The sequence below is a fragment of the Aulonocara stuartgranti genome (genome assembly GCF_965226115.1).
Source record: "Aulonocara stuartgranti genome assembly, chromosome: 6".
NCBI lineage: Eukaryota > Metazoa > Chordata > Actinopteri > Cichliformes > Cichlidae > Aulonocara > Aulonocara stuartgranti.
In genome coordinates this window covers 12,381,964-12,453,484 of record NC_138944.1, presented here as the reverse complement: position 1 = coordinate 12,453,484, position 71,521 = coordinate 12,381,964, and the positions used below count along the sequence as shown (strand labels likewise).

Here is a 71,521-nt window from a genome sequence, read left to right as displayed (position 1 = left end):
AGCTTCAGTCATTAAGTTAATTGGCAGCTGGTTTTGATCATGACCTGTCACACTCACTGAAAGATTTTATGGCTTAATTTTTGTAGCCAATTGGAAAAGTTCAATCTTGCAACAAATACCACATCCACGAGGGAAGACCATACCTTTCACTTGGGTCTTTTCATCACTTAGTGTTAACAGCATGTGTTGTGCCAAAGTGTCACTACCGAAGCAAAGGTAACACAGAAGCATGTTTTCACCAACTGGGGTCCAGGTGAAGACGATTTCAAATTTTTATTAACTGCTGAAATTTTCAGATATGTTCCATATGTTGCACTGGTTAACTGTTTCTAAATACAATGCAGTTAATTCTTTGTTTAATAAAAAAAAAATACAAGACAGTGCAAAACCCTTTACTCGGCAGGTCTGAGGATATTTGTCTCATTGTCAGTAAGCACCATGAAAAACCAAAGCCATGAATGAAGTGGTTTTTATAATCACCTTTCTGCATCCTTTTGGCAAAAAGCATCCTTGCAGTGAACAGTGAACTACACTGCATCACTGGAGGAATATAGAAAGAATGAGTAGGAGCATTTTTAAGAACGAAAAACAAAATCTGCCGTTCTTAACATACAACCTTTAAGCGAGCGAGCGACATCATATATGACCCCAGTCATATATTTATATGCGCCATTGTGACATTTTTAGTCATAAAAATGTTTCCTACTATTAATTTGTCAAGCTACTTCTTCAAAAAGGATTTGGCCCATTGGTGCACCAACAATAATGGAAAGTTATATAGGGTTATTTATTACCCCAGAAATATGTGTGGACTTTTATTAAAATGAGGCTTTTATTATTATTATTTATTTATTTATTTTTTGCAGTTTCACACTTCTAATCACTACATTTTAAAACTTGCAGTATGGCTAACATGATAAATATTGTACATACTGCTGATGTTTGATGAAAATTTTAAAAAAGTTTATTTGATTTGAAGATAGAATATCTTTCATAGATAAAGGGACAACATAAGTATAATATACACAGTTTATGGTGACATTATTTATATGCTGTATCTCACTGCACTACAGGTGATTGTTTTCTTACTCACCACTTTATCACCATTGTCCTCCTTAGCTAACAGAAGAGAGCAGCATTGTATGCTGTTCATTTTCAAGGCTCTACCTCAAAGACTGCCTGCTTATCTCTTCTCTTTTACTCGATTTAAACACAGTCAGTCAGTGCGCCCCAGGGCGGCTGTGGCTACAATGTAGCTTGCCATCACCAGTGTGTGAATGTGTGTGTGTGAATGGGTGGATGACTGGTTGTGTAAAGCGCTTTTGGGTCCTTAGGGACTAGTAAAGCACTATACAAATACAGGCCATTTACCATTTACTTACAACATAAGTTCGTAGGACTTTTTAACAATACCTGTTAAAGGAATAGTAATTATATAGAGCTTTTATCCTCTAACTGAGCACTCTTTTTACTACAAACCTCATTCACCCTCTTAATTACACAGACATTCACTCAAGGATGTTTTTCTGTATCTAAACACTTTTTTAAAGTTCACTCACACACTCAGACTCTGATGGATGCACTGGGGGCAACTCGGGATTCAGTATTTTGCCAAGGATGCTTTGGCATGCAGACTAGAATTGCCGGGGTGTCGATTCGTCAACCGTGCGTTGGGTTGACGACTCGCTCTACTTCATAGTTTCCTCTTAAATCCAATACTTAGTTTCTTAAAATTGGCACAAAATACAAAAACTACTACTAGTAACTACTATCTGCAATTACTCTTGTACATAATTTTCTTAATTTATGAACCTGCATAATGTGTCCTTATGTGTCTATCCGAATGTTTGTTTACACAGGTCTCTATTGAAAAAGATTTGTTTTTATTGGTTAAATAAAGGATTCAATAAAAATAATATAGTTATTTGAAAAATAGCATGCATATCATAAACATAAACATCCCAGTCATTTATTTTGATCACTAACATAGCTTTGTCACGCGAGGGTTAATAAAGGAACAAGGCAATGGTTTCCCTCATTACACTTAAAGGTCTCCTACAGTGGTTTACTCATACATGGTTTACGACTGAAGTAAACACATACGAAAGATGCAAAAGGGGCCAGTTTCATGAGCAAATCTGAGAGATCATGTCTTTCAAGACCTACAGCAGTCCTTAGATGAAATGTATTTTTTTGTTTATTTTTTTTATACACAGTTTCTTAAATAAGGCTTGTTTTGTACTTAGATGTTTATAGAAAAAAGAAAACAACAGACAGATTTAAATTTTGCAGTGCTGTGAGCGTAACCAGCTAAATTTTATTATCTTCTGCTGCACAAAGGTGACAGAAGAAAGCTCAACACGACAAAACTTGGACAATCTCGACAGTTTCATACGGCACCACAAGAAGTAAGTTAAAAAAAACAACAAAAACCAGGCTCATATGCACACTGTCATTTTGGTGAACCAACCAAAGTGAGTTTTCCCAAGATTTTTCTGAGGTGAGATACAATAACACTTACTTATGCTGGCTTGGCTCTGTCGCGTCTGTCAATCAAAGAGTGACAGACTCGACATGAAAAGGTCCTGTGCATACATCAAAACATCCAAGTCAAGGAAAAGTGGGGACCCGTTGTAAAATAGCCAATAACACATGTTTCAAATTGGCCATTGGTTATAGATTGGTTTACAAGGCTGGCTGGTTATCGGCCCAGTGGCGTTTCCCTGTGTTGATAAAGCACCAGGGAGTTGTGGGTCAATTAGTTTGTCAAAGCAGAAATTCCTGCAGAAAGCCAATTAAAGTTGTTGGCCTGTAGTCATGAAGCACACTCTTCCTGTTGACGACTCATGCAGTTATTCTGAGCCCCTGGCAGCCAGTGTAAAACTTTACACTAAGTCCAGTACCATTAAGACAGCGCTTCAGGAGATCTCTATAGTTAGCTGAAATTACTTCGATAAAGTTAAAGCATGTGTGTTTGTGAGAGACTTCCATACAATGCAAATCAGTGATTGAGTTGCTTTATTTTGTTCCTTTAAGTCACTGGAAGGGTATACATAAAGATAAACACAGCATATAAAGAAATAAACAAAATCAAATAGGGTTACAAGAAGTTCAGCTGTTCAAAGGAGCATTTCGTAGACAGATGATTGGAGTGGAGGCCAAAGTGCTGCAAAGGATGACAGGAGATGATTGCAGGGAATCAGTTTTCCACTCTGCTCAGTCTGTCTTTGTCACAATCTCCTCTGAGAGCAAACCTATCTTCTGCAACGAGGAGGATAAACTTTTTAATCTTCTTCCCTTTGCTTCTGAGTGAAAAAAGTGCTCTCTGTCACAAGCTTTTAATATGAAGTCTTTTGTTCGCATACAGGCTGTTGTTTTGGTGACGTGACGCAAGCGGAGCGTAACAGTAAACACTGGTTTGTTGTCAGTGGAGGTTTGGAGATCACTAAAGCCTCCACTGATGGAGCATCTCTGTGAAGGGCAGGAAGGTCATCAGCTGAGTCATGAGCTGAATGATCTGAGAGAGGATATTACTAAGTAGTGCCGAGCTCTTGTTCTGTAATTCTTCTTTTATTACTAACAAAAGCATAAAAAAAACCCACACCTGTATAGCTGCTTTTGTTTACTGTGAGGTCCACATTAAATCAGCACAATCATCAATTTTGCAGAAAGTGTAAAACTTCAAAGGTGAATCATATAATTGGATCAGATTTAGTCACGCACCTATGAGGGGGATGTCAGTCTGTGTGTCTGTCAGGGGCCCAACACAAAAGAGAGTTGGGTCCTAGGATTTCTATCATCCCTGTAGCTACATACATAACCAATTTATGATTACTTATAAAAAGTCTACAGACATCAGCTGATCCACGCAGACAGGCACAAGAAGTGGCAACCCGGGAGAATACCCCTTTAAAACCCAATTATCCCGTGGAGCCGGTGTGGTTTCAAAGGCCAACAGGAGAAGATTCTGGCCCCCGATAAAGGACACATGTGTTCCATCACACTTAATTGAAGCAGGGTTTCCTGAAAAAGAAACAACCCCGGAGCAATATGACAAAACAAACAGATTTAAGGACATAACAACTGTATTTGTAATAGGAACGTTTTTCATGGTGCATGGAAATTGCTGTTGTGGGGGATATTTCTTTTTCAGAAAGACATTTTCTCATAGTCTAGCACAGCACGTTGAATGTGTGCGAGAGCATTTCTTTTCTTTTCTTTTTTTTTTTTTTTGTTTCACTGGACATCATTCTGTCTTGGAGAGCACACCATGACGATAGGTTTCCAAACCTTCCCAAATTTGATTACAGGTCTGCAAAAACCTCAAACAATGCCGTGGCAAGCATGTCACTTACGGTCACAAGCCAAAGTCCTTCTCTGTTTTATTTTTCCTTCTCTTTGCCTTCTTTTCATCCTTATGATCTGAAGTTAAGAATAAAGACACAAGTCATGTGTTTTAACAGGAAACACGCACAACAAATTTACGGTAAAGAAAAAAAAACTACATTGGGGGAAAAAAAACCCTTGGATTCTGATTTATGTGTAGTGTACATTGGAAACGCAGAATATGGTGGCTTTCATTTTGGAATGAAAACGTTAAAGTAGCATTAGCACGTCTTGATTTGGAAATTTTAATCATTTTTTCATCTTAAAAGTTCAGACTCTTCAAAGTCTGTTGCTCCCAGTGTATTCACATCATCTCTAGGATGTACTTTGCATTTACAATTTCTCATTTACAGGAATAATATTTCCTCTCTGGCACTGGGCCTCATTTTTGGAATCTGTCCCTTTACGTTTAAATCATGTGAACATTAAAGTCTTTCCTTGACTTACAAGACATGACATCTCTGGAAACATACAACCTAGGTCAAAGATGGAGCTCATTAAAAGATTGCACACGACCACAAATTCACTGAGAGAAAAAGGGACGAAGAAAAAAAAATGTTTAGTTAAGTCAGACTTCAGTCATTGGGGGGTGGGGTGGGGGGGCTGCTGTAACTGGCTGCTGGAGATGAGAGACAAAGACAGTTTTGTGCAGACCGCTCATTGAGGCTCTCCTGTCTTACTCAGTTTATCACAGAAAAATTGTGTTTGTTATCGACAATGGCTTTTAACAAGCAGCACAAGCAATAAGGGGATATGACTATGAGGAGATAAAACCTCACAATAATGCACACTGTACTTTCCTCCCTCTGATGTTAAATTGAGACCACATTTTTAAAAAGGTCACATATAATTAAAAGCTGGTGGAGCTATTTGATCATAAACTGTTTTTCCCCTGTTCTCATTTTTTAATCAGCAAATCATTCTTTTCCCCTCATGGCTCAGGTATTTGTACTCAACCTTCAATTACTATTAAACAAACTCATCTAAACCACTCATAATACACGCAATTCAGCAAATGAGCAGCACCTACTGAGTACAAAGAAATCTCAAATTGAGTTGCTCAGTCTTCAGAGCATCTATAGCCAACACTCAGCCGGGCATAATTACAGCTAACTATTTGTCTCATTAACTGCAGTTTGTATCCCATTAAACCGAGCCAGGGAGACACTTAATGACCCCACAGACAAGCAAATTACAGAGTTATTATTGCAAACTTTAATTAGTCTTTACTAGCTGCCTTCAGATTTAGATTTTGTTATTTTTAAGTCTTACTTTTCCAAAGAAATCCATTAGACAGAGGTATAGCTTCACGAGACAATTTTACACATCCCATAACTGCTCAATAATCTCGTTCACTTCATTTGGAGAGCTTTTTAGACCTCTGCTGAATTGCCCAACATCATGATGCAATTTGGGGTTTTTAATCGCCGTTTTAGCAGTTACAGCCTGGCTGTCCGATTTCCTGCAACAAAAGTGTGTAGTGCCATTAGTGCGAGTAATTCCACACAGCAGGCTTCCAGTTGTGGATGTGATCGGACCTGAAGAAAACAACATGCTTCACAATGGAAAACCTGAGCTAATGTCTTCGATCGTCCCAACTTTATTGTGTTTTTTCTGGGGCAATTACACTTTTTAGACATTACGAGGGAGAAGTACCCACAGATGGGATATAATCCCTTGGCTCTGTTATTCAGTATGTTTATGCGAACTTGCTCTGTTTTCAGGTGTGTTTAGTGTTACACCATGTCATACTGAATACCGTGTCCCTTAAGATTTTCTAAATGGGGCTGGTAGAGCGCTGGAAAGTTATTGCAAGGTCAGTGGTGAGTCATGGACCTGATGGCAGGCCACTGGGGAGTGTGGTGTAGTGCTGGGATGGTTTGCTACTGTGTCATTGTTACATTAAGAGATGTCAGGGTCAGACTTTTTAAGTACTTCCACAAAGAATCCCCTTTTCTCTCTGGGCCGGCCAGCACAAGTCATCTTGTGGGCAACCACGCACCTATAGTTAAGTGTATTTTTACATATACCAAGTGCCATATGTCTGACGACATGGAGGCCAACCTCTCCGTTGCGGCCCACTCCAAATTTCAGTCCAGTGCAGAAGTCAAACAAGCAAAGCCACACAGCAGGTCAGATATTGAAAATTGTGCACTTATAGAGGGAAAAGCAAAACAGAGAGACTCCTTGTACTGTTTAAAACTTTATCTTATATAAACGCAGCCAGAGCTGGGGTGATATCTGATAAAATAGATCAAAATTACATTATTGGCTTTTATAGCCCACTGAAAACATAGCCCAAAGGTATGCTATTTGGCAGAGAGCAGCTCGTAATATGTCTAAGAATTGTTACCATCTGGCTTGACTGCAGGGAATGCTTCTCTCTTAAAAACCTCAAAGTCAAAATGATACAAGTAAAATGCAGCATTCATAACCAGGTTGGCTTTTTATGGATGCCTGTCTACATTGATTTGGCTCCACACTGTCTTGAAGATAACTTGCGCTATTTAGAAGTAATCATTTTTCTTTCTAAAAGTAGGCCTCGTCACATCGCTATAACGGTACAGAGTCCAGATAGAGTGTAAAATTTGAAACGTGCAATTCCTGCGTTAAAGAGGGATTGTTCTTTGTGAAATTTGTTATTTTTGTGCTAAAAAGTGATTGCCAGTATCCTTTTAGTTACAGCCTGCATGGATGATAAGGAAGAAAACAGAGCACCTTCATCAGCTTTGGGTTTGTCTTCATCGGTGAAACCTCGTGAAAAACACAAACGTGGAGTACTGTATGCCTCCGCCTGGGCAGGAAATGTTGTCCTCTGACATTTTAACCCTTTTTTTCTGAACTACACCCTTCTAATTGCACTCCTGTACACAGTTTCAGTCCTCCCATTACCTTATTATGAGATTACAATGTCAATGTGGTCAGACCTGTGACAATTACAGTAAGTGGTGGAGTAATTTTGAGCGTTAAATGTGGTCTTTGTACTGCGTTGCCGCATATTCCCGCGGCCCATCGTGGGTTGAAAGGAGGCGAGTCAAATACATTCCCATGTCTACAATGAGGTGAGCAGGTACACAGATGCATGTGTATGAGCACAGGGTCATATAGGTTATTGATTTATATTAGAAAATGCACATGCACTCGCAAGCTTCTGCGGATTAGGAATGTGTGTGTGTGCGCGCGCGTGCGTGTGCGTGTGCGTGTCCGTGAGCGTGAGGCCAGTGGCATATGAAACATGAATCCCTGTTTAGCAGTGTGAGCCATGGGGGAGACTGAAGGGGGAGGCTGTTTTCTCAATGCCTCCTTGACCTGTCACTAGTGATGATGTGTGTATGTATATGCATGTGCATGTGAGTGTGTGAGAATCCAGCAGACATCTACAGGGGACAGCCACCCCTTCCACCACCCCCATCTCCTCCCCCGCTGCTGATATCCTCTCATGCCGCCACCACCACCACCACCACCACCCCTCCCTCCCCACCTCTCTGCCTCCTCTCCTCCCCTCTCCTGGCGCCCTGGTATGAGAGAGAAAGCTGTTGTTAATAAAAAGTTTTCAAAGAATGGGATGAAAAGGGAGGTGAAATTGAGCGGCCCAGGCCGTATTATTTCTTCTCCGTATGGGAGCTGGCCTCTCGCGGTCTCTTCGACGCTCTCGGACCAGGAGGGGGTCGCCAGTTCGGTGACCATTACTGCCCCGAGGCCAAAGCAAATGATTTGCCTCTTTGAGGCTTCAAAGGGGAGCAATTACACTTAAGTAACCAAATGAATAGATAGCCCAGCTTGGCAGCAGTTTGGAGGAAACAGTGGAGCCCTTTGAGGGAAGAGGCACCACACCTTAGGAGTAATATGTAACAGCTCGCATCTCAGGGAGAAAAAAGAGAAGAAGAAAATAAACAAGTAAATATTCTGCCACTGAAATCTGAAGAAAAAAGGTGCTGAAACCTGCCCAAACCAAAACAACAACATCATTTAGAGTGGTTCACCAGTCCAGCCGATAGCGCTTAAAGTAATTGTTGCCTTACAGAAATAGAGACCAACCACTGGCCACTTTGGCTAGCATATCACATAAACACATACTGTATGCAGCATCATAATGTGGCAAATTTAGGAGAAATTAGACACAAAATTGTTATTTTTCCTTCAAATAAGCTGCGCTGCATTTCCATTCATTTGTTTTAGAGCGTTGTTTATCTGAAGTAAGCCTCAGAAAAAGATCCACTCTCTGTGCCACCGAAACAGCGTTTGTTTGCGTGATGCTTATGTTTGTTTTTTCTTGGATGTTGTAATTGCCATTTACACAAAATTTCAAAAAGTCCAAGTGTGCTTGGGAAGACGATGCTAAAACAAGGTATAAATCACCCTGGCGTTACACAATGAGCAACATTAATTGCAATCTTGAGAACCATGAATTGCAGTTATGTGAGGGGCACACACATAAAGGCAGCCTCTCCCCACTGATAAAAGGCTTGAAAAAGGCCCTATTGAGTGAAGTGGAGACTGGGAGTTTGGTAGGGGAGCTCACCTGTGGAGAGGAGTCTATAGCTGCATAGAAGGCCCAACATTGCCAGGGTTGTAAGTCTAGGCACCTAGCAGAGCTGCAGAATGGGAAATGCAAGAAGCTCTTTCAATCCACTGCCACTTAGTAACAGAAGGCATGTGCCAAACTTGCAGAATGAGAATGAAAACTCCCCCTTCGGAGTTCACTAAATATCAGCAGCGACTTTCTTTTTATCCCCTCCCCTTCTCTCCCCCTCCTTTCTTTTTCTTTTCTCCTTCTACTTTAGTCTATTATAATTCCTCTATAAAAGAACAATGGTTGACTGAAAGACCCCAAACCACAGAGATATACCAACAATCGGCAGGGAGAAGGAAAAAGGGGGGACTCGGCTGAAGTGTGGAAGCCATCAATTACTGAGGGCCTAAAGTTAACATCCCAGCAGGATATGTGCATTAGAATGCAGCTACGGGCAGCAGATGCCTAGCGGAGCGGTCAAAAGAGCATCTCGAGCTCATAAGAGGACATATGCAATGTGGGAGACTCGCCTTCGCTGCCTTGGAATCTACAAAAGAATAGAAAATTAAATTGAATGATGATTGTAGTAGTGGCTGAAAAGGAGCCATTGTGAAGAACTAAATGGAATTATAGGTTTAAATGTGACGAACAACTGACATCTCACATAATAGATGCCATTACACATGGCTGTGGTGCAGTCTCAATAAATCTCACAGATCGGTAGTGAGATTGTATGTGATTGCATTTGAGATTCACAACTGCGGGATTCAACAAGTGGCCCTGTGAGCTCCAGTTGGGTCAAAAATGCACCGTGATTCCTCCATATGCACTGCCCTAACAGGATTTTCCCCTCTCACCACATCTCTCTATTCTGGCTACTCAGCAAGACTCAGCCCTCCAGGCTTCCTTGCACTGCTAATTTACACTAGCCTGCAGGCTACCTTCACAGCCAGGACAGTGCAATTGTATTTTCAGGCTCATTAAGCAATAGCACAAAAAGGGGGAGCTCTTACCCCCCATCTACTTTCTCGACCATGGTCTGTTCAGCGAGTGAAAAGGGGGTGAACAGAGGTGATAAAAGGTGGGATAAAGAAATGAGCGGGGCAGTTAATTATAGTTGTGAGACTCTATTAGGTTTACTGATGTTTACTACATGAGTGTGTTTGGGAGTTAAGTGTAGGAGGATGAGAAGAAGAAGGAGAGCGTGCACAGTTGCTGCTCTCAGTCTTCTGAGAACCAATCCGGCTGCTGGGTAGCAGCCCTATTCAGGACCGAGGCATGCTTATTTATTTGAAAGAGACCCCGCTTTTTAAACTTCCCACCCTCTCCTTTGTTCGACTTCTCATGGGGAGGACTTTGAAATTGTAATCTCAGGATATTCAAACACACATATTTGTTCTGACCTTTGGTGCCTGCAATAACATTATTACTATGAAACAAGCCTTGCCAGCTTGGATCTACAGTGCATGAAACCGCTTTTGACTGCAAAATCTTTGACTTACAATTAGATTCAAAGCAAGATTAGCTAGTAAAGAGACGGACATTTTCAATAAAATAATGAATGGGGGCATTTTTAAATCAGCTACATTTACATGAATTTCACATCAATTGTGGGGGATGGTTCATTTGCTTGTAAAACATACACTGACAGGAGAAAAAAAATCTAAAGATTCTCACCTGGAAGCAATTGTCAAAAAGAAAATGTGACTATGATTTAGCTTTGTGAGAAAAAAAATTGTCATCCTTTTTGATATAAATTGTTTTGAACACTTACTGTTTTATTGCTGTGATTATGATTATTTTCCAGTTCAACGAAATGTTATACATACAAATTGTTCCTAATTTACTATAATTGGACCATATGAGTACTGTAAATGTACCTGCATTCAGCCATAAGGATTGAATAATCCTCTCAGTTACACTTTGTGGAAATAATTTGAAAGGAATTATTGATATTTTATCTTGCCCCGCTTAAATATCAGCCGAAACTTTTTTATTACGTAAAACAGAAAATATGATATCGACCAAATTGCTGTAATTTATACAATAGTTATTGGTTTTGGCCTCTCTGGGATTTGAAGCCAGCAGTAAAAGAGAAAATTGATGCTGCTGCCTTAGTTTTTTTCTTCTTCTTCTTCAGATATACTGCATCGCAGCTTTGGCTGCTAAGAGCATATGAGATTGTGGTGACATTCTTCGGTTTGTGAATGAGACCGCAGAGTAGCCACACAAAGTTCCTCGTCCCCAGTGCTCAACCTAACTCGCCCACTTGCATTGTCTCTAGACTTTCCTCAAGAATGTGGATTTCTATGGCCGATGGAAAGCCAGACGAAATTGCCAATTGCATTGTCACCTCTTGAGGTTTTTCTCCTTAACAATCTCTATTGGCAAGAGAGCTCAGGAGGAACCCTCTCAATGAACACAACTGTTTTTGAAGACGCTCAAACGAGTGGTGAGCAGTGCTAGAGATGTTGCTTAAAAATCTAGCCTGTATCAGCTCATGAGCAAGCATTAATTTAAAAGCTGAGTTCAAAATGTAAAATCCCATACCCACTGATGTATGAAATAAACCCTGCTGTTATTTGGTTTGAGTCAAAAAGAGCAGCTATAACACCGCAGGGCACTCCGTCCCCTGATTGTTTTTTTACAGTCCAAAAAAGAAGCCATGATGGAGGCAATTTGCTTCCTTTCCTTTAGCACGGCAAGAATATTTCTCTCATTACCCGACATTCAAACACAGGGCACTCTGATGCCACAAGAGGAAGTGGCTTTGGCAGAAAATGTCAAACTAGCGTTTAAGTGCAGGATTGAAGCCAGTCTGATGTGGACTGGATCAACTTGTTAAGTCAAATTAAAGGTCAAAGATATTTTCCGCAGCACGGAGCAACACAAATAACTGCTTTTTAAACTGCTGTTAAACAAAGAGCGCTGTGCTGGTTGCCGTATGTGAGGAAGCTGAACGGATTAAAGTGTTTGCAGAGGTAGAAATTTTTAAATAATAAATAGTTACCTCTTGGTTTCATGGAGAGATGATGACTACATCATTACGAAGAATGTTCCATTTGATTACATGAAGAGGGTAGCTTTGTTAAACTTCGGCTCAGTATTCCGGTTTTCTTCAGCTAATTTCAGACAAGAAAAGCCAGAGAAAGCAAGATTGGCGTGTTGGGATGTTGCTGAGAGTAACATGCTCCCATGTCTCCATCTGCTCCACACGCTGTCATGTCAGCAAAGTGTCCATCTCGCTGAGGCCTGTAGCTACAGGTCTTTGTGCCACTGTTGACACATCTCACAAGGATTGGGTTCCACGGCTCACTCACTCCTCATAAATGATCTGTTTGTTAGAAGGCCTCGCTACAGTGGGGAATAGACAAATTATTGATGGAAGACAGATATCAACTCAACAGGAATAACACAGAATCTGCATCCATAGGTTTTTGCACACTTCAATAAGTCTGTATATGTAAAAAAAAAAAATGTTAAAAGAAAGGAAAAAGAAAACTGGTTTATTTGGCTCTATGATTAAAAAAAAGAAAGTTTGACATGAGAGTGACCTTAAAGGTCTACAGCCCTAAACTGTTTTCTCACATAGTTCATTGTGCCACCACCACTTTATGAACTGGATAAATGGTTTCACCTATGAGATTGTTGGAAACGGCCCCCCTGCACATACATGTGAAAAAGTATTCATTTCTGGTGCCAGTTGAGGGGAAAGTGCTTCCCATTGCGCTTGCATCGACCTTGAAGAACAGATCTGCTTTCAAACTCACTAACACCTTCTGACACTGTTCACTCGCCTGCATGCTGTTACAGAAATGTCTTTTGAGGTAGGGGAGAGGGGGCCCAAAGCTAAATACACTGCACCAAACACCAGGGGAGGAGAGGTAAGTGTACTTCTCATGTAGATTTATCTTTGGATGTACCTGTATCAGATGAATCAGCCTGTGCACTCCACGGCCCAACTCTCATCCCCTTCTTGCACGACAGTATGGCGATGAGCAAGAGGGAAGGAGTACACATTTAAACACAAACCAGCTGGGTGACAAGGGGCCAGGGTGTGTGAGGAGACAGAGGACTTGTTTTGTCAGATAGGAAATGAAGGAGCAGACTCAACATCAGGATTTACTCAAGTTGAATGATTAAGCAGGAGTTGTGCCTCTTACCTGATGAGAGGTAAATTCTTACACCTGAGGGCGTTCAGGGGGTCAGCCATCACTGATCTCAATCAAGATTTTTGTCAGTCAAATAATGGTTCTCTGTTAAATTTTTAAAGAAATGTCTGCCAATCATGTGAATTGTATTTAAAGTCAGATGCTGAATCCTATGTGAGGTTCAGCTGTGATACATGGTTATGCACAGGGCAGGTCAAGTCAGTTTACATACCACTGTTATCCAGTTAAGCAACTAGCCTTGGAGGGGGGCTATTAAAGTAATTTGGGGGAGTAAAAGAGGATGGGGAAGTGGAGGGCTTAAGTTCTTGGACTGACCACTAGCTCAGTCCATCTTCACACTAATCCTCCTCTTGTGTATTTGATAGCATTGCTGACTGTGTGAGTTCTCAGTGGGGTCTTGTGTTGGCTTGGAGGCTGCAGTGTGCTGCTGACATGTTTAATGTGATATCAGCTTGGACATGTCAGCGGAGAAGAATTTAGATGTTAATCTTTGTTAAATTTAAAGGGATTTATACTGTAGTTATTGTTGTGAGCGACAAATCAAACCATGAGGTGTCGCGCCATAGGTATTTCCATATTTATTCAGCTTCTACCTCACTACACATTTACTGTGCTTTTTTATTCTATTTATTTATTCTATTTTATCCTATTTAAAGCACCCCACTCAAAAAAGGATTTATGACAAAACAGTTATAAACTCAGTGATGAACAGAAATGAACTTTATCAACTACAATGGTAAAAACTTCCAAGCTAAGAATACTCATTCAGTATCATGGGTATGTTTCTCATTTTATGAACATTTTCACATTATAATAGTTTCAAAAGGTTTCTTTCTTTTTTAATTTATTTTTTGCTGTAGATTTTTTTTCGCATAACAAAATATGTCCAGATGACTGGAAAAATGAACCCAGACGTGAAACAGTTAACTGTCAGCGCCTGTTTCCACCCAGCTCCATGCACTGGACTATGAAATATTCGGAGGACAATTGGTTAAGTGGAGTTAACCGTTGCCTTTTCTCCCCGAGGTATCTTCCTTTTTGATCCTGCCGAGTCTGGCGCCTTGCAAAACACAACTTGTCTGGCTTATTAAATAGTATGACCTGGAGAAAGAAAACGCCTGTTGCTTCTCAACCGAGGCTATTGTTAAGGAGAAGAGCTCCTGACAGGCCTTAAATTGCTGCAATGCTGTGTGACCAACACTCATACCTAATCAATTTCTATCCTGGCTTCGCACTCTTTCTGATTGGAATTTCTGTTAAGCTGTTTCACTTACTTTTATTTCTATAATATACACTTACGGGCAGGTTATTCATTGACAAATGGATTTGCTTTTATTATATTTAATTTGGGGCACAAAATATATTTTAATCTCTTTGATAAAAGTACGACTTTGATATCGACACGTAACTCATTAGCCCTTGCTCAGCTTTACAGTAAGAGAGTAATTAAACTAATACTACCGATGGAAGTGCTCTGCTAAAGGATGTAAATGGTCAAGAGAGTCCTCCCCACTGGTTAATTGCACTAAAATTGGTCTAAGCTACTTTGTGAGAGCCATCAATAGTCCCGCACCGCATGGGGTCTGTATGATTAACGTCTCCTTCCTTTCAAAGCCTTCTTGATGTTCTCTTGGAAGGCTACAGGCCAATCAAAACCACACTCTGAGACGTCACGAGGCCAACTTGACGAGATGATTGGTCGAAGCAGGGAGGGGGACAGCCCCTGTCCTTTTATAGACGATCCCGTCCAGCGCGTAAAAAGCTACTGGGCACCGCTGACAGCGCAAAGACGCACATTGGACACCGTACCCCTCAGCCACGTAATTCCTCTAAACAGGCCGCACGGAGGTGCATGGCCCCATCCCCTTGTATCATGATGAATCCTGTGCAGGGGTCGCCGTCCCAAGACGCCAAACAGCTTCATCAAAAAGAGGAGACGGATACGGAGAGCGAGGAACTGCAACCCAAAGACATGACAACCGAGAAAGGATACAAACTCCAGCGGAGCAGCCTCCCGTTTAGCGTCGAGTCATTGATTTCCAAGAAGACCACCTGTCGGACTTCTTACTCGTCCTCAGATTTAGCTCTGGTCCTTCCGAAGCCCGTGGCTGGGCAAGGCGAACATCTCTCTCCAAGGACTTTTTACGCGGAGAGGAAGATATCGGCTGAGAGCTCGCAGGGTGTTTCCAGTAGCTCCAGCGAAGACAGTCCACAGTTTTGTGAGAAAGATCAGAGCACTTGGTTCCAGACGTCCTCCTTTTCTACACCTCCCCGTAAGTCCGTCCCTCCGCAGTTATCAGAAACAAAAATAAACTGCATTTATCCACCTCTCTATAGGAGCTGCATAACAAGTTTAACTGTGAGACGCCTTTTTGTTTCCTACACACGTATGATGCGTAAATACTATTTTTATTTGGTCATTTATTAGGTAAATAAATGCATAACAATGGAAATATGTTTTGCATCTGAGCTCAAGAAACACTCGCTTCTCTGCTGCACCGACCCTTTACCATTTGATGCCATATATGTCTTGTTATCTATAAAATAAATAAATAAATAAATAAATAAATAAAACAACTTTTAAACATTTAAAAAGTCATAAATGAAAGCAGAAAATCTGAGTATGTGCTCAAGCCTTTGATTCCACAAAGATGTGACAGTGTGTGATGCAGGTTATTTTGTCAACATCAATATACTGCAGTGTATTTATCAGTGTGTGTAAGCTGCGTTATGCTGGTGTTTGTATCCAGTGGCGAGGGCTCTTATGTTCACCTGCTGTGACAATCCCGCTTCAGTTAAACTCCGATTTAATCTAACCTCAGCTTTTTCTCTTTGCAATTTCTTTGTGACAGGAAGCTCAAGTCCAACTCAGTGTACTTTAAGGAAGCATAAAAACAACAGGAAACCTCGCACGCCCTTTACTACCTCCCAGCTCCTGGCGCTGGAGCGCAAGTTTCGCCAGAAGCAGTACCTCTCCATCGCAGAGCGAGCCGAGTTCTCCAACTCTCTCAACCTGACGGAGACTCAGGTCAAAATCTGGTTTCAGAACAGGAGGGCCAAAGCCAAGAGACTTCAGGAGGCCGAGCTGGAAAAGTTTAAGTTAGCCTCCAAGCCCGTCCTGCCTGCATTCGCGCTGCCTTTCCCCCTCGGAGCGCACATGAGCTCTCCATCCTGGGGCCCTTCAAACGCCTTCCCGAGACCCAGTCTGCCTGTGCCAGGACTGTTCAGTGGACCCGTCACTTATGGGATGTACTATTTGTCTTAATAATGTTCCTGTGTGTGTGCGTGTGTGCTCTTGGCCACAGCACAATTAAAAAGTTTTGGAGTTTAGACTATTTTCCCCCCAAACTCCAAAACCGAAGACAAATACGACAAGTGGCGAATACCGGTGTATAAACGTGTGCGTAATCGTTCCGAGTGCGGTCACTTGCTCTCATTTTGTGTCCACTTCTGAGAATCGTGGATTCTTGGCCTTAATTTTCTTAAGCAAAACTCCATAAGCAGATGTCATCTACTCACACAGTAGATGACATGCCTTAAATATTTCATCCCAGCCTGTCCTCCGTGCTCTCCAGTAGCAACTGGGCAATTAAATGTGTCCGGATCTAAAGGCAATAATCCTCTAAAGCTGGGGGACATTAATAAAAGCAACAGAAAAGTACTTAATTGGTGTCAGTGCCTTAGGACCCCGAAGTGTACTCTCTTTATCATCACTTGAATTCCTCATTCAAGATATGAATATTTTTTCTGTTATCGGGTAGCGTTGTCCATTTTTGCTGTGTTAATATCTGTATTATTGTCACGATTTCTATCATTCTTTTTAAAGAACGGAGACAGAATTATATTTTAGGAAAAAAATACATGTATTAGTTTTTTTAACCTTCACAACGTGGCCTTTATGGGAGTGATATTAGATTTACTTTGATGAATTTTGCTGTAAATGTAAATAAAATTTGTAGTGTTCTTAAACGTCCTGCAGTCTCGCTTAAAGGGCAGGAGAAGTGGTATTTATTGAATATCTTTGTATCTGTACTGTGTACATACATGAGTCTATCAAAATGTGCAGTAACTTGTAAAAACTGATTTTAGTAAATAAACATTATCCAAGAATTGATAAGTGCTTGACTCACTTTTTTTTTCTGTTAATATCGCCATTGACCTCTGGAGCCTCCGTGTGTTCTGCGGGTTTTTACTGTGCAGTGCAGCGGAAAAGCTTTGTTAGTTAAATGTTTTTCAAATTTTATTTAGATATTTTATTATGTGATTTATAAGTGTGCAAAACGTTTACCTGACAACCTCATCGCATTCACACGCATTTAATTATCTGATTTGGGAATGACCACATAGCTGTTTGATTTTCAGTGCTTACTTTTACCACATTGTGCACCTTTCGTAATTTATAAATAAAGAGCATAGCGTATTGTTTTGTTTTCCTTATTTACATTTTAAAGCGAAAACAGTTTGGTCTGTAAATCCTAAAAAGATTACTTGAATCTCAGTTTGTCGCGATGATACAGTTTATTGGAGATAGTACACTTTTATTTTACTTTTAAATATAAAAAACACATTTTTCCCACGACCGACTCAAAGGATGTGGATTTTTAAGGATAAAGGAAACCTTTTATCTTTGCTGCGCACATCAAGTAACCAAGTGACATTCATCTGTCTAACCTACAGGTTGCACCAATTGCGCCACGTTTCTGGGAAAATCTCACATTTTTAATGATGGCTTTGGTTTTGGAATTGATGCATTTTATTGTTTCCATTTATTGCCTGGTTACACTTGTGGGACAGTGGTAAACTCTTAAGGCCAATATAATTACCTGGAATATAGAGTTAATAGACACATTTCCCCCATAATTGAACCAAACCCTCAAAAGTTCCCGCTTTTCTTCAATTTTTAATTTGTTCTTGTTAATCTGCCTTCAATTAAATTAGTTAGACCCCCCTTCTTTCTTTCTTTTCTTTTCTTTTTTACAAAAAAGAAACAGAAACCAAAGGCTTAGAGTTAGTGAGATTTAGGGTTTATTTATTTAATAATTACTCACTGTTTAAGCCCACAGTTCTAGAAATTGGCTTCTAGAAGCTGGATCGCATAATTGCGAAAGTTTGCAAATGAAAAAAAGGAAAGAAAAGGAAACGCATGAAGACAGGCTGTGATTACTCAGCCTGTCCAGCAGAGGGCGGTGGCGCCGATTTGCGGCTCAAGGCGCTGATGAAGAAGGCTCTTCCGTTGGTCCGTCCTGTCACAGACAACACTGCAGCGAGGTGAGTACAGAGAAGGGGTGACTGATTGAAAGAATATCTGATAATAATTTCTTAAATAATGGTTAGTTGGGGTCATGCATGTGTCGGTGGATGGAAGATGGAAAAGTAGCCTGACCGGCCACATTCGTGTTTTGTCAAAGTCCCGGTGTCATAGACGGAGTCCTCTGACCTTGGCTAGCAAGCTAACAGAGTTAGCTACCTTTGGCCGGTTTTGAGTGTTTAAATTGAGCAAAACGTCACGGACGGTGCCACTGCAACTATCTTTAAAAAATATAAAACGCGCTACGAATAACTTGGGTGTATTTCATCAAGACACAACAATTATTTAGCTTCAACAGGCTTCATATTGTCTGACCGTGATCCAGAGGACCAGGAGAAACTCTGGACCTCTGGGTCCAGCGAAATGAGGACATTGAGTTGAAGTATTTTATTCATATCTCGGCGTACAGCAAAATATCTCTCCACTCTCAATAACTTGAAAGTGAACATGTAATATATATTTACTGTCTGAAAGTTATTTCATTTAACAATGTAAGGTACTCCTCATCTGTCAGTTTTATGTAAACGCAAATGTCTTTCCAAATGCTGCAATCACTAGACACTAAATTTTATATTTTATATATTCAATTCAATCGGGTTTTATACACTGAATGCCACGCACAGTATGCAAGCATAAATTAAGGAAACATGAAAATAACTGTATACCCGTTCGTTCCTTAATGATATACATTCATTCTTTATTTATTGAGTGAGGAATATGCCTTTCATTTGTCCTTATGTTTAACCTACGTTATGCAAATGCATTTGAAATGTATATTAAAATTTTAGGCTTACATATTTAAGTTTATTCTGATTTTAGTCTAAGGAATTGGTGAATCTTAAATACCTGGGGTCAACCAACCAAAGCAACAGACAGTGTACAAGAGAGGCGAAGAAGTGTGCAGGGTTGGTGGTAATGTTTGACAGAAGGATGGCAGCAGGAGTGAAAGGCAAGGTTCTCAGATGATTTTTCTGTATGATGCTTGTGTAAGTTTTGAAATCCAGTTGTAAAATAAAAGTAGTCTTCTCATTGTGGTGCCTCAAACCAGGTATCCTCCTCATCAACAGACGATTTTCCTGTTTTCTGTTTGTTTCTCAACAAACAAACTAATTATTGACCAAAACACATGTTGACAAGATTTGTCTAGATGATTGTTGACATTTTAATTCAATACTTAAAATAAATAAAAACATGTGTCCTTTCTGTTTTCAGACAGTCGAGATGGCAGGCCGTCGTGTAGCCCTGAAGGCCATTGACTGGGTGGCATTTGCCGAGCGAGTTCCACCCAACCAGCGTGGCATGTTCAATGCACTGAAGACTCGCAGTGATGGCATCTCTGCCAAGTATGATATACACCTCTCACTATGTTATACATCATCATCTCCAATGTGTGGAAATTAGGCTCCAGCTATCAATCGACTAATCTGTCGATTACCCAATCAAGTAAACTCTCAATAATCAGATTAAGTTAACAGGTCATCTGTTTGTTTTAATTCAACTTCTGGAGGATTACTGCAGATTTCTCCCAGTGTAAAACAAACGTCTGTGGATTGCGCAGCCGCAAACTTGGCTTTTCTTAACATCAGAGTTTGTTGATCACATGCTTTGATGAAGTACTCCTGCTAGGTTTTCCCAGTAAAAGATTTAAGGGTGAACACAGGAACTGTGCAGATCTTTTGGATGTTAGAAAACATGTTTTCTTTCACTAAACCTGAGCTCACCATAATGGTAACGGCTCCGCCTCTTAGCTGTGCGTAAACACTCTGGCTCCACCTTAAGCTGGGCCAGCATCATCATCACTGCTGCCATTGTGTTATCAGTGTTTTTGTTTAAAACTGGAGGCTACCTGGGCTTAATGTTGACAAACCTTTTATTCACATGCAGCTTCTGAATATGTTTTTAGTGGCAAATATGCATCACTTTTTCATGGCGACGGTAGCACGCTACAGAGTGTTAAACGAAGCATCGAATGTTTGTCGAGAATTTTTTATAATCGAATCAATCAATCGCTGCAGCTTTAGTAGAAAGAAGATGTTTTCTGCTTTCAAGAGAACACAGCAAATAGTGCAAATGGTAGATATTTATCTTAATTATTGCTGCTTGAACGGCTCATCTTGTACACATTGTACGCTACTGATGCTGGAAGTATCAGTAGTACAAAACAACTGACTGTAGTACACTGGGATGTGTTATTTAAACTGCAATGTTTCCTGCATAATTCCATTCTATTTGTGGTTGTAGAGAGAGCCGTGTTTGTGGGAGACTTAAGGAGTTGGAATGTGTTGGAACAAGAAACTCTTTTTAAGACATGGCTTAATGACATGGAGAGCAGCGATAACAGTGACTGGGTCACCCAGCCAGTAGAAAACAGATTGATCAAGTTGACATGTCATCTTGTATAACCTGCAGACTAAGGCCTGGGTGAATAATTTCATTTTAATCTCAGTTATTATTTTGGTTTCCAGTGATTATAAAAAACATCAGAGAAAAAAAAGCATCACCTTAGTAACTGCATGACATCAATTTAATGAATAAATTTATGTTAGAGATTTAATAGAAAATTAAGCGGCTGTCTCATTATTCTTTGCAGACTTTAATTTATACCATCATTATAATAATTAAAGTGGGCGGTTGCATTAATTTGTCTCCTAGAAGCATCATCACTGAATTTTGCATTTGTATCAACTTGTGAACAGTTCTGTTGTCCATTTTATTTGCTCTTTGCACCTTAAATATCATCTACTTGGGTTTCTCTTTTGCTCTTCTCCTCCCTACCAGGCTAGCCTCCTTGCCAGAAAAGCCTGTGGCTATTGACTGGAGCTTCTACAGGAGTGCAGTGGCCAAAGCCGGGATGGTTGATGAGTTTGAGAAAAAGGTGAGCTTTTCTCAGCAGGTTATTAGTCAATATTAAAGCACCAAATAGAGCGTGTGTAGAATGCCATTTTTAAAAAGTTGTTTGTGGCATTTTTAATGTTGTGTCTAGCTGCTCTGAAAATTTTTCACATAATTAAAATTGTGTTTTCATTTTATGAAAGATTGTCCTGTAATGCCCCATTGTAGTGGCTGTAAAATCAAATCAGTTTTCACATAACTACATGAATCCCTGTGAAAAATTAAGTACACCCTTACATCTTCCATTGAAAATAAGAGGGTAAGTGGCAGTCAGGTGCTGCTAATTCAAGATTTGCTTTCACTTAGCAGTACCTCAAAGACGCAATGCAGAACAAAATTACGTTGCACAAGATCACATAAAGACATAAAAAACATCAGTACAAAGATTAAAAAGAGTCAAGTATAATAAATAAATGAATATAAAGCCAGTGGTACATATTTAAAAACAATAATAAAATAAATATTCAATTATTGCACAGGAGAAATTTTGATTGCACTGAAAATATTTTGTTGACAGATTTATAGAGTATAATCAAATGCTCTTGATTAACCAATCAAATAACAAGTGTGACCACCTCGATTGAGATTTCTCATACATCATGCACAGTCATTTTCCCGGTGACAGCCATCAACTTCCAGCAACCACTTATTCCTGGTAGGGCACTGGTGCTTGCCAAATGGTTAGCAGACCAGTCTTTAGATCTGTGTGATTGGAGCCTTATTTACTTGACTCTGCATTGTCACAAGTTAAGTCACATGGTTGGTGGCCACATATCTTCAAAACCCCAATTAAAGCAGAAGTTTTAACAGTTTTAAAACTTCAGTGTCATATTAACACAATCCTACTATCTTCACAGGAGTGGACCAGCAAATTCACTCTATGTTCAGAGCGTGCAGTGCTTAGAGAAACTGCAAAAAACCCAACAGCTACATGTCAGACTCTACATGCCTCAGTAGCATGTTTACATGTTAAAGTTCATGACAGTACAGTTAGAAAAAGACCAAAAAACTATGGTTTATTTGGAAAGGCTGCCAGGAGAAAAACTCTTCTCTCTAAAAAGAACAGTTCAGTTTGGAAAGTAGCATCGTAACATACCACATGACTCCTGTCCTTTTATACAGAGGAAACCAAAGTGGAGATGTTTGGCCATAATTTACAGTTTCACATTTACCAAAAACAAAACACAGCATATCAACACAAATGCCTCATACCAACTGTGGAGGGCTAATGATATGGACTTGCTTTGGTGCCACAGGATCGGAATGTCTTACAGTCACTGAGTGTTTACCAAAGTATTCTGGAGTCAAACGTGAGGCCATCTGAAAAAAAAAAATCAAGGCTTTGGAGTGACCCAGTCTAAGTACAGACCTCAAAATGATCAAAATGCTGTCAGTGGGACATTAAGAGAATTATGCATTAACAAATGTAAAATGATTACTTCACCTTATTACTAATAAGGTGGCTCTACAGGCTATTCAATCAATAGTGTACTTAGTTTTTCACAGCATAGATTATTTTGAAAACCTTCTTTTACATATAACAGTGAGTTAACAGATCACGAAAACGAGTCAGGACCCACTACTTTTAGAAAGTGTTTTGTTTTGTTTTTTTCTCCAAAGCTCATGTTCCTTGTTTGCAGCACAATCCACTCAAAACCGGTCTCAAAAACAAGCGTGTTGCAGGCACAAAATAATCCTGCAATTGAAATACCTTAGATTCCAAGTTGTATTGCCTATAATTAAAAAATAAAAATAAAAATTAGCACATGCTTTGCCATAACATGGGGCTCCCAACTCCCAGTTTTTTTACCATGGGAGGAAGCATTAATGCTTTATCCATTTTTATGTGTAGTCTGACAGTCTCAGACTAGCTTTGAGTGGGACACAAAAAGTAGAGCTTAAATTCCCTGTGTTATTAAATTCTATCTTTTACTTTTTTATTCTTCCTTCACACAGTTTAAAGCACTGCAGATTCCTGAGCCCACTGACACACAGACAAGCACCATCAATGCGCAGGAGGCTGAGGCTGTAAGTGGCGAGATCAAACAAATTAATGTATTTGCATGTTTAGCTTAAAAGTAAGAACATTTTTATCTGGAAACTGTAATGATGAAAGAAGAATTGGCAGCCATACCATGTGTACATATTTTAATAATAAGAATTGTAAATGTGCAAAGAATTTTCCAAAGGTCACAAAATTGTTTAAACACAAATTGACATTTAAAACAGAGGGAGCTGCATCCCAAATCTCTTCTTCTTTTTGCTCTTTCAAATTCATAATTCACTCTTCTCCAACAGAACAAAAGTGCACAAGCCTACATTGAAGGATCCAAGGCCCGCATTGCTCAGTATGAAGAAGAGGTGAGACAGTAGTTGGCTTATTTGCTCAAATGCACCATGAGTGTGTTATGGTGTTTAAAAACTTCTTTTCTGCTTTGTGTGTTTTCAGCTGGCTAAATTTAAGAACATGATCCCCTTCGATCAGATGACCATCGAGGACCTCAACAGCGTCTTCCCCGAGACAAAGTTGGACAAGGTCAAACACCCATACTGGCCCCATAAGCCCATTGCAGAGCTGTAACTTCATTACTTGACACTGACCTCACAATAAAGATTATGTATTCTAAGGGCGAACCTTTGTTGTCTTCATTGTTTTATTAGTGTGTGGAAAAAAAGATGTCTATTTTAGTTGTCTCTCTTAAAGTAGCACTTTGTTACACTTCCCACGAGAGGGCAACGTTGCTTCAGTTTTATTTGCAGTAAAAGGTATTGGGTGAAAATAACGGCCGTCTTGTTTCGACAAGGTACTATATTTTAATGTCAAGACAGAGCGATTTCCCGAAAATAACATATAGCTAATGACAGATTTAAACGTAACGGAAGTGACGGACATGTGAGGAACTAATTGAGGTTTGATTGTTTTATTAACACTTTTATCATTCTTAAAGGTGTAGCAGTATCCCGCGGCAAAGGCGAGTGATGGTTGTCTTATTGTCAATCATTCCAAATATTATCCAATCACGGGTCGTCTGGTTAGTTATTCTAAATTCTCATTGGACACAGATTGTTTTTTTACATAAATGTGGGCGGGAGATCTGGGCCAGCGCCCAGTCTTGTATTTTAATTGGGCCGACTTGACAACATCGTCAATGTTGATTGGACGGAGGTCTAGCGGACTTAGACGAGGAGGGGCTACATTGAAGATGATTTCCGTTGTGTTTCACTTGACTGTACGTGACGATTGACCGGAGTGTATCAGCTTAGGTAAATCCTTCTATACATATATTATTTAAAGAGATGAGTTTGGTATATGTTTTAGTAGACGACTGTATAATTTTACGAGGCTTTTACTTAATGATAGTAGTGAAAACCGGAGATAGCTCTTCAACTGTGTCACTAATATTAATATTATAGCTCTGTCACATTGCTCTTTTGGAGGTCAGAAAAAGACGAACTGTAAACCCAAGCCCGTTATCGTATTTACGGTGGTTAGAAGTTCTTGCACCCCCAAGTCATTAATGATGGCCGGAGAAAACCGGTAACGACAGCTAGCTAACATCCCGTGACAATAATCTGTCAGGTGCCCTCTGCCTTGAAGGTAGCAAAGATTTTTCTACTTCCAGCTTATCGGCTTTGTCCTAATACTAATACTAATAATAAACGGTTCTCCGAGTTGAAAGAACTAAACGAGGCCTAACTATAATCTAATCTATGTAGCCACTGTCGTCTTCGGGATTGGTTTCATGTGAGTGTTTGCTAGCTAACGGTACACTACTGCGACAAAATAAAAAATAAAAACACCATCTGCTGGTGTGTACTAGCTACCTAAATGTCGTAAAGCTTACTATAAAAACTCCACTTTTTTCTAATGTACTGAAGGTGAATCCTCACCACCAGGGTCTGTTTACAACGCAACCAAATAACCAGAGTCAGCAAACCAGCGCCGCTTCGGGCGTAAATTATGGAGAGCAGTTTTAGCTGGATGGAAACACGAGCTAATGTCATCCTCACACAGTGGGCAGTGATATAGTCAGAAGACGCCCCCTGAAGAGCAGGAGTGTAATTTAATATGATATTTATGTTTACAGGCTCTGGACAGAGCACAAGAAGGCTAATGTGAACATAAATCCGTGCAGCTAATGAACAGTTTTTGAACAAAATTCACAGTCACGTGTAGCTTTCCTGCACCTGGTTGGCATGTCCACAATTTAACAGAACACTTCCTAAATATATTAAACTGTATATTTTGTGCGAGAAGGGCTTTAATACTCAAATACAGGCAAAACACTGGACAGATCGGTACAATATAACTAGCTGGTCACTGCTTTGCTGCAGTTTGCATGTGTCAGGGCTCTATGCTGCCTGTATTTTATTAAAAAAAAAAAAAAAATCCCAGTTTGGGCTGAAAGTAACAACAAAAGAACTGTTTTGTTTCCCTTTACCTGTCTTAAATACACCATTTAACCATTAAGATACAGAGTGATAGTTCAGTCCACTTTGGAATCTTTTTTTTTTATCTGTCAGAGTTTCCAACCATACACATCACAAGACCTTGAAAGCCCAAACTGTTGTTATTGTTACCATGAATCTCATGGTATAGTCGGTACTCTGTTAACAGTCAGTCCAGGTCAGATCGTGTATAGTGGGTTAAACACTGGCTTCATTGTTCCTAGAGAACAATAGGAGTAGGGCTGCATGGAGAGGGGCACTGCTTGGAGGCTAGAGGGTGAATACTATCTCCTTTGGGTCTATCATCCTGTACTCTTCTTAAAGGTGCTATTGCCACACTTTAAAACTATGCTGAGTGAAGTGTCAAGTGTAACTCTAAGTTTCAGTTTTTATTTTGTCTGGATTTACGCAAGGTTTGATACACTGGCTGCTTCAACAGAGGCAGAAAAAAGATTTTGCAACACATGGGACTACTTTATCAGTCCATTCTTAGCTCGCCTATTTGTCCATTCTTAAATTAGGCCAGGTTACCATGGCATCCTTTGTTGTGTTCCTCCAGTTCTTGAGTAGTTGTTTTCAGTATGGAGGGCACGTGGGGGTGTGCTTGGTCTGCAGCAAGGTTTCGGTGGCTGGTATATGTAAAAGTAACATCCAGATAAATGCCAGGATCCAAGATTTGTGCCTTTTGGTAGGAAATGCTAAAGATGTTCCTATGCGGTGTTGTAGCTCTGTGGGTCCTTTGCAGCAGCATGCTGTTCTGTGGTTTTGTTTATGATGCACAGGGTCACTTCATGTAACACAACACTCCACTCTGTTTTTCACAGATTGAATTTCATCCATGCATCAGTCCAGCCTCTCTATCTCTCTCCGAGTCACCAATCGCACAGGAGAAAGCTGCTGCTGATTGCAGTTTATGTTGTATACTAGAGCTGGGCGATAGAACGATAACGATATGTATCGCGATATAACTTTTACTCGATAGAGAAATTAAACTATCGCGATAGACTTCACCGCTCTTGTCCTCTTGAAAAAAAAAAAAGGTCAGCCAATCCAAATTAAGTAGCGCAGAGCCGAACCAATCACAGCCGCAGCGTCACGTCGCGTGACTTGTTAAGTACAGCACAAGTGCCAAGCCGCACGTGTGTTTGTTTGGGAAGCAGCCAGCGGGTAATGGAGCCAGCGCGTAATGGAGGAAATGAGTGTGCCGACTAGAAAAATCAACCGAGCGTGACCGAAGAGAAAACAGATGATGGTTCCAACGCCGGAGAGATTGTCGAACGGAAGAGCCATAGAAGTTCCGTAGTGTGAAGGTATTTCGGCTATTTCAAGTCTGACAAAAAACAGAGTAGCGTGCACTGTAAATTGTGCCGAAAGCAAGTCTGGAAATACAATAAACTGGTGCATGCGTCACACTGTGCGCCACGTTATTGTTTCGGTGAAATGAATTTCTACAATACTGTTACTGTTAATTCTACTCTCTGCAGTGTTTAAGTCAAGTCAAGTCAAGTCAACTTTATTTGTCAATTCTGCCACATGTACAGGACATACACAGAATAGAAATTGCGTTACTCTCAAACCCTAGTGATTAGAAAAATGCAAATAAAATAATTAAAAAGTAAAAATTTAAATAAATACAATACAATTTTACGTATAACAAAAAAAAAAAGCTATGCAATATACAATATACAATATTCAAGTAAGAAGGCATAGTGGTGCAAAATAGGCAAATAGTGCAAATGGAAATTTAGTAGTTTAAATGCTTACATATACACACAGTTACTGTCCGTCCACACACACGACTCTGTTCTGCTTCTATGCCCCAGCTTTGTTTACTTTTTCCCACCGAGGCTTCTAGACTTCTGATTGGCCAACATTTCTGCACGGTTAGGAATCTAGCGCCACCTGCTGCTTTGGCATGTTCATAGCAGCGTTTTCCTTCATTTCTGCCTTTATGTGTGGACGGGATTATTTTTTAAAACGAAAACGGAAAATCTCAGTTTTCAAAAATACCCGTGTACGCGTGGACGTAGCCTCAGTCTCTGACTGGAAGCGCTAATTCGTCATTCGGCTTTTGGGTTAGATTTTGAAACTTAAACGCTTTAGCGACTGCCTTTTGTGTAGTTTGTAATATTTGCCTTTATTTATCTGAAAAAGTCTCATGTTCCTTAAGTACATCTACCCTGTTGAACTTATTATGGGAAATAAATATTTAAATAAAAACAAGCTGCTGATTATTTCACATTTTACTTGTGAGCAACGGCACATTTAAATCTTACAAATATAGTTATTTGGCTTATATCGTGATAGATATCGTTATCGACTGAAATGAAAAAAACATATCGTGATATGAAAAAATCTCGTATCGCCCAGCTCTATTGTATACATCCTGTCTAAACATTTAGGCAATTGGTGGTAACATCGAGACATGCTGTATGTTGCACAAATTTTAACAGTCAGTATTTGTAGAAAAATATAATCCAAACTCAGTTTAAAGGTGTGTTGAGTAGGGATGGGTATCGTTTAGGTTTTATCCGATACCAGTACCAAACCGGTACTTTTGAAACGGTGCCGGTGCTTAAACAGTGCTCGAACCGGTGCTTAAAGAATGGAGAACACACACTTTGTCCAAAAACCTCTCATTTTTAGCTGTTTTTTTTTGTAAAAAGATAACAATGTTTTAGCCTTTTCTGCAGGTATAGGGCATATATGGTATCACTCTTGGCTGGAAGCAGTGCTTAATCAATGGAAAAAACACCAATTTTGTCTAAAAACCTCTCATGTTTAGCTGTTTCCCACTTTTTCTTTGGTCATTTTAGCCTTTTTGGCCAGGGTGAAGGGAGTATCTGCCATCAAACAAGAAGACAACCGCATGTAACTACGACAGTGTTTGCTAGTTCACCTTACGTGCATTAATGTAATAACGTGGTTAGCCTACTCAACGTAAATTACACACGAACAACATTAAGCTACTCACGCAGAGAAGAACGGCTGCTGCTGCCATCATCATCCTCATCATTTCTGCTACACTGGCAGGGCTAGGGGCCAGGACTCTCCTCTTCGGGTTCTTGGGGGATGTTGCTAACTCTGGGTCCGATAACAGGCACCACACCCGCAGTAGATGTGCTCGGTGTGTGAGGTCTCGCAGCAAGCTATGAAATACTGTGCATTTCTCGGCTTTTAAAAAAACGCTATGCGTCGCCAGGTGTTTCATCAGATTCCAGGAGTTACCTCCTTTGGACAGTATCACCTTAAAGCACTTGTTGCAGGCTGATGAGTTTGCATCTTTTGCTGTGAAGTACAGCCAGACTTTTTATTCTGTAGCTTTGCTCTAAAAGAACGTATGTACCTGGGCCCGCCTTCTGTCCTCGGAAAGGTAAAATGAATGGCTAGAATCCAAAGTGTATGAGGTCTCAGGAAAGAAAAGCACCGAAATAAAGCACTGAAATGTGCGCTGCTTTTCAGTCTGGTTACTACCGTTTATGTCAGAACCGGTGCCATCCCTAGTGTTGAGTGTCTAATTTATTTATTTTTTCAAGTAGGAATCCAAAACAAACACACACAAAAAACAGTCATTCTCAGTTAGGATGATTTACTAATGCTAGTGTTTCAATATAAACAAAATTTGTTGCAGCTCTTTATTATTATGGAAAATGATAAAAGGCTTTGGTATTTCAAAATTGTTTTTATAGTCCTGAATAATTCACATTAAAAATTATCAATATATTTTATAATTTGTTAAGATATAAAGATATTTTCTTTTTCGTTTATCAAAACTTCCAGTAACTTCCACTGTCCAATACCAAAAGATTTTATAAAACAGAAAAAAGGGTCAGCATTGTTATTGTAATGTCTTTTCTTAGCCATAAGATGCTTGCTTCTTTATAGGCATCTTCCTCTTTGTGCAGCAGCCTAATCTGTATACCCTTAGCAAACATAGAATCTGCTTGTTTAACCTCCAGCATCACTTTCTGCTCGAGGCTTTAGAGTTAGTGGGTAATTGGTTGTCCTCTATGGAACGCCAGGACTGCCATAATGAATTAATTAAATACACCATTAAATAATTAATTAAATGTGGCAATAATTAATTAAAATTGGAATTAATTAATTAAATAAATAGTTATGACACATGTAATTAATTAATTATTGACACATTTAATTAATTATTTATGTATTTCACATTTTAATTAATTATTGACACATGTAATTAATTAATTATTGACACATTTAATTAATTATTTATGTATTTCACATTTTAATTAATTATTGACACATTTAATTAATTATTGACACATTTAATTAATTATTTAATGATATATTTATTTATTTCATTTTGGCAGTCCTGACGCCTGGCTCTCGTCATGAAATAATTTTATCTGTCAGCCTCACCCATCAAACTCAGGGGGCGGGGTTAACGCTGCCCATGCAGCTTCTCTAACATTTGATTGGTTGCCGTGCAAAGTAAGTCAAAACAGGTCGATCCTAGAAAATCGATTGCTTGTGTAGACTTGGGGCAGCCAGTTATCCCAGAATGCAGATCAAATCACAGGCAGCAATGGTGGTGGTGTAGTTTTAAAATACCCCGTTTTTCTGTCACCAGCTACACTTTTAACAGTGTTTTAGCCGCGAATGTCGCGACGTATGTCTGGTCAGGTTGTCAACATAGAACATGTTTGCAAAAGTGCTCAGATGTTTTCAGAGATTTCACTAGCTCTGCTAACAGTTAGCATGCAGAGTGCACCGAGGGGGTTACGTTAACCGGTTTGTTTACATATTCCACTCTCCGTGTTCCACATGTTGCATTCGCAGATTCTCATTTTCACCGAACGATCGTCTCTTTCCGCCTGGTCTTGTGTCTCTGTGCTTCTGTAACATAAAGAACGAGCTGACATTTTTCTCACGAAACCAGCGATCAGCTCAACAGACCCTCAGTTTACCTGCATGCATCCTCCTCCTCATCTGTCAGCTGTTTAACACCTGCTGCTAATTCAAGAAACACGCCTAGTTACCTGGTGATAGTCACAGTTTAACTGGGCAGCCGGTGCTCGATATAACGCAATGTCAGCGCATTTTTCTGCACAAGATAAGTAAATATAGTGTTTTCCCCGAGCGCAGAGCTGCTGGAGCTCGTTTCCTTACAGAGCACTTTATAGGGGAACAGCTTTATCAGCGGCTGATGTCCAATCACCGGCACACAGCTTTCAAACCTCAGCTGAGTTTTAGCTCTCAGTGGTTAAACGCTGGACTTCATTCACTCAGGTTCTGTCTGTCGGGTCACGTTTACTTCGCTGTTTTATTTACAACTGAGCAAATCGGTTTGGCTGAGGTTAAAGTTACGTTTCATAACTGCATAGTTTCACAGACGTTTAACGGTTCACTGGCACATGTGTTAGACTGAACTATCATCTAAATATCATCTGTTTTTTAATAGTTATTCAACTGTATTCTAAGCACCAGCTGTCTGTTAGAATGTGATTTTTTTTCTCTCTCTGTTGGCAGAGGTATAAAAATGCGCAGGAAAATCTGACATGCATGGCGAACTTCACCGACGATATTTAGGGAGGAATAAACACACATCAAACATAAATGAACCATTTGTCTGTCTCCATAATTGAGAGAATTTTCTCTTCTTATGTCAACACTCTCTCTCTTTTTTTTTGCTTTTTTTTTGCTTTTTCGGTCATGTTATGTTTACCTGTCAAAGGCTTGTTACAAACTATGAAACACATTGTGCAGACTTCTGGATGTTAGAAGAAAACGAATACTGCTCATGAATGAGACTAAAGGCAGGAAGGTGTCCTTTAAAACTAAACACGTTAATAGGACCTCCCTGTTTATATCATAGTTTATGATATAGCACGTGTATTTCAGTAATAGCCTGCTGAGGCCACTATACGTGCTGGCCTCATATCAAATGTGAAGGCAGACTGAGTCTATGTTTGACGTTTTTTATATCTAATCTTCCTTTTCAAACATTTAAACAGCAGCGAGTCTGCAGCTGAGGGAATACAAATTCAAATTGTCGGAACAGGTTTGCTCGTTTCTTGGATTCATTTGGTGATTTATTAAATGTATAACTGTTATTCTAATCTGCTGCTGAGTCTCTTACACTTTTCTTTATGCTGTATATTTTCACGTCTCTGGAATAGTTGGCAGTTAGATAGTCAGCTGGGAAACTTTGTGTTAACTCATGGAGCTGAGGATATCGTGGATATGCTGACCTCGCTGCGTGGTGTACAGAGCGAGGTCAGCATGATTAATATTCACAATAAAAATATTAGCCGAACATCATGAAGTCTGTATGTGTTTCATAGTGTCGAACAACCTTTGTACAGTTAAAGCCAGCAGTTACTACATGACGGAAACACCAACGTTATCTCTTTTATGTGTTTATACACAGGTCACGCTGATTACTGAACAAAAACCCAAAGATCAGATGTTAAACAGATTTATTTGCTCTCTCTCCTCCTTAAACATGTTTTTAATGTTAGTTATAATTCAGAATTGGCGACTGAAACACGTAGGACACATAAGAACATCAGGAAATAAAACATCGATAAATATAACCTCAGTAAAAGAAGTCAGCGGGGGTTACTACAGCTGTGTACCGGGGCCTGCGCTTTGTCGGTGGGATTGCTTGCGAGGCGAGCGGGTCTATCCCACGCTTTGCCGTGAGACTGGGCAGACATCTCCGAAATCATCGAAACACTTTTGCAAAGAGGCTGTATCTTGACAAACCGACCAGACACATGAAGATTAAACCACTACATTCTCGGCTAAAAAAATATTAAAACGGTATTTGGTAACACACAAACAGGGTTTTTCAAAGCTCAGTTCTGTTAGCTTCCACATGCCGGTTGTTGTGTGCTAGAAACAATGGCCACCAGGCCAAAGCAATGGTTTTGACTCGATCAGCGTTAACCCCGCCCCCTGAGTTTGATGGGTGAGGCTGACAGATAAAATTATTTCATGATGAGAGCCAGGCGCCAGGACTGCCAAAATGAAATAAATAAATATATCATTAAATAATTAATTAAATGTGTCAATAATTAATGAAATGTGTCAATAATTAATTAAAATGTGAAATACATAAATAATTAAATGTGTCAATAATTAATTAATTACATGTGTCAATAATTAATTAAAATGTGAAATACATAAATAATTAATTAAATGTGTCAATAATTAATTAATTACATGTGTCATAACTATTTATTTAATTAATTAATTCCAATTTTAATTAATTATTGCCACATTTAATTAATTATTTAATGGTGTATTTAATTAATTCATTATGGCAGTCCTGGCGTTCCATAGTCCTCAGTCAGCTTCGCTATTTATTTGTCTGTAGACAGTGAGCTTGTTGTTTTTGCTATAGAATAAATGCCTGTGTCAGCTGAATCTGTCTGTATTCTGGCAGATGTGGGCAGTTAGGTGGTATGTGCCTGGATAAACTTGTACATCTCCTACTGCTCAGTGTGTATCTCTCTGGGGAGGTAAAATACTACAGTGTACAATGGCAGTGGTTAAAGGAAAATTGTATGTGCAAAAGAATAAACAGAAAACAACAAAAAACCTCTCCACTTATGCAGTCACTCGTAAACACACGAAAACTAAGATACAAACCTAACGAACACAAAGCTGTTGTCAACCAGCATTTCTGCCTTTTTAATTAATTAATTAATTTTTTTAATTTCATCATCATGTAATGTCCCGTTAAAAATGGCACAAATTTAGTGGAGCAACAAGAAAATCATTCCTATTTGGATGAAGGGGAAGGATAAAAAGGTGAAAAGGGGGTAATGAGTTACTACCTGTATAGTCGTTTATCTGTTATCTAGCAAGCCTGCCGTGTTTCTGTGTAACTAAGGCCTGGATCAGTGATGTCAGCAATATGCTGTTGTAGGATGCAAATTTTTGGATCCCTTTTCTTCTGTGCAGTTGAAGCGATTTTTGAAGAATAGATGCAGTTAGACAGCTAATCCAGAAACTTTAGTTAGGGACTGAGAAATGTTCTTCTCTTATGCAACTGTGTGTGCTAACAACTTCTTTGTCTTTGAACTACATTTGCTCGTTCTGCCCCACTATTTTTTTTCCTGCAGCTGTGAACTATTTAATTTGTTTGTGTGGATGCACGTCCATAGTACCACTCATACTCCTGGTAGTACAAACTGTGGTTTTCTCACTCAGCTGGGCAGCATAGACTACCAAACTGTAACATGTCAAAGAACGCTTTATGTTGACTTTCAACAAGTTACTTTGCTTTGCTAAACATGTTGGCTCAAGATATGTTTGACTTGTGTTAACAGGAAAAATCACAGTAAGCAGCTAAATAGAATTTGCCTCTCCATAATTTGAAAGTGTGTACCTGTGTTTTTCATACCGTGCCATGTCAAAATAGCTTTTTGTTGAGTATGCATATCTATCTTTGTTCTCAGTGGCTGTTGATGGACCATCCCTATGAAGAAACAGGGTTACAATGGGACAGAGTACCTCCGAACAAGAGGGTGAAGGTCACAGCCAAGAGGTTGGTTTTGACTACAGTATTTATTTGTATACGTGTCCTTGCTCCAGCGGATGGGCAGTCTTTCACAATCCTAATGTGGAAACAGGCTTCAAGGTTATTAACATAAGCCACAGCAACCTGCCAGTAGAAAACGGTGTGCTGGTGACTTGTATTAGCACATAACTTTGTGCTTACAAAAATATGAAAAGCTGACTTGTAGGTTTTAGAAAGAGACCTTGAAACAAGTGTCCATTTAAAACTTCTCAGCTAGTGCAGAATTTGAGCTTTCATTTTAAACAAAGTTAGCTTGAGAGTGTGTAGACCACGTTTACATCACTAGAGCCATCTGCTTGTCCACCACTAATATGTCTCGTTGGTTAGCCATCACCAGTTTGTCTGTCTGTAGCTTGGTCATTCTTGACCACCCTAGTGGTGCACAATTTGAGCTTTCATTTGAAACAAAGTTAGCTTTAGAGTGTGTAGACTAAGCTGAATATGGTTTTTCATGCATGCACAGTGACAGATTTGTCCTAGTTGTCATTTTGAGACAAATGCACATGCATTAGGGATGGGTATTGATAAGATTTTCACGATTCCGATTCCATTTTCGATTCTGTTTAACAATTCGATTCTTTATCGATTCTTATTTTTAAAAAGGAGAACACTAAGGTCGACTAGCTTAGAACTTTGTTTTATATCTTCTCTTTGAACAAGATTTAGGAGTAACATGGCCTTACAAACCCAACAGTGAGATCTTAAGAGATCCAGCCTACGGCTCTTTAATGGGGTGTCACAAGGTCCCCGGGGGAAAAAATTGTAAAAGTAAAATAAATATTCTTCTGTAGCAATAACAAAGTATAACATAAATTATTCTGTAGCAATTACACAAGAATATCCAGTAATGTCCCTGCCTACAATTAAACACATTCATTTACTGAAAATCGGGGGCATCTGCTGTGGCAAATGGGTTCAAGCCTTTGACCACAAACTCAGTCACTGCTCGGTGACATTCGTCTATCCTGCCTGAAAGGAGACGTTACCGGTAGACTGCAGCGAGAACTGCCAGCATCTGAGCCAACCAGACTCTGTCTGTCTCTCTCATCATGGTCACCTAAATGCACAGTAATGGCAGGTTTTGTAATAAGGCAGATCGCGCTAACATAATATGCACTGTTAGTTGATTATTTACCTGCCGCATTAACGGGAGAGGACGTGCAAACGTTACCGCTGCTGCTGGGTTGAGATTCACGAATCTGGAGCGGAATTAAAAACACGACATTCATTTAAGGTTATCGTGTGTTTTGTGAGCAAATGCTTTTGCATATTCGTAGTGTTTCCTCCCTTAAATGAAATATCTACTTTGCAAGTATTGCAAGTTGCCCTGTTGTCATCCGTTCTCGTAAAGTATAACCAAACTTTTGAGCGTTTGAGCCGCCATGTTTCCTGCCAGGTAAATGACGCTCCGCAACGTGATGACGTCATTCGGGGCGACTGGAATCGATATGGGAATCGTTTGCAAAAATGGCAAACAATTCCAAGGAATTGAAACAGTGGGAACCGGTTCTCAACAAGAACCGGTTTTCGATACCGATCCCTAACATACATGTACACTTTCCACACTCAACTCACTGATTTCTGAACTATATTTTGAACTCTTATTCTAAGTCTGCAGGTGTAGTGCATTTCCATGTGCACATGCTGTCCATGCACTTACTGTCTCTAATTTCCACTATCAGTGAGTGTCAAGTGACGTGTCCAGCTTAAGACATTTACTGCTTAATAACCCTTAGCTAAACATACGGTAATCAATAATGACTGATAACGGACATGCAGTCTTACTGTCTGGCTGTCAGACAGCACCTATTACTCTTACTCTTGCAATATGGTATCTGATGGATTGTTAGTGACACACACACATAAAGACACATAAAGAAGCTTGTCTTGGCCACAAGATCTTTGCACTCTTTTCAAACTCTTTGAACTGACAGTCTTTATTTCAAAAGTAAGTGCTGAGTTTGATATTACTTAATTTAAGTAATAAAGATTTCCTTAGTTGAAAGAAAAGCCAAAATATATTGCCTGTGAGCCCAGTAATTTTATATCTGAAATCCTGAGTCTATTAATAGTATCCAAAACTGTGAAACTCTGTGTGGTAATCAGTTTGTAACTATGTGAAACATGGTAAGGGCAAAGTGTGAAGAGGATCAGATGAGTTGCTGCATTCTCATCTCCTTTGACTGTTGTTTCATGTGCATTAGGCAGTCCTTCCTCAAGGACAAATTCCGCATTCTCACATTCCAGTGCACTTCAGAACTGAAGCCTGCAGGCCCGGGCTTCATACTAGGAGATAATTAAAAAAATATTAAAAATTAAAAAATCCCATCTCGCCACTTGGTTATGGTGTTCCACGTATGGCCTACCTGCTAGCATTTTGCACCCTGCTGTTATATGCTGGATTGTCAGGGGCATCTTTACACAGCCTGCACCTGTTGTCTTACCTGGTGTGGTAGACCCCAGCTTTTATGGATCTTGTCCTCAGAGCTTGTTCCTGTGCTGCCATGATTAGTGCCTCCATGCTGTCTTTCAGTCCAGCTCTGTCTAGCCACTGGTAGGATTGCTGGATGCCAGCTGCTTCATCTTTCTGCCGGTGGCATATACTGTCCAGGGGCCTGTCCTTCCATCATGGTTCTTGTCCTTGCTCCTCTTCTTTCTTGTGTTTCTGCTGACTGAGGTATTTACTAAGCACGCAGTCATCATGGATGTTTGTTGTCTCATCCTGGACAGTGGTTCTGAAGCTCACTAGTCCCCAGCCTTTTTTTTTTTTTTTTGCATAGCATAAACTCTCAGGGTGCTGGATTTGGGGTGAAACCCTCCATGCATACTAACGAGCTTCCTTATCTTGATGTCCATGGCTTCTGTCTCCTCTTTTGGCCAGCTTAGTATCCCAGCAGGATATCTAATCTCTAGCAGGATGTAGGTGTTGATTGCCTGGATCTTCTTCTTCCCATTCAGCTGACTCCTCCGGACCTGCCTTACTCTCTGCAGGTATTTTTTAGTTGTGGTTTTCCTACCATCCTTCTCATGGCTTCCATTTGCCTGTGGGTATGCAGTTTGATGTCATCAATGTAGGTGAGGAGGAGGTGGCTTACAATTCCCCTGTTCCATAGTCAGTATCCATATCCCCCATTAGTTCCCGAGGAAGACTCTTAGGAACCTGTTGATCTTGTACAGCTCTAGGTTTCCAGGATGCAGTTGTGGGGCATTGAGTCATAGGCCTTCTTGTAGTCAATCCAGGTGGTCCACAGGTTGGTCAGTCTGGTCTTGCAATCGCAAGCAACTGCTCTTTCTACCAGTAGCTGGTGTTTCGCCCCTGTGGTATTCTTGCCAATTCTTTTCTGTGCCCCTCTCATATATTTAGCCACATGCCTGTTCATATTAGCCACTATGATGCCTAAAAGGAGCTTCCATGTGGTACTGAGGCAGGTTATTGGCCGGTAGTTGGTTGGGACCAATACCTAAAACACTTTTTAATTTGTTTTGTTTTTCATTTTCTGATTGACTGTACTGTTTGTGTCTTCTCTTGTTACATTAGGACGGGTTTGATAACATCAAGACTTTTGTGGAGGAGGAACTACAAACGAGCATGGTGAGCATCCAGTTTGATTTCATGTCTTAGTAAGTCTCATTCAACAGCCAATTTGTCACACAGGTAAGGGAACTGTAGATTTATACACTTGGAAGTAAATTGGAAAACTAACAGAAACTACCTACGGTAATACATCTCAAGTAGGTGTAACCATGTTTACTGCTGGTAATATATGTACCTTGATGACAATGAACAAATAATTAAAAACTGAAAATAAAATTATTTGTTTTTAATGGCCTCAACTTAGTTTTTTTTTTCTTTTTAGAAAACACAAATACTTTAACTAAAATATTACTTTAATATTAAAATATCCAAGTAAATAAATGCTTTACTGTTGTAAATACTATAATGTATACCACTGACGTTCTCCCTCTTTGGTTCCTCTTTATTCAGATGGTGGGGATGGTAATTGGTGCAGGTATCGCCATAGTCCTCATCGCCATCCTGATCTTCTTCATCTTGCGGAGGATCAAGCTTCGAAGTCAGTAGTTGCTGAAATGCATTTCTCATTGTACATCTAAAACGCATAAGGATAGTCATGAAGTCAGTAGTGTGTATACCTGTGGTAATGTCATTTATTATGTTTAACAGACTTAGAAGCTCAGGAGGCTCCCAAATACCGCTTCCGCAAGAGAGACAAAGTGATGTTCTATGGGCGAAAGATCATGCGTAAAGTGAGTCAGGCTGTATAAAAGCTCTAGCTGGCTCTCACACACAGAAACACGTCATTCTCGTAGTGTTTCAGTGTATAGTACTTTTTTTTTTTTTTTTAAGGAAAGAGTAATATTTAAACAAAACTATGTTTCATCAGGTCTCCCAGTCTACCTCGTCCCTTGTGGGTACATCCTCTTCTTCACGGCCACGCCTAAAGAAGAAGCAGAAGATGCTCAACATTGCCAAAAAGTACATCTGAATGCTAACTTTCATCAAGCATACGCTATTTTGATTGTACTAACATTCTTTATGTGGCAGTTGCTTTCCTCTTATTTCCTTCTTATTATCTTCCTGCATGCGACTTGTGTAGGATCCTGCGCTTTAAAAAGGAGGTTCCCATCCTTCAGGCTAAGGAGCCCCCTCCCTCAGTGCTGGAGGCAGACCTCACTGAATTTGATGTGGCCAATTCCCACCTCCCCTCTGAGGTGCTCTACATGCTTAAAAATGTCCGGTAGGTTTAATGTCTGTGTGATTGTGTTCTGTAGTCCAGAGTACATAGATCCAGGTGCTTGGTCCTCCCTAAGCACAGTTTTGCTCATAGGGGGTTGCTTAATTTGATTTGTTGGGGTTTTCTCCAGAATACTGTAGGATCTTTACATTACTATAAAAAGTGCCTTGTACCTGCTGTTATTGAACCATCAACTGATAAATTCTCGTGTCATATACTGTATTATAATATTTAATTCACCTCTGTATATTTTTTTATAATATATAAATCCACAACTAAACAGAAAGACCATTTTAATTGCCCTTTGTACAAACCAAGTGTTTGCAGCTGTTTGCAATGAGTGTAATTCCTAACCCCCAAGCTTCCCTTTTGTCCTTTCATACAGGGTGCTGGGTCACTTTGAGAAGCCACTCTTCTTGGAGTTGTGCAAACACATGGTGTTTTTGCAGTTCCAACAAGGGGAGTATGTCTTCAGGCCAGGTCAGCCCGACAGCAGCATCTATGTTGTTCAGGATGGAAAACTAGAATTGTGCCTTACTGGAACGGTATGCAGGCTCCGTGTCCCTTTAATCATGTTTACCTCTGAATTTTATGCAATGAACTGTTGTTTTTAATTATGACTATAGTTTATTGTATGTTTTGTAAGTTTGCACAAATACTTTGTGCAAACTTATGCAAGCAGCAAAGTGGTTTACCAAGGTGCTTACCCACAAGAACACTGGCTTTAAAAAAATTGTAGCTAATCATGTCTCCTTTAGCCAGTGTTAGTGTTTGGATATATTTACCAAGTTTTAAGTCCTGAGGGAGATGTTAGTGCAGGCTTTATCTATATTGATACTTGATTGTGTACATCTATATGTATATTGATTGTGTGAATCTTTATGTACACACTCAAGTTGAACTTGAGTATAAGTTCTTAGAAAACAACTTAATTGTTTACATAGATATGAATGCGTTACTCCTGTCTTCCAGGATGGCAAAGAAAATGTGGTGAAAGAGGTTTACCCAGGAGACAGTGTGCATAGCCTCCTGAGCATTCTGGATGTCATCACAGTAGGTCACACCTATTTCTTACCGCACATAAAGGCTTTGTGCCACACCTACTTATACAGACCCTGCCAGTTCTCATAACAGTCATTTACACAGCGCTAAATAAGATAACATGACTTTGTGTCATTGTGTTGGCCCACACCTACATACTACAGCACATTCACCTGCTGACTCAGTTAACCGTTTCTCACTGGATGACACAACACTCTAAAGTAATTATTTGGTTTAAACCCAGCATTCATTTCTTTTCTTTTTTCTATTTTTTTCCATCCATTTCTAAATTTCATTTCATTTCACTTATTTATTTATTTCACACTTGGTACAACAGTTTCCACAGTTAGTTCTTTCAGACAAACCAACCACACTTTCTATCAGTAAAGCACTGCAACCATGTGTGAAAAGGAGCAGGAAGAAGAAAATGTTCTTATTAAACTCTGCCCCCTATCTACAATCCAACTTATATTGCAAGTGGGCACCAAAAAGCAAGGAACAAACTAACATTTATCTCCGGTCCTAACGCAAACCAAACAGATCAGAATATACCACTCCACATAGTAACAAGGAGAAAAGATAAGTAAATAAAATAAAATGATGCAAAAAATAATGGATCCTTTTTCAGTTAACTCCAATTTCGTTCACGTTCTTCATATTGAGTTATCGTTTTAGACATGTAACACTTTTTAAAACAATGTAAATTTATACAATTCTTTAAATTATAATGAAGAGAGTTCCACAGTTGTATACCCCTAACCGTTGGACTCATTAATCTTTGTGTAGTCCTAGCTAGCTGATGCTTAAAATAAAATTTCCTTCTGCTGTCTTCTCCCCCCGAACACATTAAAAATAATCTTTGTAACTTAAAAGGCAAAATATTATTTTTAGCCTTAAACATAATTAATAGTGTTCGTAGTTTCACTAAATCTCCTAATTTTAATAATTTCGATTTTATAAATAATTTATTTGTATGTTCTCTAACGTTATGAATCATTCGTATGACTTTCTTCTGTAATAAGTTTAGAGGTTTTATAGTATTCTCATATGTATTCCCCCAAACTTCCACACAGTAACTAAAGTATGAGAAAAACAATGAAAAATATAAAATGCGCATTGTTTTGTAGTCTAATAAATCTCTTACATTTCCCAAAATATAAATGTTTTTAACCATCTTCTTTCTAATATACTCAATATGTGATTTCCACGTCAAATTTTCATCTATTATTACACCCAAAAAGCGAAATTCAGTAACTCTTTCAATCAATTCTCCATCAATGGACATAATGACTTCTTCCTCCTTTACACGATTGCCAAATATCATGAATTTCGTTTTTGTCAGATTCAAAGATAATTTATTTACATCAAACCATTTTTTCAATCTTAAAATCTCATAAATCATAATTTCAACCAAATCTTTCACATTCTCTCCTGAGCAATAAAAATTTGTGTCATCTGCAAATAAAATTAAATTTAACCTTTTTGATACATCACAGATATCATTAATATATAAATTAAAAAGTTTAGGTCCCAAAATAGAACCTTGAGGAACACCACATACAATCTTCAATCTTTCAGAGGTATTGCCGAGATAATGTACATATTGCGACCTATTTTCTAAATAACTCCTTAACCAATTCAATCTGTGTCGATTGAAATTAAGTAATGTTTTGGGGTCGTTCCATATAAAAACAAATAAACTGCTAATTAGAAACATCCCACCTGTAGAGCTTCTGTAAGTACAGATAGACTGAGAAAATGTAAAGTATTCTTTTGGATATTTGTGTGCAGGGCCACCAGAAGCCTTATAGAACAGTGTCAGCACGGGCTGCAGAGGTTTCCACTGTTCTCCGTTTGCCTGTAGAAGCCTTCCTGTCTATATTTGAGAAATATCCCGAGAGTCTAGTACGAGTAGTACAGGTGAGTTGTATAATGATTATTATTCCTCAGTGTTTGTGGGGTTTTTTGTAGATGTGCTTAAAATTAGAGTCGTATTTATGGATTCGTTTTCCACACACTGTATTTCTGGCTCGACGTCTGTAAACTAATTGTTTTCCTTTCATGCTTGAAATGACTAGCTTTCTGTTGTGCCATTTCAGATTATCATGGTTCGTCTCCAAAGAGTAACAGTGCTAGCCCTGCACAACTATCTGGGGCTGACCAATGAGCTCTTCAGTCATGTGAGTTCATCTTATCAAGGCACCAGTTTGAAAGAAAGTCTTAAACTGATTAATTGCCTTAAAAAACCCCAATTATATTCATCAAAGAGTTCAGAATGGTGTTAGTCCTGAGATCAAATGTAAGCCAATATAAATATTTAAGACGAGGAGTAATGCGTGTTTGCCCATTCAAATGCTTTAAAATAGTCCACAGAATTCCTGTATGTTGATAGTTATCACTCAACCAGTAAAGTTACCGGTAACATAGATTCACAAGTGCTGTAACCCTTGTGACCTGGACCTCATAGTCCTCATACACATCCTGCTGTTTTCATGATTTCAGTGCCTAAATACTAATATCATGGTGTACTTTCCACCTTGTGAACACACACTCAAATTAATCATCTACCTCACTCTCATCCATACATTACTTGTTTTTACAGGAAATGCATCCCTCACGTCTGCCACCGCAGTCACCCCACCCTACTCGCACCAGTCCTGTACGCCATGGCAAACGCTTTGGCAGCCTGACGGTACCTGAGGAGCACCGAGAAGCAGCCGTTAAAGGTGAAACTCCAGGTAGGATGTCAGCATACAGATTAAGTAACTCACAGTGTTAGAGAAGCTGAATCTTAGTTGAGGTGTACAGAGTTGCTTTAAAGCTTCATATGCAGGGTTCGTATGGGTGGCTGAAATCCTTGAAAATTCATAAATTTTAATATTGCCTTTTCAAGGTACGAAAAGTGCTTGAATTTCAGATGTGGTGCTTAAACGTGCTTGAAACTGTATTTCATTCACCACCGAATAGTTTTCTTATCAGATAGAGAAATAAAAGGAGTCGCAAAGTAAAATTTCCCTGCCTGGGCTGCCTCGCACCTCTGCATGTCAGTCTGTTTCAATGTGTGACCCCGCCCCTACATTTTACCTCTTACTGAGGTGATGCAAAGTGAAACATAAATTGTTTTGTTTTTTTGGCTATGTGCTGGAAAAGCTTGAAAATGGACCTTGAAAGTGCTTAAAAGTGCTTGAATTTGACCCCAAAAAATGCGCATGAACCCTGCATATGTCTTCTCCGGTGCTATTTTTGCTTTGGGGTGACTTAGAAATGCTTTAAATCGTATTTATTTTTCACAACAGGAGAACAAGGGAAGGATGGAACAGTGCCAACTCTTAGCAGGACAATCTCAATGCCTGTAGACATTGCTGGTGAGGGATCTTTCTCTTGTACTGACAGATTATATTGTCTTACTGTTCTTTAGTTTTGCTGAAAGTCAGACACTTTCTTCCAGTGCAGTGTGATATTTTAAACATGTTTTAATGTAGAATGATTACTGAGAAGCCAGCAGAGAATGGGTAGCCGAAGTGTTACACTGATACCACAAACCGTTCAGCTCATCCATCTACAATATGCTATGCACACCTAATGTATACTGCTCATATTAAAAAGTTTGCCTATTGCCCACTTTAACATATATGACCAGTTGTTAATGTTACTGTTTTAGAAACACTTGTATTTGTAAGAAATGTATTTTAACAGTGCAGGTAAATAAGCAGGCAAAACCTTTTAAAAAAATGACAATATATTTTGCCTTTTGCTTGCGCCATCACATTTTCATTTGTTCTTTTTAAACATAGATCAACCTAAAAATAATTAAACCACTTAAATGTTGACCTTTTAAACAGGTGTACAGAAAAGTCTAAGATCAGACTTTGACATGGCGTATGAAAGAGGACGGATTTCTGTCTCGGCAGAGGAAAGCAACACTCCACCCACTTATACTCGGGTCAGTACACTGCAGACTCTCAGGACAAAAATGAGAAAAGATATAAACCCTCCTTATATGTATACATTACATTGGTTAATTACTTAAAGAAAACAGACGTATTTTAGAATGGAGAATAGTATAGACCACAGTTAATGAATAACAAAGAAGTAATTAATATATGATTCATAAGCCAAAAATATTTAAAGATAAGCTAAATATAAGATATTTGAGAAAGTGTGGAAAAAGAGTAGTGCTGTATCTCTGATAACGTTTTTTAGAATTAGAATTCCTGATTTAACAGCAGGAACACCTATTATAAATTGGCAAAGTATGCATATTACATTATGATTATTCTATTACATTATTACAGTCCATATCACAGGAACAGCGTGAGAGGAAGGTGACAGTAGATGAAGTTCCTTCAGGAATCTATCTGTATCCAGAGGAAGAGCCAGTTGTGGACAACATTTTTACACCCGTGTCAAATCGATCCAGTGCCGCTCTCTTTGAGGAAGGTCAGAAGGAGGTCCTAAAGCTTATGAGGATTGAGGTTCGTTTTACTTTTTTTGATTGTTCAAGGATAGTATTTTGCTGTTGTTCTATGCCGGTTTAAACTCCTACAGGCTGTGATCATAATACGACGAACAATTTGTTTTGACAAATAATGCAAGCAAATAGGTTTCCTTATGATTGACTGTTGCTTTAGAAAAAGAAAGAGTTACTGAGTCTGTGATGACAAAAAATAAACGCAAGAGTTCAGTGGTGCTTTAGGGGGTTGTGTAATTCACTTGATGCAATCTGTGCCTCTGTGCAGGTGTTGCTACATTTAAACTTTTAAAATAAATTTGTGTAACTAGATCAAAGTGCGAGTGAAGAAATAAATCATTGCCTGCAGCACGATCTTTCTCCGAGGCTCAACAAAGTGGAGTAAAAGCATTTCATTTACTGTCTTTTTCCACTTAGCTTTATCGTTTGTCACTGCCCAATAAATTTTTGACTTTTGCTTTGCTTTCTGCCTTTTGTTATGCAGGACCCATCTCTGTTAAACAGCAGAGTGACTCTGCACCATGCAAAAGCAGGAGCTGTGTTAGCAAGACAGGGAGACCAGGTATTTCACACATTCTGAAACCCTATGACCTTTTGAAAACTTACAAATTACTCTTTTAATTGCATTAATAAAGCAGAAATAGATTAGATGTAGTAAAGAAAGAAAGTACATTACTGCAGCAGTAAAAGTTATTTTTGTCTTTGTATTTCTTTTTTCCTCCTTCCTATTTTCACTTCAAAAGGACGTGAGTTTGCACTTTGTCCTGTCTGGTTGTCTGCACGTCTACCAGCGGATGATCGGCAAGCAGGAGGATGTCTGTCTGTTTGTCACCCATCCGGGAGAGATGGTGGGCCAGCTTGCTGTACTCACTGGAGAACCCCTTATATTTACCATCAAGGCTGTACGAGACTGTACTTATTTGAAGATCTCAAAGTCTGAATTCTATGAGTGAGTCTTACGGCTTTAGTGCGGATAAACTTTTAAGTGCAAGACATGCAAATAACTTTAGGTCACTTTCACTTATATTTAAGGTTATTCTAAATTACATTTAAAAAAAAAAAAATAATAAAAAATTTATTTGGTGTCTGAACACAGCAGCAAAACACAAAAGCAAAATGAGAAACAACAATTGTGCCTCTTTGAGCAATACGGCCCGTTTGAAAGCCATTTGAAAGAGCAAAATTTAGTATTGTGGTCTAGACAACCCAAAATGTGATGTCCCCATATGCAGATGTCAGGTCCCAGGAGGTTAATTTAAAAACGACATTTTTGTAAACCATCTGAAACAAATAAAAACTAATTAAAATACAATAAAAATATGGGAGAAATACCCTTAGTTTTAGCATCTGTTAATTTTATAAAATTTGTTATCACAACTTGCCGATGAGGCACCGATGGACATGTTGATTGAGAATTTGAATGCGATTCACCTGCTTTCAAAAACGCCTGCTTTTTTCTTCTTCTTTTTCTTTTTTTAATTATTATAATACGTGTGCTGATTTTCCTAAATTTTGCCTCTACCATTTGCGCTCCATACATTAATAATTAAAAACACTAAAACAACTGAAACTAATAAACACTAAACTAAAACTAAACATTTTCAAACAGTAAGAACTGAAATGAGCAAACCCACTCTGAAAGCTAACTGAAGCTAAATTGAGTTAAAAACAAAAACAAACATGCATACACATTTACACAAAGCTTGTATCACCTGAATAAATAAGAAAAAGCCAGCTTGTGAAATTCATACATACATCCAGAGAATATGAAAGCTTAAAATATAAAAAAGTAAACTTTTAGTATTCTTTTCTAAAGTAATCTCCCAGTTTTGAGTTATATCTCTCTACTTTTGACCATATTCCAGTGTGAATTATTCAGTATTTGTTCTCACTCTTTCTGTTATATGCTTCCCCCTGCAGGATCATGAGGGAGCAGCCCAGCGTGGTGCTGAGTGCAGCCCACACGGTTGCAATCCGGATGTCTCCTTTTGTCAGGCAGATGGACTTTGCCATTGATTGGATGGCTGTAGAAGCTGGCAGAGCCCTCTACAGGTACTCTGCTCTCGTCTTTACTTAGACAAAGAAATGAAAACAATCTTTGCATCTATGTGAAAACAATACTTGGTCATCCTGTTACATTTCTTATTATTCAGTCATAATTATAACGGTAAATGTAAAATATGCTTTTTCTTCCTGTAATCTACGCATCAACAGACAGGATGACAAGTCAGACTGCACCTACATTGTTCTGAATGGACGTCTGCGTTCAGTCATCCGTAAGGCGAACGGCAAGAAAGAACTGGTGGGGGAATACGGTAGAGGAGAACTCATTGGAGTGGTGAGAACAAGGCATTTTTGTCTCATCCTACCCATGTGTGAATAGATACTAATTAGTAAAATAAGCTCAAGACTATTAAGTTAAAAACAGCTGTGGTCCTGAGCTAGGATTGGGACTAGAGCAGTGTGCTGCATTTTTCCACATCTGGAAAATTTCGATTAGATTTCTTCTCATTTCTTTTTTTTTTTTTAAGTTTTAAGTGAGGGACTAATCCAATCTAACTATGTATCAGGTAGAGGCGCTGACCAAACAGCCAAGAGCCACAACGGTCCATGCTGTGAGAGACACTGAGCTGGTTAAACTGCCCGAGGGAACCCTTAACAACATCAAGCGACGATATCCACAGGTCTGTGACTTTGTCCTTGAAGTACTATTAAGTGGCTTTTTATGTTATTAATGTACTATAATAACATAGTTTCTTTTCAATTTTCTCTACTGTTGTGTTTAGGTGGTGACAAGGTTGATCCACTTGTTGGGTCAGAAGATTCTGGGAAATCTGCAGCAGGGTCGTGGGCCATTCTCTGGTAAGTCCAGTAAATTGAGGAGAAGAAAAAAACCAAAAAAAGATCAGGTGACCAGATTTAATGAAATGAGCATGCGCTAATGAGCAAGGTTGAGAACTAATGCAGAACCACATGAGACCATTATTCACTTTATTCAAAAATTAAATGGTATTCTAAATATTGCAGATGTTGCCGAGACATACACACATATACTACTGTTATTATTGCACGTCATCACTGGGACATGTGGTTGCACATACAGATTTAGTTTGTCATGCTAGTTTGATTAGTGTTGCTAAAGTTAGGAGTGTTATATTCTTTTCAGGGTAACGCCCCCCACGCCTGTGCAGGATGGCGTTATGCGTCACTCTGGTCATGTAGTTGAATGCTAATTTATCTTGACATAGTCTAGTTCATTTTGTTGATTCAAGTATTGACTAGTGAGGGCAGTAACACACACATGCGTGCTTCCTCACCAGCCAGCTGTGCTTTTACAGCCTTCAGTTTCTCATTCACTCCATTTGTTCACTGTTTTAATCTTTTAGGTTCAGCCCTCAGTCTTCCCAGCATGACAACAAGTGCTGATGTCACCAACCCAGCAAGCAACCTCTCCACTGTCGCAGTGCTGCCTGTTTGTGATGAAGTGCCAATCAATGCATTCAACCTAGAGCTCAGCCATGCACTTAGTGCCATTGGTAAACCCACACATTTCAGTTTTGTTCGTAAAAATCCTTTTTTTAGTGGGATTGCTTGACTTCTGTGTAGCTGTGTCTTTAAATTAAAGCAGGTCGACAAACAAACGCACAAGTTCTTTACTTTTTTGTGATATACAATTTGTTTGACTCTTGTAGGACCTACATTACTTTTAACCAGTGACATAATTAGAGAACGTCTGGGTGCTTCGGCTTTGGACAGGTCAGTCTGATAATCAAAGAATCTTGTCTGTATCACAAACCCTTTTTTCTTGTTGCTTGGGCTTTACTTGAAGCTATGCATTTAGTGTGTGTGTTATTTTTTCCTTACTTGTTTAGATGTTACTGAGTTTTGTATTTTTGTAGAGATAGGCATTGCAAATAAGTGCTATAAATGCTGTAGGCGTGGTTCGTGTTGCATACCTATAATGTATTAAAATGTAAACAAATTACTTCTGCTACTTTTCATACCTCCAAGTCGTTGTCTGTGTCTCTGCTTTTCTTCTCTATCCATCAGTATCCATGAGTATCGTCTCTCCGGCTGGCTGGCCCAGCAGGAGGACATCAATCGGATTGTCCTCTACCAGACAGACAACAGCATGACCCCATGGACACAGCGCTGCATCCGACAGGCTGACTGCATCCTCATTGTTGGTCTTGGGGACCAGGAACCTACACTAGGAGAAGTGTGTGTGTGTGTGTGTGTGTGTGTGTGGGAAAAGAGCTGGGAAGAGAAGAAATCTAATGGCAACAGATAACTTTAACTGTCTCGTCTTCCTTCAGTTGGAGCAGATGCTGGAAAACACAGCAGTGCGAGCTTTGAAACAGTTGGTCCTTTTGCACAGAGAAGATGGACCTGGACCTTCCAGGACAGTCGAGTGGCTCAACATGCGCAGCTGGTGCTCAGGGCATCTTCACCTCAAGTGTCCCCGGAGGGTCTTCTCCAGACGAGGTCCCAGCAAACTGGTACAGAGTCAATTTTTTTTATAGGATTTTTAGATGCTTTCAGTTTATTTACATTTAGGGGTGGACAGAATGGCAGAGATATCAGTACCATAATTTCTAGAAGGTACAATATTCTAGGAGAATATAAAAGCCTTGTTTTGAATATTGAGTATGCTAGATTGATATTAACTACAGTCCACATGGGTTTGAGCCTCACATTTTAACAGTAAACAATACACAGTTCTCTGCTTTTTGCTAATTAGGGCACGTGCACACACATTACCCTTTCACATCTGCAGCTTTTCGCATTGTTAAATACTAGCCAGACCTCCTGACTCTCTTGAAGAGTAATTTCTTTTTCTGGCACTCCAGCCACAAGACACACCATTAGGATAGCTCTCACACTAAAACTTTTTGTAACTCGGTTACAGCTGCCAGTATGCACTTCATGTTGGAAACATCATAGAAGGTTTAGTTGGTAAAGCACTCCCCTGTCACTTTGGGGAGGCCTCACTGTTTTTTTTTTTTTTGTTTTTTTTTTTGGGGGGGGGGGGGTTGTTGTTTTTTGCATCATTTCATTCATTAAAATTTTGCTTGAGTGTTGTTGTTTTTTTTAAAGCAACCTCATCCAGCCCTATTTACTGTTCAACATAACAGCAATTGTAATATTTTGATAATATTGTTACACATAATAAAATGTAACCCCTGTATTTATTTTTGTGTGTTTTTCTTCCTGTGCTTGTGCAGAGGGAGGTGTATGAGAAGGTATTTGAGAAAACGGCAGACAGACATAGTGACTTCTCTCGGCTGGCCCGAGTCCTCACTGGAAACAGCATTGCTCTCGTGCTTGGAGGTGGCGGTGCTAGGTGAGCAAAGTCGATGAGACTTTCTGCACCAATAAAGTTCACAAACGTTCAGCAGTACTAAACTAATGTGCAGTTAATGTCTGTGTGGTAATGTATGGAAGGATTTCTAATGTGGAAACACTATGCTGTGCCTGTATACAGAGTAAAGCAGCATTAGGAAAATGTGTCTGTCTTTTAGTCTAAAAGCCATTTCAAATACTGATGTTGTAAATGTACTCTGCATCGTGCGTACTTGCTTGTTTTCAGACAAATTGTCTCCCTCTTACAGAGGCTGCTCTCATGTCGGTGTAATTAAAGCTATGGAGGAAGCAGGGATTCCTATTGACATAGTGGGTGGAACCTCAATTGGCTCTTTCATCGGTGCCCTTTATGCAGAAGAAAGGAGTGCTGTTAGAACAAAACAGAGAGCAAGAGAGTGGTCTAAGGTAGAGCACACACATCTAGGACTATCAACGCAATCATTTTTTTGGTCATATCTGATGACAATTTAGTTTTTCACAAAAATCTGACAAACATCTACTAATTCCCTGCAATTCTTTGTTTAACAGGCAATGAATTCGGTGTTTAAAACAGTTCTGGATCTTACCTATCCCATCACCTCCATGTTCTCTGGCTCTGCCTTTAACACCAGCATCTATAAAGTGTTTCAGGACAAGCAAATAGAGGTGGGACTGTGGTACAAAATGTTTTTTCCCTATTGCAACAACATTGCCATAAGACAAGAGGGTTTTGTTTTTTTTCTATCATTAACTTTGAAATAAAATGTTTTCTCAGGACCTGTGGCTGCCGTACTTCAACGTCACCACTGACATCACGGCCTCAGCTATGCGTGTTCATCAGGATGGTAAGTGAGCGCTGTTCTAACCGCAGGGGTCGTTACCCCTGTAGCATTTTATTAGCTTAAAATTTAGTCGAGATTACTACAGTACGTTTGTATTTCACATTATGTTTACATGGAGTACATTTACTAAGATTTAAGAATAGTTCACATTCATGCATACATGTAAGTGGAAATGAACAGTTGCTTCTTTTTAAATTTAACCCAACTTAATCCATTTTTACTGCCCTGAATGACAGAAAACTAATGTGTGAAATTGGTTTCATATGTAATTAAATGGTTGCAGCAGTCAGTCAGAAATAATATGGTACAGTGATCAAAGCTCTTATCTAAGTGAATATACTGGCATGTTGTTCTACTCAGTCAAGTGTCACGAGGTACTAAAGGGATTATAATGTCTCGTATTCTCTAGATGGCAAATCTGTAAATGTTGTACGTTTAGGCTTAAGCTGATGCCACAAACAAGCATTTAGCTGGCTAATGCATTATGAGAGTGGCAGGATTGCATGTTCTCAGAAGTCTCAGATGTAAGGTTGGAGGTGGATGTACACCAAACTAAACTGAACTGGTGTGTTTGCAATCTCCACATAGACAAATACTAATATGGTGGATATATGTGTAGGTGGCAAATTGTATATTTGATTAAGGGGGGGAGGCTATGATGCTTCTCTGTACCTTCTCTCATATATAGGGACATAATTTCCAGTAATGAGGTCAGTACATGTAAAAGTCATCCCTGTGAGCCACTTCTTCTTTTGAACTGTAAATTATGCAAAACTACTAGAACAGCATCCAAGGCGTGCATCTGGAAATGGGCAAAACAGAGGCCTGCTTTTACTGTGTCCACTACCCGTGGGAGGATACTTAAAGTTATTCTGAAAGCAGGTTTAAGTTCCTCATATCAAAAATATATGAGACAGGGAGAAATACTAGATTGGATAATTAAAAATGTTTGAATATGTGATTACAGTGCAGTTATCAAAGGAACATGTAGCCTTTCGTTTGCAAACCCATTTATTTGTTCCTACAAAAAACATGCCAGTTTCAACCTTGTTTGGAGTATGCCTCCATTAAAGTGTTAGAAAGAGATTTTGCTAAGTATGTACAAAAGAAAGGACGTATGTTTTGATGCTTGTCTGTGTATTTGCTGAGATGTGTGTTCTTTTTGACTTGCTTAAAAATGCACCATCACTAACAATAGCCAAAATGAATCTCTGCAATCTAAAACGACTGTGTGTGGAAAAAACAACCCTCAAATCCAGTTTACCATTTTCTGTTTAATGCTCGTTTCTAATATTCAGTCTTGTACATTAAATGAAGTTATTGTAGTCTTTGACGTAAAATCAGTGTTTTGAATTATTAACTGGCTGATTGCTGGATTTGAGGAGTTCATAAGCTTTCAGGTCTCAGTCCTGCAGCTAAGCACGCTGAATGCTTATGTTTGCATCTTGGCATGTGGATGAACTAACTGCTAGAGTTACGCCTTCTTACTTGGTTTCATTGTTGCCATCTTTTGCCTCTTATCATGTGCCTACTTAAATTTCATTCTTTCTTTCTTCCTCTCTCTTCTATATCTGGATTTTCCTTTCTTACTATCGCCATGTGCTAATATAAAAAACAAACAAACCTGTAGCTTTTTCATTGTTTAGTGTCAATCCAATTTATGTTTAAAACTCCCCGAATTCACTTCATATATAACTTTATGTCTGGTCTTTCTGAGCATGGAGAGACATTACAGATATGCTCATTTATAGTTTACAACAAAGACAAAATAACCTGTGTAGTCACTCACCTCAGAATACTGAATCTTCTCCCATGTCAACATGTAGGATCCAGAACACTTTAACTTACCATTTACCGCATTGTCTTTTAGTGGTTTCCATCCCATGTTGCATCCATCACTCCTTCATCTCCATTCTGTGCTTTCTTTGGTTTTGGTTTTTTTGGTTTGCTTTTGTCCAGCATTTCTAGCTTGGTGCTATTGTGAATATGTCACTCTGAGTCACTGAAAGGAAATAATAACTGTCATTTTGATGGTTGTTGTAAGGCAGAGAGTTTGAATTACTTACTTTGGTTTTTATCCAGTGAGGAACACAGCCAAGGCACAAATTTAAGAATGATATGAAGCTAAATAGAAATTGCAAATCTTTTACAGAAAAATTACCTAGGATTTTTTTCCCTTTTTATATTTTTTAGAAGCTTTAGTTGGAGGCCTAAGACTCTCTGTCTGTCTCTCTTTCCTTGTTTCTGTCTGTTCATCTCATGTCTCTTACAGTTATCCCTTGTCTTCTTGTCTTTATCGCACCTTGCTGGATGAACCAGTCATCTAACAGTGCTAATACTATTTCTCTGACATGCTTAATGAACACATCAGATAGCATCACTGTTCTTTATTTTCTTTTCAAATTTGTTCTCTGATACTTTGTTCTTTCTCCTTCATTTTCTTTCATTTACATCACCACTGGCTTTTAATATTTATCCTAAAAATAAACTGTTCATGTCAGATCATATTCTGTTCCTTGAATTAAATTTTACTTCACAAATATTTTGATATCCTGTTAGTATTCTGAACAAAGCTCTGAGGTAACCTCTTTTCCCTCAAATAGTTACATTTAAAAGGTTTATAGAGTACTCCTGCAGTTTAGCTCTCTATATAAAAGGTGGATCATATTAGAATTTGCAATATTTTCTTAAAATCACAGGCATATAAAAGTAATTTTGATGAGATTATACTCCCATTTCTCTTTTTAGCTACTTGCGGCTACTTTCAGTTTCCTCACTATCTTGCAGGCATTTCTTTCTCCATGTTCCTCGCTCTCTCTCTCTCTTTATTCTTCTCCTTTCTTTCTTTTACTCTCCTTCATATTTCTTTTACCCCATCTGTGATGTGGAGTCTGGCCCATATTTGATGTGTTGCTCCTTTTCCATCTCCATTTCCTGACAGGTTGTGTCTGGCGCTATGTTAGAGCCAGCGCCTCCTACACCCCCTATTTACCTCCCCTGTGCGACCCCAAGGATGGCCACTTGCTTGTGGATGGTTGCTATGTTAACAATGTCCCAGGTCAGATTTTAAACACCCGCTCACCAAAACCTCCCCCCTCCCGCCTCCATCCCCAAATCGACAATCAACCACCCAGCTACCCTCTTCTTTCGTCTCCCTCCCAAGTTCTCAATGTAACTAACCCCACCTTGACTTGGTGGATATTGGGAGCCCATGGTTTGGAAGGAAAGACTACATCCTACATATATCTTAAAGCCCAGATTGCATCATACCGTCTCTCCCATTGACTTTGTTATTCACACAGAGAACACGTTTTATCCATTTAGCTTAGTGTCACCTAAAAAAAAAAATCACGAAACCCACTGAACTCCACTGTGTTTATTCAGTCTCAGGATTTCTCCATGCATGTTTGGATATCTGTCGGTCATAGAGAGCTGCATGATCATCAGGCTTCATCTGAACACATCTATTTGCTGAAACTCACACTTCTCCTGTGACATTAAGGTTGAGGCATGTCTTCATGCACCACTGTACTTGGCTTTTTTTCTTTCTTCTTTGTCATTTTCAATTGAAGTCAACCTCAATTAATTTAGATGTTGGCAGATTTATCAGCTCGAGATCAAGTATAGAGAACAGACAGTATTCAGTGTTGAACTGACGAGATGGTGAACGGCTGCAATCTACATGAGATGTTGACATCACATGTAAATCACTGTGTGTTCCAATTCACCTAAATGTGTATGTCAAATGGACTGAAATGCAATTTGATTCCCTGCTTCTATTTTATTTCAGTCATCTCTGCCTACAGGAGCATGTTCAATCCCTCCTATCCAGCTGTTGTCCTCTCCCCTGGCTTTGCTTGCTTTTTTATGCATGCCAGTATGTTAGTTAAAGCCATCCCATCTTTATATCTTTCATAAATATATATTGATGACAAATATCATTATTATTATTATTATTATTATTATTATTATTATTAGAAAATATGTGTTCTGGATCTTGCTGTTGCACATTGCACCTCTTATACACAGTCAACGAAGCCCTTAAAATGACAAACAATCAACAGGGATGAAAATCTGCAAGTGGTGTTTTTTCAGAAGTCACATTTCAGTAATGTAATTCTGTTCAAGCATTCACATATTCTCTATGCATAGTAGCACCCCTCACTTTTCTCTGTGGTGCTCCTTATCCTTCCAACCCATGCAGCACTTTGTCTGCTCCTGCCCTCTGCTGACACTGAGCTGTACTGCAGGACAGAGTAGGCTGGTTGCTTCCCTGTAATATTCACTCTGAAAAATCTCCAAACATTGTCACATCAACATCTACTACTGCTCCGTCCCTACACACAGTTGGCAATAGGAGTAAAATTGGATTCTACTGCTTTGGTTTATTCACTAACGTTGCAATAGGTCTGTAGATTTTGAGGAACTTATAAAGGAGGATCATATGCAGTCAAGCACTGTTTTTGGGACATAGTTTGGAGATGAAACAACCTTGATTCTCTGTGATGGTTGCCATTTACTTTTTTACCTTTTGCACAAGCCACACAGGATCTATGTGCAAGGTAATGAGGTTTGCAGTGGTTTACAGCAGAGTTTAAAGGTAGGCAGAACGACAGTCCTAGCCTTTGCAGGGATCGACTACCTTCTTTTGTCCGACCTCGCTCTGGTGTTTGGATTGCGGTCTGTGTCGACACTAATCTGAAACGTATAGCAAACATTATTGAGATGTTATCCCCCCCTTCCTCCTCCCTCCTTCCCTCCTTGGTGTGCCAGGCTCACTGTGGCGCTATGTACGGGCGAGCATGACCCTCTCAGGGTACCTGCCGCCTCTCTGCGACCCCAAAGATGGCAACTTGCTAATGGATGGTGGCTACATCAACAACCTGCCAGGCAAGTATAGGTGGTAACCCCCTGCTCCCCACCTCACCCCACCCCGAACCAATCCAGTCCTTAATTTCTATCCAACTCCTGTCTCCCAGAGGAGGGGGAAGGTGGGATGGTGATGGGGGGATGCTTTGAATGGTGGTTTTTAGGTTAGCAATATTAAGAGGTTGTGTTTTTAAGTAAGTGGATGAATGCTTAATGTTAATGGAGGAAAGTCCTGTGGTATTGCTGAGCTTTCCCCATCTGAATATTAAGCCGGTTCAAATTTATATAATGAGAAAATTCAAATCAGTGGACTGAAAAGCCCAGATTAAAACAAACTATACTTTAAATCAATCGCTGAAGTAACCTGGTTTGCCAGATGGGGGAAGAAATGCAACGTTTAAAGTTTATTTAAATTTTATATAAATACAAGGCTTTTTCTACAACTAGGAAATATTGCATTAAACAGTGGGGATGTATTTGTATGTGAAGCAGCCTGGTGTCAGATAGGGATAGAATTAAAAATGTTGGAGAGAAGTTTCTAGTAAATATACATTTGAAGAAATGGAAACAAATCCTCTTCTGACATCAAAACCGCCATGCATAAGACGCCAGTCTGCTTTGAGATTACATTCTGATTCTTCTCATGTTGAAACTGTTGTATGATTGGCAATAATATTTTTAACAGGCTTGCAGCAAAATCTTAATTGGTATTATAATCATACAAATGTTCCACACATTTTCAAAATTAACTACTTCAGGCAAGTTTACATTAAAACAAACCCAAAAAGCTGCCTGGTGAGGTTTCTGTTTAAGCTGTAAGAATAAAACGTAAGTTTTTTTTGTCACGTGCTTTCAACAAGAGGAAAAATCAGTGGTGTGTGTTCAGACTCAGGGGAACAACTTTTTTTGTCTGCAGACTAGTAAATGGATGATCATTGCTTAAAAGCAACTGCACAGAGCCAAAGGTACATATTCCTGAAATGTTTGTGCGATGATGATGACAATTGAGATGCATACTACATAGTTTTCATTTTGATGTGGCGGTGAAAATTCCCCTGAGTCTGGGTTGATGTATTTATAATAAAAAAAATATCCTCTGTACTGAAGAAACAGAACCATATTTCACAATGAGACTGGCCTATTGCAGTTTTCTGCTCTGCATTTAAATCATTTCTCATTGTGTCCCGGCTAATGCTTTGTGAAATATGGTGCTGCCTGGGCCCAAAAGATTGATCCAGTGGAAGGGAACTTTGTCAAATTAACATCCTGTGTTTGTTTGTTTCACTCTGCCTTCTGTGTAGCTGCTTTTAAAGTTGTTCTTGGGGTGCTGGATCAGTGTTTCAGGCTTGTGGGTTGTCTTCCACAGACTCAACACCACAAAAATGCCTACTATTGCAAAGCTCCTTTTAATAAGGGGATAAAAAAGGCCCTGCGCTATTTGGCCAGGAAATATGTATAGTTTACATATATACATCTCATTTAATTGGCTGTAAATTCTCTGAAGTGAGCTTACAACTTGTATGTCTTAAAAGTTTTGTGTTTTTGTGGTGTACGTCTGTTAGAACACTGAGCCTCTAAAAATGAAGGTTTCTGGAGGCAAACCTGAAACAAACTTATTAACACCGTATTTATTGTCTTATCATCTCTGCTGCCGGATTTTGTGACGCTATGGTCGTTCGTCTGCGTGATTGTGTGCTTGTGTGTGAAAAAACTGGTGTTAAACGTCTGACAGCGGACATTGCGAGGAACACGGGTGCCAGAACAGTCATTGCCATTGACGTGGGTAGTCAAGATGAGACTGACTTGTGTAACTATGGCGATTGCCTGTCGGGCTGGTGGTTGCTGTGGAAACGGATCAATCCCTGGGCAGAGAAAGTAAAGGTACTGGATGCAGGAGTTTTCCTGTCTTAGATTGGGCTAACATAAATGTCTTTTGTAACTGAGTAAGTGGAGTCCAACAATACTGGTTCCAAATGTTTCTATTTGGCTCGAGCTAAAACTTTCTTAGAGGGTGCCAAAATTTTTCTATGAAAGATTTTTCTGGGAAAAAGCCTTTTATGGGTTGGCAGTATGAGGCAGTGGTACCTTTTGAGTCCATCTGATCAATGTGTAGCATATCCAATTCTGCTATGGAATCAGCAGATTCATCTTTATTTATTTATTGTGAAATCTGGTAGTGTGTTGTCTGAATAAAGATCTATGATACTCCCTTCTGTAGGTGCCGGACATGGCAGAGATCCAGTCACGGTTGGCCTATGTGTCGTGCGTGCGACAGTTAGAAGTGGTTAAGAAGAGTGCCTACTGTGAGTACATCAGACCACCCATTGACCGCTTCAAGACCATGGACTTTGGCAAGTTTGATGAGATCTATGTGAGTTACTTACCCAGTATGGGGTTTTTAATTGCACAAAAATACACTTTATTTGTGTGAACCTGAAATCAGGCTACTTCCAAAATGGGTGTAATCTCTTTGAAGGGTGAGAATCTGAAAAACAAGTACGATCACACATCCTATCACTACACAATTGATTATACACCTCTAAGCATATATGGTTAAATATTTCCTAATACAAATGACAATAATAAAATCTAAACCCATCAAGTACAGTTGTGTAAATCCCTAGTCTCATATTATGGATCAGCTTTAAAATTCGTGTGTCTATCATCTGATTATTTGGGCAAAAAAGGGAGAAGTACTACTTTGGTTTCTGTTTATACTGGAAAACAATGTGGGCTTCTTTGAAAATGGAATCGACAGCTAATTTTTTAAATGTTTTTTTTAAGTAAAGCTACTAGCTTTAGATAGTATATTGCAACATAAGAAAAGCTATCACAGCTTTAATTAGTCAACTGTTGGTTTAACATCCCATAGTGCAAATATAAATGTTTATTATTACTCTAAATACACCACAGGATCCATCAGTGTTTCAGTCTGAATTTAAATCAGTTCGTCTGTTTCTAAACACTTACAGCTTTCATTTGAACTACTGTGTATTGCAGGATGTGGGCTTTCAGCACGGCAAGTTAGTGTTCACTGGCTGGGCTCGGGGTGACATCATCGAGAACATGCTGAAAGACCATCGTTCAGCCGACTACAATGACAGCAAGAGAACAGATGTGAGAAGGGCACATACGCACACTTAAACTATTAATCCTATCTTACATGGCTGCTGTAACTCGTGTCTTTAAAGGTGAACCTAGAAGTTCTATATGTAATACTAATAATAACATGTTGTCCATTAGTCCTACACGTGTCCAGGAGCTGACTTCACTGATCTTGCAGAGATTGTATCGAGGATAGAGCCAGTCCAAAGCTACCTTGCTGCAGAAGGTAAATAATTACTAATTCATTATTGTCTAGAAAGAGTTGCTCTTGATGTTTTGTTGGAATATATTTTCCTTCTGATGTAGAATAGTAAAGACAGAGCTTACAGCATTCTCCTTTGTGACAACGTACAATTCAATAAGTCTGATAAATAAGGAATTGTATCCTTGTCTCTTTTCTTGAATATAATAGGGGATGTTCCTGATATTTTATGAGTGCCACCTTAAATGGATGGGTCAGTCTCAATAATTTCTTTCTATAATATCTCCTCTAAATCTTTCTGATCAGCGGAGGAGTCGGACTGTCTGACAGAATATGAGGAAGATGGAATGGACACAGTAAGAGAGGAAGAAGGGGAGGAAGAGGAGGATGAAGCAGAGTACCCTGAAGACCACTCTCCTGGGGAGTGGGGACAGAATGGAGTTTTTCAGACGGTAACACTACAGTTTTAATTCTCTGAGCTCCAGCAACCAGTCTTTGCTCCAATGAAACAATAATAACTCACCTCTTTAGATGAAAAGCTCTCCAGCAAATCTTCAGACCCTTAAAATGCTTCAATGTTTATTACACTCCACATTACAAATAATACAATGAAACATACAGTCACCATACGCTTTATTATGTCAAACATGCTAGTACCAAGGTCCTGTAAACCTTCCTAAGACATTTTATGTTTGATATCTTGTGTCCAAGATGAGATTTTGTCAGGCGAGAAACGGAGGATCTCTTGGCATTAGATTTAAGTTACACCAAATGGTTAAAACACTGTCTTCTCTACAGGATGAGGAGAAATCTGTGAGGCAACGTCGGAAACTTGCCAGTGACTCCAACACCTCTGAAGTCTCAGACTGCTGACAGTCGGCCACGAAGGAGTAGGAGGATAAGACTAAGGGTCCATAAATTTTCAGTGTTAGATGTGGGCATCACACTCAGCCCTTGCATCTACTAAAAACTCAAAGTTTTCTTTCTGGAGCATAGCCACTTATTGTCTAAACTGCTGAATCTTCTTTGCATCAAGTGACTTTCTCCTGATTATGCGGTTTAAGAACAGGCTTTGAAAATTTACCCCACCCAGAATCTGTCTCTTCAGACACGTCAACTTTACTGTAATTCCAACCATAACAAAAACTGAGACTCTAAACTTCCATTTCAGCAACTGGAATCACCTGCATGTTCCTTCTGTTTCTCTAAATCTTTATGTACATCTTTAATGTCAGCACACCTTATCTGCACTGTGTCATTGATGATTTGACATACATAGTCCTCAGTTCTGATGTGTGCTTGTTCAGATGAGTGTGTGTGGGTTACCTGTGTGTTGGAGTGACTGGTACTGATGTGTAAAGCTGTGAATTGTTGAAATGGTAACTGGGCACTAAAAGGAAAAGTAGGGAGCATAGACAGAGCTGTAATTACTAATAATGTAATTATGTTAAGCTTATCCTAGATACCATGTAGAAAGTCAGTTAGGGAATGCTACAGGAAGAATGGAAAATTGTTATCACCAAAGTGGAGTGGTTGAATGAGCAGAAATATTTGTGAATTAATGCAGTGGACAGGTTTCAAAAATACATTATTGAGATAAAGCTGGGTGGATGGGGAGGAATATGGAGTGTGCGGTGAAAGTTAGGGATGAATGTGAGTGGACGACATTTTGTCTGTGTGCTAAAAATCTGCCGTTTGAGTTGGTTTTTTTGAGATGATGCCAGATAAAGACGATGCCTTTTCTACCAGAGTTCAACACACTCAGAATGAGCATGACTGTGGAGCAATCATTTGACTGAAACTAAACAACAAACAAGTTTGCGTCTGCCTATGCTTAGGCAAGGTCACACGCACAGTACTCAGGGTTCCTGCGTATGACTTGACATTTATGCCAATAGTGTCCTCTGGTGATAACAAGGTGTACGTGTGAGTGCATTGCAAATTTTGGAGTAATGATAATCTCCAAAATGAGCCAACATTATCTATAAAACCCTGACAATATCAACAGATTGTATGTGGATAATACGCAGAAATCCCGAGTAATCCTAAACCTCTAAATCACAGAAGTTCACCTAATATAATATTTAATTCATATGGACCTCTTGTAGAAACTGTAACAAGATTATATTAAAATACACAAAATGTTCATATTAATATATGTATATGAAGTGAGAATTTGTAAGTTGATGCTTTGCTGCAAACCAAGGGAACTTACACTGGAAAAAAAAGGGGTTTGTTCTTGTAACATCAGTTCAGTTATTATGGACAGTTGCCAGACTTGTTTTCGTTTTCTTTTATTTATACATGTCAACTAATTCATTTTTAAACTCGGAGACAGGATCGTATGTTGTTTTAATGAACTTGGCTTGAGCACTTTGCACTGAAATGTTTGAGTTTATTCCTTTTCTTTAAAGATGGTTGTTTTAATGATTGCCCTGAAACTTGAGATGCCAAGGGAATCTAAGGTATAAAAAAAGGTTAATATTTAATATGCATATTGAAAAATAAATATAATATGCATCCAATTATGTGTAACCTGTATTGTTTTTGTCTATCAAACTGTTTTTATGAGATTTACTTGTCTCACATCTGTCTACTAGCTGTGATTTTCAGCTTATTTTAAAAGGATACTGATTTTGGTCTACACCAGAAGTTTATTTGCAGCAAAAATGTTTGCTTGCTTCATCAGGTAGAGGAGCATTTCATGCGGAAAACTGGCAGATCTGTAGTATCCTATTGTTTTTTGTTTAAAGTGACTAAATAATAATAAAAAAGTTAATCAAACAAAAAAGGACAAATAAAAGTCCATTTATTATAGTTTGTAATGTGGAGCTTTCGTATTATAATACTTTTTTTCTTATAATAACTTTAAACAACCATATTTTTCCAACATATGCTGAAAGAATTACTTTAACTTAACGTTAAGTGACATGAACAAAGTCACAAGTCAAGATTAGTTGAAGGCAGTCTTGCTCGAGAACACATGCAGGTAAGTTTCTTCCCTGCAGTTCACTTTTTTTTCGTTTGCTTGTTTTGTTAAAAATTCGACAAACTTGATATGTACGAGTCAAGAGTAGGGAGCGAGCAATAATAACAGCATGAAGCTACTGATGACAATCAGTGTTGTTTTTTGGCTTTTCTGTGTTGAGAACTAAGGAAAGTTAACAAACCTGTTGATAAGTCCATGAAGCTCTAAACTCATTGAATCTACTTAAAATACTACCAGTTATAGCTTCTTAGCTTAGTACAATCTAAGGATATTCACCACTTTGTACAAGTGCCATGGTACAAATAAAAACTAAATTCTGAAAATGTTCATAAATTTAAAAGTGTATTGTTGCACAAATGTATCTAAACAGTCTAAAGACAGTTATCATTAAATATTTAGAAATATTTATATTTATTTACTTATACAATAACTTATTACTGTTCCAGTAGTTCAGGTGGATGCAATTTTGAGAAATCTTGTATCTAGCCGTAACTTTTAAATGATTTTAACCATGGATCAAATTTATGCATATTTTCTTGAATAATTTCTTAATTGTTTGCTTAATAAAACAAAAAACAAAAAAGCAGCCAGTTTGCATCTAGAAAGGGCTATTAAAATAATAGCCATGTATTCCTAAGTTTAATTATTCATTACTCACTTAATTGTTATTGTTTTACTTCTATAATCTGTGGGGGAGATTAAATTATTCTTATCTAACTTTTATTTAACTGCAGTCGTGAAATAAATGTAGGAAGTACAAGTACAGTATTTCCTTCTGTTGTAGTGGTGCAGAAGTAGAAAAACAAGTAAAGTAAAACTACCTCAAACTTGCTGGCTTGTGCTTGAGTGATTTGTGTTTGTTACCCTGGTAACTGTAGAGAGTAAAATTGGAACAAAGTGCTGAATCAACAACCAAACTGCCAGCGTGTTGATAAAATAAATACTTTGGTTTGCATTTAATATTAACCAAGTAAAACATTTGATCCACAGTGACCTCCTGTAAATTATGCCCCTTTTTATGTGGTGTAAACGACTATCAGTCCTAAGATAAAGATGGAGCACCTTCCAACTTTTTCTAATCACTATCAGTAGTCAGTGGCAGCTGTTTCCATTTGACCCATATTCTGAATGGTCATGTAGTGGGCGTTTATCTGTATGAAGGTTTCCCTTTTATTTAATATGTACACTCAGTAAATCTTTCTACAATTATACCATATATCAAAATAAATAATAAAAGTATAAAAAAAAAAACCCAGACAAGAGTAGCTTAAATTTAGATTTTGACCTGTCCTCTTTAACGTGTGACTGATATATATCTATATATATCTATATCTGTATATATCTATATATATCTATATCTATATATAGATATAGATATATATCTATATATCTATATCGATATATAGATATATATATACATTCGAAAGAAGGGACTGCTCTCACAGCTAGAGATTGACGAGGTACAACACAAATGCTACGGCAAGGAGAAGTCAGGACGCCAGGTCAGGGGGGAGATATCATCACCCCCACCCGAGATTGGGTACATAGCCCCAAGTGCGATAGGAGAAGGATCGTTGAGTGCGAGAGGAACTGACCTGAAAAATAGGATCATGGCCAAGCTTGAAACCTGGATCCCCCGTAGCCGGTTACCAAGATTACGTGAAGTACCCTCAGAAGGTCTGCTAGATGATATTAATGCAGCACTACGGGCAATACCTACAACCACGATTACCGACACTAACAAGCTGATCTACAATACGGCAGCAGTGATCAGTGAGATGCTTGGCTACAAGTTGAACAGCGACAAGGGGCAGTACCCTCCATGGAGAAGGAGGCAAGATCAAAGTAGCACGGAGGGAGGTTAGCCAACTAACGGAGTTGCAGAAAGGTGCGACAAAGAAGGTGTCTAAGAAATACAGCAAGCTGTCCATACCTGAGGCCTTGGAAACTGCCAAGCAAAGACTCACAGCCTTGGCCAGCCGCTTGAGGAGGTACACCAGAGAGATAGAAGGCAGGAGAATAAACCAGCTGTTCTCCACAGAACCAGCAAAGGTGTACTCTCAGTGGCAAGGGAACAATAAGAGAACAGCACCACCAAGGCTGGAGACGGCGCAATACTGGAAGAGCATATGGGAGAAGGACGCAACCCATAACGGCAATGCTCAGTGGCTAGAGGATCTGAGGGCAGACCACAGCGACCTCCCTGAACAGGGTCCAGTAACCATCACAGTGGCAGATATCCAAGAAAGGGTCTCCAGTATGAAGAGTTGGACAGCACCAGGGCCTGACATGGTTCACGCCTACTGGCTAAAGAGGCTGACTGCACTCCACGAGCGTCTGGCAGCACAAATGAACCAGCTGCTAGTTAACGAGAGACACCCGGAATGGCTAACCGAAGGCCGGACGGTCCTGATCCCCAAGGACCCCAAGAAGGGACCGGTCCCCTCCAACTACCGACCAATAACCTGCCTCAGTACTACATGGAAACTCCTGTCAGGCATCATATCGGCTAAGATGAACAGGCACATGGGTCAATACATGAGCGGGACACAGAAAGGAATTGGCAAGAATACCAGAGGCGCAAAACACCAGCTACTGGTAGACAGAACAATCAGCCGAGACTGCAAGACCAGACTGACCAACCTGTGCACTGCCTGGATTGATTACAAGAAGGCCTATGACTCAATGCCCCACAGCTGGATACTGGAATGCCTAGAATTGTACAAGATCAATGGGACCCTAAGAGCCTTCATCAGGAACTCAATGGGGATGTGGCGTACAACACTAGAGGCCAACTCCAAGCCCATAGCACAAGTCACCATCAAGTGCGGGATCTACCAAGGAGATGCTCTGTCCCCACTGCTGTTCTGCATAGGCCTGAACCCCCTCAGTGAGATCATTAACAAGACTGGCTACGGATACCGACTACGGAACGGAGCAGTTGTCAGGCCTATGCATTTGCCTGCGGGATCCCCAGGTACTTGTAACTGTCCTCTATCTCTGCAATGTTGCCTTCTGGTAGTTCAATCCCCTCAGTTCTGACTACCTTCCCTCTCTTTGATACCATCCGATTACACTTCTCCAGTCCGAACGACATTCCAATGTCATTGCTGTATAGCCTGGTAGTGTGGATCAGTGAATCGATGTCTCGTTCACTCTTGGCATACAGCTTGATGTCATCCATGTACAGGAGGTAGCCGGCATAGTGTACAGGAACATCTGTGCCGAGTATAACCTGGAAGTCCCGAGGTCAAAATGGGAGATGCCCCCAAGGGTGGTGGAGAATGACCGAGCTAAGATCCTGTGGGACTTCCAGATACAGACGGACAAAATGGTGGTGGCTAACCAACCGGACATAGTGGTGGTAGACAAACAGAAGAAGACGGCCGTAGTGATCGATGTAGCGGTTCCGAATGACAGCAATATCAGGAAGAAGGAACACGAGAAGCTGGAGAAATACCAAGGGCTCAGAGAAGAGCTCGAGAGGATGTGGAGGGTGAAGGTAACGGTGGTCCCCGTGGTAATCGGAGCACTAGGTGCGGTGACTCCCAAGATAGGCGAGTGGCTCCAGCAGATCCCGGGAACAACATCGGAGATCTCTGTCCAGAAGAGCGCAGTCCTGGGAACAGCTAAGATACTGCGCAGGACCCTCAAGCTCCCAGGCCTCTGGTAGAGGACCCGAGCTTGAAGGATAAACCGCCCGCAGGGGCGTGCTGGGTGTTTTGTTTTTTTTTATCTATATATATATATCTATATCTCTATATCTATATCTATATATATATCTATATATATATCTATATATATATCTATATATATATCTATATCTAGATATAGATATATATCTAGATAGAGATATAGGTATATATATAGATATATATATATAGATAGATCATATTTTTAAAAATTACTTTTAAGACTTTTTACAGATCTCACTGTTTGTGAACATAATTTTTAAGCAGATTCCCCAGACATCTTCCTCATTTATTTTTCAACAGGCATTTTAAGATCATTTAATCATGCTGTTATATTAATGCTACTTGTTATTTATATGAAATTTAGCACTGACAGTAACGCACACAATGTATTTAATAGCTTCTGCTTTTTCACCCATTTCTCTTGGTAAAGTATTTGATAATCCTTCTTTATTTACCACTATGCATTCTGCTAATTTGAGAGTCAATTGTGTAAAGACAGATTTATATATATGATGAACATGCATATGCTGATATACATTTTTATTTTTTTTCCCAAATCTCTTTCCACTGGAAATTGGCCTTGTGTGAACTGTAATGCCCTGAATAAAGGGGGTCATTTATCACACTCACTCACAGGTAAAAATAAATAATAATAACAAGTAAAAAATATATTTATTAAAGTGTCATTGTGGATTTTGTTATGTAGGGAAGAATAATAAGAAGGTGACCGTTAGAATTTCTGAACATTAGAGGAATATTTGAAATAATGACATTATTAATCAGCTACAGTTGGGCTACTGAAAAGTGGTGGCGATCATATTTGTTTTTATACAAATACTCAACACATAAAGTAAGCATTACTTTTTGTATTTTGGTTAATGTTGATGTATTAATCATTGTTGCCACTTGTGGTATTCAAAACCTAGAATGTCAGTGGGCAGATCACCTCAGCAGGATTGATAACCTATCATGCTTTTAGAGTATGCAAGTTAAAAACGTTAGTTTTTAAAGCCGGTGAGACCTTTGGTCTGTACTAACTGATGCTTTTAAGTGAGTCAGTTGTTTAATTTTTAGTTCCCCCGGTAGAAGTGCATAACCAAAGGATCCTGAAGAACTCGCCACAGTGTGACATTCAGATATGCTTTTGTCATCAAGGCTGAGAAATAAGCAGGTGGAGTTATTTAGAATAACATGGGAATATTTACATCTGCAGTTAAAAGATTGGAGCCATTTAGCCCATTAACTAATGATTTACAGGTAAATTTGTTTTTGAGAAAGGCACTAAATCTTCAGGTTTGAATAGCACAAACTGTAAGAAGACTTGCAACACATGCAATGCAAAAATAATTATAGGTTAAGGATTAATTGTTTGCAATAACCTTCAAAAAGGGCTATACTATTAATGTTCATTTTTATTATTATTAATTTTTATCTTTCAGATTAAGGACCTTTTCTTTAATACTTTAATGACATTCTATACACCCCTTTTTTTTTTTTTTGCAAAAGATATGTAAATTTAAGATAAAATATAAGGCATATTAGAATAGCCTACTTGCATTTTATTTTCAGTTTAAGTCATGAGCTTTAGGCTTCAACATTAAAAACAGCCATGTCTTGTAAACTGTAAAGTACAACTGTTAATTATTTAGTGAAGTAGATAGTCCAGAAAACGCACAAGGACGTCACATGATGTGGGCACTGCCTCCTGTTAGCAGATTTATATGGAAGTGTTTCCTGAACCAGAGCGCTCACAGATTCTCCTGGTCCGGCGACTCTGCAACTTTCTCACCATGAACTTCATTAGTGTGCTGTCCTGCCTGAGCCTCTTGCTGGCAGTGGGTGTCGCCCAATACCCCAAACCCTGTGGTGAGTATGGACTTAGATGAACAAGATACTCAAACTGATGTCTATATCTGTGTTAAGAGACCTGCTAAATGTGCCTGAAACAGAAATATGAAAAAACTCAATTCATAATGTTAGAAAAGTTATTTTTACTCAGAGACACAGACATATTTTTTAATCTATCTTAAAAACCAGGTATAGTCAAACTAGGCTGCCAAGATTAATTTGTATAGTAAGCTAAGGTTCTCCAATGAGTATATTTATGCATTTAATTTTAGATTGTTATAACAAATGAAGCTTGACTTTGACTTTCTGTTCCACAGTCGTTCCAGAGCTGCTGAGTGGAGGGCTCACTGTGGTGAGTTCACTGATGTGCTCCACAGATAATCTTTAGGAACTTACTATATATCTCTATTGCTCTGATCAGTGTTAAGCAAACTTCTCTTGCATTTTATGCCAACTAAACCCTTTTCTGTTGGATGTAATATGTCCTTACATAATAGTATGATTATGCAGCAACAGAGCAGTTTTTTGTGCCTTAATATGTACGGATTAGGTTTTAACAGAGATGGAAAGTAATGAAGTCTAAATACTTCATTACTGTACTTAACTAGAATTTTCAGGTGTCTGTACTTTTCTTTAGTATTTATTTTTCTGACAACTTTTTATTTTTATTCCCTACATTTTTAAAAAATATCTGTACTTTCTAGTTCACGCATTTTCAAAAAAAGCTTGTTACCTTTGGTTTGTCGCACACTTGGTTTGCCTAACCCGCACTTCAGCATCTAGCCAAACACATGAGTGTGTGTGCAGTTTGTCACACAGAGTGTTGCTAGCTATATTCATGTTGACACTATATTGCAGTGGTATTGGATAAACTGGAAATGCAAAGTTTACATGTAAGTCCTCACTTTTGTAAATCAAATATTGGGTCTGTACGTGTGGCATTATATTTTTACATATTGTGAAACATGCTGCAAAACAATCTGAATGCATTATTTAAAGGTTTCATGAAAATACTCAGAAGTTTTGAAATGAATTTGAAATTAAGCTGATTGTGGCTGTATACAGTATAATATGAAGACAGCATAAACAGCTTACTGTCAGTATAAAGGATGGAAACCAGCCAGGACAACTTATGAAATAACTGCTGATGTATTGTTGAATTCAGCTGTGTAGATCCACAAAGACCAGGTCAGCTGATCAATAAGCTGAAGTTGAAGTACTTCAACTTGTACTGAAATATGTTTTAACATTAGTACCTGGGTTTTAGACATTAACTAGAGACAAGTTCAGGAATATATGTTTGAGACATTCACTTTCTCACATGCTCACAAGCCTCACAAGATGATATCATTTGCTTCAGATGAGTTCTCACAACTAGAAACACTTCATTTCATTGAGACAAAGATTTTGTTGCTTGGATGGACACATGATATCCAGTTTCTTGCTGTGAATCAATTAGACAGTTCTCTGTGCTTTTCTCAGTAGTGCAGTCAGACATCATACAAACTTTTGAACTAAAGACATAGCAGATTAAATATAATTTAATGACCATTAAGTAATGTTTAGGTCATTCATAAAACTGGCTTTTATCTCTCCTTTTCAGATGACTGGCGATGGACTCATCTCCTCAACGGGATTAATAACCTATGATGCTTTGGGACAGAGGATGCGAGTTAAAAACTTCGGAATTGGTGACAATCAGGACTTTGCTCTGGACCAGCTGATGCTTTTTAGAGAGGTAGTAAAGCCTCATTACACTGTTGATGTTTTGTGTTTTTTTTCCTTCATAATGATCCCTCCCACTTCAAAAAGTATCTAAATATCATTCAAATTACTCATTTCTTCTGTCTTACCTAACACATAAACAGAATTCCAATCTTTAGAATAAAAAAATAAATAAACGTAGTGTGACATTTGAAAAAATAAAATGAAAGTATAAAATGACAAAAACACACTGATATTTATGCAAACATATTATAAGACCGTGCTGGCTACAATACTACAGTGGCAGCATACAAGCCAAGATGTGAACAGGCAAAGAGCATTCACTCTCTTTGTTCATCCTTTCAGGGGGTCTATTACGAGTCCAACTGGAAAACACTCTCTTGCAAGAAGATGAAGCTGGATTCCTCCTTCATTCCCATGCAAGTTCCCCCTGATGCTAAACTGATGGGTCAGGTGTTCATGGGCTCCTCCTCCGCTTGGGGAATGGGTGTGCTAACCAACACCTGGTATGGCAGTCTTTCAGAAAATGGTAAGAAGAAGCAAAAATAAATGTGTTCTGTACTAATTCTAAGGCTGAAAGGCCATGAATACTACCACTAGTGCTATGTGCTATTTTCATTATTTTGGAAGGCAAATTTTAATTTATTTTTGTGTAAATGTACACACTGATTGGTAATTTCAAATAGACATTGTAGTAAAGGATTGGCAGTGTGTTACAATAAACCTTTCTATCCTACTAGTTATTAGGTTAAGCCAATGTACTACTAAATGACCAAATTACCTTTGCCTGTGCATGCATGTCGAGCATAGTGACAAGAAGTGTAAATTCCTATTTATGACAAAATAAAAAGAAATAGTAGTGAATTTAGTAAATGTAAAATAACACTTTTTTTTCATTTATGCCACTCAGGTAGCCTGTTTACATATAACTTATACTGTATGTTTTCAGGCTTTTATTCAACTGTCTTTACTGAGATCGGCTGCATCCCTGTGTCCTTCACAAGCTATACTCCACAATCTGGGTGGCTCACTGTCAGGTAACTGTAAGAGAGTCTGTCTCGAATGTAAAGGGAAGGTATGTAGACAGACTCAGCAAAAAAAGTTGAGTTATGAGAAAAGGGTAGATTAGATAAGATTTACAGTATTCTACATGACATATGAAACTTAGACATAAATGAAATTCCATAAATTAATATATACTAACCAACATGACAGGCACACAACACACACAGCACACCTCTCCCCATCTGAAGCCTACACAGCCAATTAGTCCAGATATACCAATAGCTGGTAAGCCAGTAAAACTACAAAGCAACATGAACATCTGAGAAACACATAACACTCAGTAATTTATCACTAGCTCAATTTCATGGCTAAATGGTTCCCTATAAATAAATAATTAAAAATTCAATAATAATTCAAATATTCTTAACAAATCCATTTAAAACAAGCCTTCCTACAGAAAGACCCCCCCCCCCCCCCCCTTCCCAACTTGGTTTGGCCCAGTGATGTCAACCATGACATCACCAGCACTATAAAAGTAACAAGATACTTGACCTGCATGGATCCTGGGGAAAAAATTTTTTTAAAAATTGAACATTATAAAAGAAACTTGAAAATGTATGTGTGTGTATTTCCTTTAACTTGATCAACAACTGTTTTGATGTTAACCACAAATTTAACACACACACACAAAGTGAAGCAATGTTACCTTAGGATTGGCAAACCACAGCAAATAAGCACAAGCAGACAAAACAATATAATGTTGTGTGTAAAATTAACACGCATAAGACAAATGGTGAGTGTTAAAGTGTGCAAATGCTCCACCCACTTTGTCGCAGTAATATAAAACTAAAACAGACAAAATGGAACAAAAACTGTGCTAATGATATTAAAAACAACTTCAGCAACCATTTTAGATTTGAGAGGGAATTTCTTTTTATTACAGTATGTCTAACAATATAATGCAAACACATATCATATTATTATATTATACAGTAGAAAACAGAATCATATGTATGAGAACCTGTTTTGGATTTTTGACCCTGAACCATGCAAAAGTTAAGACACTGAAGTGTTACGGTGTTCTATTCTCTGCTTTCCATCTGTAAATTTTGAATTTGATGTTGGTAACCTAGTCATACAAGTAAACTTGTATTTTTTTTATTTCAGCACCTTCAACTGGGTAATTGGCACCTCAAACCCTATGGACTACTTACCTCCTGATTTCTGTGCCAACTCTGAACTGGAGGAAACAGAAACACCACATAATTTCTTCACTGTCATGGAGTCTCTGGCCATGAAGAGCAAGAGAATAGAGTAAACATCTTGAGCATCTTGAGAAAGATAATTACAGATAA

The 71,521-nt window shown here is 39.0% G+C and overlaps 4 protein-coding genes across 9 annotated transcripts in view; all 4 read left to right on the top strand.

Moving 5' to 3' along the window:
• The first annotated feature begins 14,849 nt into the window (after positions 1-14,849).
• LOC309708532 (homeobox protein MSH-C-like) lies at positions 14,850-17,182 on the top strand. The gene is made up of 2 exons (XM_082536653.1): positions 14,850-15,344; positions 15,924-17,182. The coding sequence occupies exons 1-2, from the start codon at positions 14,924-14,926 to the stop codon at positions 16,334-16,336; spliced, it is 834 nt and encodes a 277-aa protein (XP_082392779.1). The 5' UTR covers positions 14,850-14,923; the 3' UTR covers positions 16,337-17,182.
• Positions 17,183-18,229: 1,047 nt separating this feature from the next.
• Positions 18,230-23,905, top strand: LOC309708386 (ATP synthase subunit d, mitochondrial-like). 2 transcript variants are annotated; one of them, XM_082536366.1, is made up of 6 exons: positions 18,230-18,339; positions 19,592-19,722; positions 21,158-21,254; positions 23,228-23,299; positions 23,570-23,632; positions 23,721-23,905. In XM_082536366.1, the coding sequence occupies exons 2-6, from the start codon at positions 19,601-19,603 to the stop codon at positions 23,850-23,852; spliced, it is 486 nt and encodes a 161-aa protein (XP_082392492.1). In that variant the 5' UTR covers positions 18,230-18,339; positions 19,592-19,600; the 3' UTR covers positions 23,853-23,905. The 2 variants fall into 2 exon arrangements, with proteins under 2 accessions (XP_082392492.1, XP_082392493.1); XM_082536367.1 differs by lacking the exon at positions 18,230-18,339 and adding an exon at positions 19,203-19,328.
• Positions 23,906-24,428: 523 nt separating this feature from the next.
• pnpla6 (patatin-like phospholipase domain containing 6) lies at positions 24,429-61,429 on the top strand. Of its 5 annotated transcripts, none has more exons than XM_082536406.1 (36): positions 24,429-24,535; positions 34,156-34,244; positions 37,816-37,869; positions 38,263-38,350; positions 38,461-38,543; positions 38,681-38,772; positions 38,894-39,034; positions 39,417-39,576; positions 40,004-40,084; positions 41,864-41,992; positions 42,172-42,252; positions 42,675-42,798; positions 43,369-43,437; positions 43,915-44,015; positions 44,368-44,547; positions 45,028-45,105; positions 45,287-45,492; positions 46,464-46,595; positions 46,758-46,881; positions 47,114-47,227; positions 47,330-47,405; positions 47,930-48,079; positions 48,236-48,299; positions 48,594-48,762; positions 48,860-49,042; positions 49,769-49,887; positions 50,156-50,312; positions 50,436-50,552; positions 50,662-50,731; positions 55,502-55,618; positions 57,330-57,478; positions 57,816-57,968; positions 58,598-58,714; positions 58,841-58,928; positions 59,211-59,356; positions 59,703-61,429. In XM_082536406.1, the coding sequence occupies exons 2-36, from the start codon at positions 34,197-34,199 to the stop codon at positions 59,775-59,777; spliced, it is 4,035 nt and encodes a 1,344-aa protein (XP_082392532.1). In that variant the 5' UTR covers positions 24,429-24,535; positions 34,156-34,196; the 3' UTR covers positions 59,778-61,429. The 5 variants fall into 5 exon arrangements, with proteins under 5 accessions (XP_082392532.1, XP_082392534.1, XP_082392530.1 ...); XM_082536408.1 differs by lacking the exon at positions 55,502-55,618 and adding an exon at positions 53,670-53,786; XM_082536404.1 differs by having other exon boundaries at positions 42,675-42,810.
• Positions 61,430-67,315: 5,886 nt separating this feature from the next.
• Positions 67,316-71,521, top strand: part of LOC309709120 (ependymin-like) — a 4,521-nt gene continuing 315 nt past the window's right edge. The window contains exons 1-6 of the mRNA XM_082537576.1: positions 67,316-67,454; positions 67,754-67,788; positions 69,040-69,174; positions 69,507-69,690; positions 70,111-70,198; positions 71,334-71,521. The exon at positions 71,334-71,521 is cut by the window's right edge and continues 315 nt beyond it. Coding sequence (XP_082393702.1) covers positions 67,379-67,454; positions 67,754-67,788; positions 69,040-69,174; positions 69,507-69,690; positions 70,111-70,198; positions 71,334-71,484 — 669 coding nt within the window. The 5' untranslated portion in view covers positions 67,316-67,378 and the 3' untranslated portion in view covers positions 71,485-71,521. The remainder of the gene's footprint in view (positions 67,455-67,753; positions 67,789-69,039; positions 69,175-69,506; positions 69,691-70,110; positions 70,199-71,333) is intronic.

Excerpts from the sequence above, each read along its gene's own strand:
- pnpla6 (XM_082536404.1), top strand. The coding sequence starts at position 34,197 with ATGGGACAGAGTACCTCCGAACAAGAGGGTGAAGGTCACAGCCAAGAG. Across the intron at positions 38,351-38,460 it reads GCGGAGGATCAAGCTTCGAA|ACTTAGAAGCTCAGGAGGCT; the intron begins GTCAGTAGTTGC and ends TATGTTTAACAG. Across the intron at positions 44,016-44,367 it reads CTCCACCCACTTATACTCGG|TCCATATCACAGGAACAGCG; the intron begins GTCAGTACACTG and ends ACATTATTACAG.
- LOC309708532 (XM_082536653.1), top strand. The coding sequence starts at position 14,924 with ATGGCCCCATCCCCTTGTATCATGATGAATCCTGTGCAGGGGTCGCCG. Across the intron at positions 15,345-15,923 it reads CTCCTTTTCTACACCTCCCC|GAAGCTCAAGTCCAACTCAG; the intron begins GTAAGTCCGTCC and ends TCTTTGTGACAG.
- LOC309708386 (XM_082536366.1), top strand. The coding sequence starts at position 19,601 with ATGGCAGGCCGTCGTGTAGCCCTGAAGGCCATTGACTGGGTGGCATTT. Across the intron at positions 19,723-21,157 it reads AGTGATGGCATCTCTGCCAA|GCTAGCCTCCTTGCCAGAAA; the intron begins GTATGATATACA and ends CCTCCCTACCAG. Across the intron at positions 23,633-23,720 it reads TTGCTCAGTATGAAGAAGAG|CTGGCTAAATTTAAGAACAT; the intron begins GTGAGACAGTAG and ends GTGTGTTTTCAG.